We start from the raw sequence: 72,089 nt of genomic DNA, 5'->3' as shown, positions 1-72,089 counted from the left end.
ATGCCCAAGTGATCATCTTTTTCTCGGTTTATAGCAAATTTAACAAAGAAATTGCATTCTTCAGAGACCAGGACCACCTAATTTTGGTTCTGTATATGACATGGCACCCATAACCCTTCTCAATTGTTCCTTCCAAACTTCAGTGTCTTTGATTTCTGATGGCATTTCTTTATTTTATAGTTCAGTATTTCCTAGAGGAAACACAAAGATCAACACATAAGGGATTCATACAGGATTATAAGACTCATTGATTAATATACTAAACATCCATGTATATTTTATATCAGTTTGCCAGTGCAATACAAAAAAACATTTTAGGAACTTCCCTAAGAAAAAATTTTTAAAAATGAGTGCTTTATAACTTGTTATCTTTGAAAAACATACAGTATGTTCAAAAGATACACCTTTTTCAATATTCTAGGAGTAGTCAAAGAGAAGCAAAGATTATTACTGAGCACAGATCAGGCCATCTTTCAGAGACTGCCAGAACTACATTGTCTCTCTGATGAGACTTACAGAGCCAAGTTACTTATGGCTCTGTGCATGGTCAAGTGACATTCAGTATTGTAAACCAAGTCTTAAAAGATGGAGTCAGAAATGTTCTGTCAAGTTTCTGGAAAAAACATTTGTGGAAACTCATGTCTTTTATTAAAAAATGCTGAAAATAAATAAATAAATAAAGACCTTTAGTTGAGGTTGCTGTTTGTTCAAAGAAAAGGCAGTCAGGGGTGCCTGGGTGTCTCAGTGGGTTAAAGCCTCTGCCTTTGGTTTGGGTCATGATCCCAGGACCCTGGGATTGAGCCCCACATCGGACTCTCTGCTCAGCAGGAAGCCTGCTTCCTCCTCTCTCTATCTCTGCCTGCCTCTCTGCCTACTTGTGATTTCTATCTGTCAAATAAATAAATAAAATCTTAAAAAAAAAAAGAAAAAGGCAGTCGTTGATAGATAAAACTTAAAAATAAAACACCCATTAGCCACTATGTTATTATTCCTGAACTCAATGTAAGGAAACAAAATTATTGGCCAGGTTGAACTGAAAGGATTCATTAGCTCAGGCAAATACAAAAACAGTAGGTTTCAAAGCATTTACTCTTCAAGTGCAGATATTACTCTATAGCGGTAGCTTTTGACGTAAGATCTGACAGAGGGGCTACTCCTTTCATAAGTAAAACCAACCAACCCACCAGGGAAGAAAAAAGTCCACAATTGTTCTCTGGGATGCTAGATCCAGAATTAGAGGTCAAATTGCAATTATTTTGATGATAAGCCTCTAAAGAGATGTCCAGGTCAGTCTATAATATTTATTTAAAAGTTGAGTACCTTGGTTGAGGTATTTTAGAACTGCAATGGTGTGTGATGCACGAACAAAGCTTATAATGGATCACTAGCGATTCCAGACCTAAGATTTGAGAATCCCACTGCGCTAAACCAGATTTTAGAGGGGGAGCATGTCTTTTTTGACACTACCAATTTGGCTGCAGCAGAAACATAGTCTCTGCTGAAGGGGTAGAACTTACCAATGAGTTTTTGGCTTACCTGTTAAACACTATAGAATATATGATAATATCAATTCTTTCTTCCTGTTTGTTGCAAAGATGGGAGCAAAATTATTTTCTTTGCTTTGCATGAATTATTCAAAATAGTTTATGTTCTTACCCTAAGAGATCCTTTCACTTAAATTTTCTTTATACCTAGCTATAAATTAAAACCCCAAATCTTATTCTTTCCTCTGAAGGACACCTGTTTAAGGGAAGAAGGCATTCTGGGAAATATACCCGAAATGCTCAAAATAATACTCAAGAATATCTAAGATAATGCAGGTCCACATAAGATCTTGCACCACTAATTTTTGAACACATATATGTGGGAAAGAAAATTACTCTTTTATCCCTGGCCAGCAAGAATCTTGTCTTCTATAAACATCTTCTAGTAATGTGGGTCCTCTGGACCTTCCTTTTCTGCTCCAACCTCCAAGGAACCCTCTCTGAAGGGCACTGCTTTTCATGATGCTGGCCCTTATTGAGTGTTGTTGAATGTGATTAGGAACTAACTGTTAGTGCCTTAAAACAAGCCACCTAAGTAGAGGTCAAATGACTCACCACAACTGATCTGGGGCCATATCCAGCACCTTTCTGTGGGTCACATCACTGTCACCAGGAGTACAACAGACTGCCATAGGTTAAATGAAAGTATAAGCATTATGATGAAATGTCTGCTAACGAACAAGATGTGTAAGTCATATGGCCGGGGGAAAAACTGTCCTGTGCTTTAAAAGCAGAGAGGAGGTCCTAATACATCAATTATATAATTCATCTTAATTTTAAGTCTGAACAAAAAGCTGCCATCAGCACATTGCATGTAGCCATTGATCTTAATAAATATTTATGGAGGATTTCTGCCAGTACACATTGTTCCAGCTTATAGGCTCCATGTGCCTCTGAGAATGCCTAGTGCTCTCACATTGTCATGGTAATGCTATGGAGTCAAATGACTGCTCTTAGGAGGCCCCCGTGTCATGCAGTCCACACAGAGAAATCTAGCTTCATGTCAAAGAGAGTCACTAAAGGCTGCTGACATGTTGGCACTGGGGCATTTATGCCAGTCCGTATACAATGAAAACAGACCTTGGAAACCAAATTCTATACTACATCAGGAATCTTGGCACGATGTGAAAGAACAAAATATAAGGTGAATATGAATGTATTTATTTTTATTAAAAAGCAGGAATGAGAAAGAAAGGCCAATGTTAGCATACTAAAGAGAGGCTTTTTTTATTACAATGTACAATGGAGGTCATTCAGTTTTGATTCATTTTCCGGAAAAGCTAACTAGCTGTTGCTCAATTAATATATCTTAAGAAATTTTCCCCAAATGGTGCCTTTCACATATATAAATTCATAGTTTTATTTCTCCCCAGATTTCTCAGTTTGCATTTTCAATAGCCTTGTCGAGTGCTACCTGGCCCGTGCTTCCCAGTCATAGGGGCTGGAAAGTCAGGTCAAGAGAGTTGGGAGAGTAGAGAGTCAAGGAGCCTGGGCAGCTCCCTGGACCACACTCACTAGGGCACTCCATGGACTGTCAGACTTCTAACGTCCCTCAAACTGGCTGAGGCCAGCAGAACTTACCACACAGCCCTCAGACAGTCCCAGGTGAATGAAGAGAAGACCCTAGGAGCAACAATTCTAATTGTGCAAATGTCTTTCAGTACTAGCCCCAAATTCTGGGTGCCAGTGGAGAGGCAAACCGGATAATTCCAGGCCCCTGATAGCCACTGTTCTCTGACCCCAACACACAAGTCCCTGAGGGCTTTCACTACGATGAGGAAAATAAGTTTGTATTAAAATAGAAACAACACGTTTGACTGCAAACCCTATCTCCAAAGGAAATTTGGGCTGCAAGCAGGATTGCTAGGTTTCCTAAAATTTCACAGGAGTAAAAACAAAAACAAAAACAAAACAAACTGTAACAAAAACAAAGTTACAGTTTGGAGAATGGCATTTTGTTTACATCTTGAAAATATAAATGATCCTTATATCATTTTGAAAAGCCCAATACAATTACTTCTTAAATTAAGTGCAAATGAACCATTGTGTTCACCTTGCGGAACAGAGGCAGGTTCAATTCAATGATGCATTGCACTCCCATGTCTGATCTTAGAACCTCTACAGAAAAGCTGCTGTAAGAAATTGAAATGTGAGTCCTTGAAATGAAACCCTTTCTCAGTCATGAGTCAGCCCTGGAGGCTTATGGACTCAGACAAGTACCACTAATTACTCACTCTTTCCTCTCTGATCTAAATCTGGTTCGAATATCTCTGGAAGGAAGCTTTAAACGGATTGCAGGAAACTCAAAAGGCAATGTTTCTACTGAGGAGCGTATGCACTGGTGGTCTACTCGCTTTTACTTTGAAAATCATGGGTAATTTTACCAATGAGAGGTATCTATACGTAATGGCTTCACATGATGTTGGCAGTGTAGTTATTTTGACCACCACTAACTAGCTGTGTGATCTTGAGCAAATATAACCTGAGTGTCAAGGCTTCTACCTGTAAAATTAGATGCTGACCCACATGACCTCTGGAATTTTGTACAGCTCTAATACGCCATGGTTTATGACTTGTTTTTATTTTTCTTTCTTTCCTTATTATTTATTTAAATATGTAACATTGATTTGAGAGAGAGAGAGCATGAGCATGAAAGGGGTGAGGGGCAGAGGGAGAAGCAGACTCTCCGCTGAGCAGGGAGCCTGATGTGGGACTCGATTCCTGGACTCCGGGATTGTGACCTGAGCCGAAGGCAGTCGCTTAACCAACTGAGCCACCCAGGCACCCCTTGATTGTATTTTAGATCAATAGGAAGAACTACATCCTCCACGGCCTACTTTCTATCAGCCTATAGCAGCTGGCTCCCAAATGCAGGGCTTTGGGCACTTATACCATTTTTGTAGGACCAGGATCCTCCACAGGCATTTTTAAATTTTGACTCATGAATCCAACTACATGATATGCTGAGATCACTAGCCTATAAGGCTTTTAATTTTTGTTTTGTCTAAATAGTATCTTTTATAAGGCATTAAGAAAAATCCATTCAAATCCAATTCAGAAGAGCACAAGCCATACAGTCAAATGAACTGGTTTCTTCAGACGCACACATGCAAACATAACTATAGATTGAGTCGTATCATACACGTCCATGATGACATGGTCATACAGCTTTGGGGATTGGAGGACATCTTCCTTTATTTTATTGAAGTATAATTACATAGAGTAGTAAGTATAGACTTTGAATGTGCAGATGAGTAAATCTTAACCAATGCCTATGTTCATGTTATCAGTGTCCCAAGAAAGCTATAAAACAGTGCCTTTGAAATTTCCCTTACCTCTTTTCCCAGTCAATTTCTCTTCTGAAAGGAACAGGTATGCTCTTTATTTTATCCCCATAGATTAGTTTTGCCTATTCCTGAATGTTGTGTGTTGTTTAGTATAATGTTGTTCAGATTGATCTATGTGATTGCCTGTGTTTGCAATTTGTTCCTTTTTCTTGCTGCACAGTATTCCATTGTGTGAATTTACCAATTTATCTATGCTTCTGTTAATAGACAAATTGGCTTGATTCCAATTTTTCACTCTAATAAATAAAGTTACAGTGAATATTCCTTTCCATGGCTTCTTGGGGACTTTTGTTATCTTTGGCAGGGGAGGGGTGTGTGTATATTAGTACCTAGGAGGGAATTGCTGGGTCAAATGGTAAATAGATATTTAACTTAATGAGAAATTGCCAAACAGCTTTCCAGTGCTGATGGATTCTTTTACTATCCCTTCAGCAATGTGTGAGTAATTCCACTGCCCTTCATTTCTCCTGACATTTGGTACTTTTACTTTTAGCCATCCTAATGGATGCATAATGATATCTTTTTGTGGTTTTAATTTGCATTTCCTTTATGTGTTTCCCATATTTTCATATGCCTATTGGGAATTTATATATTCTCTTCTGTGAAGCATCTGCAAACTTTTGCCCATTTTTATTGGGTATTATCTTTCTACTGTTGATTTGTAGTTTTAAAAAATACTCTCCTATGTAAGTTGTCAGGTGTACGCACTGAGAAAATTGTATCCCAAGCTTGTGGCTTACTTTTTCATTTCTGTGACAGTATCTTTTGAATTTTCCTAAGTTTTGTTGATCAGTTTTTTTTTTTCCTTATGCCTTCTGCTTATAAATATTTTCTTTCCCTAACTTCGCAAAGACACTCTCCAGATGTTTCCTCTGTAGGCTTTGATTTTAGCCTCTGCCTTAGGTCTGTAATCCTTTTCCAGTTAATTTTTGTGATTAGTTTAATATATATGAATATCTAGTGATACAGTGTATCTAGCACCTTTCATGGGGGAAAATTATTTTTCTATTAAATTTCATTGACATCTTTGTAAAAAACATTTTGACCACAAATGCACAGTCTATTTCTGTACTCTCTGTATCATTCCATAAATCTGTTCACTCTCCTTACATGAAAACCACATTTTCTCAATTATAACTTTATATGAACTCTTGATCATATAGTGAAAATCCTCCAATTTTATTCTTCTTTCGGAATGTTGTTTTAGTTATTGAAGGCCCTTTACATCTTCAATATCAATTTTAGTTTCTCCTTGTCAAAAAAAAAAAAAAAAAAAGGCTTGCTGGGTATGTGGCTGGAACTGCATTGAGTCTATAGATGAATATGGGAAGAATTGGGATCTTAGCAAAATTCAGTCTTCAGACACAGGAAACTGGTTCACCACTCTTTTATTTTTTTTTCTTTTTTTGGTGTTTGTTTATCTCATTAGTATTTTGTATTTTTCACAGTACGGGTCTTGCAGATATTATATTAAATATATTCCTAAGGTGAACCATGAGAGACTATGGACTCTGAAAAACAACCTGAGGGTTTTGAAGGGGCGGGGGGGTGGGAGGTTGGGGGAACCAGGTGGTGGGTATTAGGGAGGGCACATATTACATGGAGCACTGGGTGTGGTGCAAAAACAATGAATACTGTTATGCTGAAAAGAAATTAAAAAAAATTTTAAAAAATAAATGTATTCCTAAGTATGTCACATATTTTTGCCATCATTTTGAATTTTTTATTTCTGGCTACTTATTGCTAGTATATAGAAACAGAATTTATTTTTTCTTTTTTTTTAATATTGATCTTAAATCTTGTAACCTTGTTGAATTCACATAATCATTGATTAAATTTTATTTTTTAAATTAAATTTTTTATTTATTTTCAGCGTAACAGTATTCATTGTTTTTTCACCACACCCAGTGCTCCATGCAATCTGTGCCCTCCCCAATACCCACCACCTGGTTCCCCCACCCTCCCACCCCACGCCCCTTCAAAGCCCTCAGGTTGTTTTTCAGAGTCCATAGTCTCTCATGGTTCACCTCCCCTTCCAATTTCCCTCAACTCCCTTCTCCTCTCCATCCACCCTTGTCCTCTATATTATTTGTTATGCTCCACAAATAAGTGAAACCATATGATACTTGACTTTCTCTGTTTGACTTATTTCACTCAGCATAATCTCTTCCAGTCCTGTCCATGTTGCTACAAAAGTTGGGTATTCGTCCTTTCTGCTGGAGGCATAATACTCCATAGAGTATGTGGACCACATCTTCCTTATCCATTCATCCGTTGAAGGGCATCTTGGTTCTTTCCACAGTTTGGCGACCGTGGCCATTGCTGCTATAAACATTGGGGTACAGATGGCCCTTCTTTTCACTACATCTGTATCGTTGGGGTAAATACCCAGCAGTGCAATTGCAGGGTCATAGGGAAGCTCTATTTTTAATTTCCTGAGGAATCTCCACACTGTTCTCCAAAGTGGCTGCACCAGTTTGCATTCCCACCAACAGTGTAAGAGGGTTCCCCTTTCTCCACATCCTCTCCAACACACGTTGTTTCCTGTCTTGCTAATTTTGGCCATTCTAACTGCTGTAAGGTGGTATCTCCATGTGGTTTTGATTTGAATCTCCCTGATGGCTAGTGATAATGAACATTTTTTCATGTGTCTGGTAGCCATTTGTATGTCTTCATTGGAGAAGTGTCTGTTCATATCTTCTGCTCATTTTTTAATATGATCATCTGTTTTGTGTGTGTTGAGTTTGAGGAGTTCTTTATACATCCTGGATATCAACCTTTTGTCTGTACTGTCATCTGCAAATATCTTCTTCCATTACGTGGGTTGCCTTTTCGTTTTGTGGACTGTTTCTTTTGCTGTGCAGAAGCTTTTGATCTTGGTGAAGTCCCAAAAGTTCATTTTCACTGTTGTTTCCATCGCCTTTGGAGACATATCTTGAAAGAAGTTGCTGTGGCTGATATCAAAGAGGTTACTGCCTATGTTCTCCTCAAGGATTCTGATGGACTCCTGTATCACATTGAGGTCTTTTATCCATTTCGAGTTTATCTTTGTGTACGGTGTAAGAGAATGGTCAAGTTTTATTCTTCTATGTATAGCTGTCCAGTTTTCCCAGCACCATTTATTGAAGAGACTGTCTTTTTTCCACTGGATATTTTTTCCTATTTTGTCAAAGATTATTTGACCATAGAGTTGAGGGTCCATATCTGGGCTCTCTACTCTGTTCCACTGGTCCATGTGTCTGTTTTTATGCCAGTACCATGCTGTCTTGGTGATCACAGCTTTGTAGTAAAGCTTGAAATCAGGTAACGTGATGCCACCAGTTTTATTTTTGTTTTTCAACATTTCTTTAGCAATTCGGGGTCTATTCTGATTCCATACAAATTTTAGGATTATTTGCTCCAGCTCTTTGAAAAATACCAGTGGAATTTTGATCGGAATGGCATGAAAAGTATAGATTGCTCTGGGCAGTATAGACATTTTAACGATGTTTATTCTTCCGATCCAAGAGCATGGAATGGTCTTCCATCTTTTTGTGTCTTCTTCAATTTCTTTTAGGAGTGTTCTGTACTTCCTCGAGTACAGATCTTTAACCTCTTTGGTTAGGTTTATTCCCAGGTATCTTATGGTTCTTGGTGCTATAGTAAATGGAATCGATTCTCTAATTTGCCTTTCTGTATTTTCAGTGTTAGTGTATAAGAAAGCCACTGATTTCTGGACATTGACTTTGTATCCTGCTACATTACTGAATTGCTGTATGAGTTCTAGTAGTTTGGGGGTGGAGTCTTTCGGGTTTTCCATATAAAGAATCATGTCATCTGCGAAGAGAGAGAGTTTGACTTCTTCCTCGCCAATTTGGATACCTTTTATTTCTCTTTGTTGTCTGATTGCTGTTGCTAGGACTTCTAATACTATGTTGAACAAGAGTGGTGAGAGTGGGCATCCTTGTCGTGTTCCTGATCTCAACGGGAAGGCTGCAAGCTTTTTCCCATTGAGGATGATATTTGCCCTGGGTTTTTCATAGATAGATTAGATGAAGTTCAGGAATGTTCCCTCTATCCCTATACTTTGAAGCGTTTTAATCAGGAGCGGATGCTGGATTTTGTCAAAAGCTTTTTCTGCATCAATTGAGAGGATCATGTGGTTCTTCTCCCTTCTCTTATTGATTTGTTCTATCACATTGATTGATTTGCGAATGTTGAACCATCCTTGTAACCCAGGGATGAATCCCACCTGGTCATGGTGGATAATCTTTTTAATGTGCTGTTGGATCCTGTTTGCTAGGATCTTGTTGAGAATCTTAGCATCCATATTCATCAGTGATATTGGTCTGAAATTCTCCTTTTTGGTAGGGTCTTTGCCTGGTTTGGGGATCAGGGTAATGCTGGCTTCATAAAAAGAGTCTGGAAGTTTTACTTCTGCTTCAATTTTTTGAAACAGCTTCAGGAGAATAGGTGTTATTTCTTCTTTGAAAGTTTGATAGAATTCCCCAGGGAATCCGTCAGGTCCTGGGCTCTTGTTTTTTGGGAGGTTTTTGATCACTGCTTCAATCTCGTTACTAGATATCAGTCTATTCAGGTTGTCAATTTCTTCCTGGTTCAATTTTGGGAGTTTATAGTTTTCCAGGAATGCATCCATTTCATCTAGGTTGCTTAGCTTATTGGCATATAAGTGTTGATAATAGCTTCTGATGATTGTTTCTACTTCCTTGGTGTTAGTTGTGATCTCTCCCTTTTCATTCATAATTTTATTAATTTGGGCTTTCTCACTTTTCTTTTGGATTAGTGTGGCCAGTGGTTTATCGATCTAATTGATTCTTTCAAAAAACCAGCTTCTAGTTTCATTGATATGTTCTACTGTATCTCTGGTTTCTACCTCATTGATCTCTGCTCTAATCTTGATTATTTCCCTTCTTACGTGTGGAGTTGGTTTGATTTGTTGTTGATTCTCTAGTTCTTTAAGGTGTAGAGACAGCTGGTGTATTCTGGATTTTTCCATTTTTTTGAGGGAGGCTTGGATGGCTATGAATTTCCCCCTTAGGACCTCCTTTGCTGTATCCCATAGGTTTTGGAGTGAAGTGTCTTCATTCTCATTGGTTGCCATGAATTGTTTAAGTTCTTCTTTGATCTCCTGGTTGATCCAAGCATTCTTTTTTTTTTTTTCTCTTTGCCTATTCTTTTTTTTTTTAATTAAATTTTTTATTTATTTTCAGCGTAACAGTATTCATTGTTTTTTCACCACACCCAGTGCTCCATGCAATCTGTGCCCTCCCCAATACCCACCACCTGGTTCCCCCACCCTCCCACCCCACGCCCCTTCAAAGCCCTCAGGTTGTTTTTCAGAGTCCATAGTCTCTCATGGTTCACCTCCCCTTCCAATTTCCCTCAACTCCCTTCTCCTCTCCATCCACCCTTGTCCTCTATATTATTTGTTATGCTCCACAAATAAGTGAAACCATATGATACTTGACTTTCTCTGTTTGACTTATTTCACTCAGCATAATCTCTTCCAGTCCTGTCCATGTTGCTACAAAAGTTGGGTATTCGTCCTTTCTGCTGGAGGCATAATACTCCATAGTGTATGTGGACCACATCTTCCTTATCCATTCATCCATCGAAGGGCATGTTGGTTCTTTCCACATTTTGGCGACCGTGGCCATTGCTGCTATAAACATTGGGGTACAGATGGCCCTTCTTTTCACTACATCTGTATCGTTGGGGTAAATACCCAGTAGTGCAATTGCAGGGTCATAGGGAAGCTCTATTTTTAATTTCCTGAGGAATCTCCACACTGTTCTCCAAAGTGGCTGCACCAGTTTGCATTCCCACCAACAGTGTAAGAGGGTTCCCCTTTCTCCACATCCTCTCCAACACACATTGTTTCCTGTCTTGCTAATTTTGGCCATTCTAACTGGTGTAAGGTGGTATCTCAATGTGGTTTTGATTTGAATCTCCCTGATGGCTAGTGATGATGAACATTTTTCATGTGTCTTGTAGCCATTTGTATGTCTTCATTGGAGAAGTGTCTGTTCATATCTTCTGCCCATTTTTTAATATGATTATCTGTTTTGTGTGTGTTGAGTTGAGGAGTTCTTTATAGATCCTGGATATCAACCTTTTATCTGTACTGTCATTTGCAAATATCTTCTCCCATTCCGTGGGTTGCCTCTTTGTTTTGATGACTGTTTCTTTTGCTATGCAGAAGCTTTTGATCTTGATGAAGTCCCAAAGTTCATTTTCGCTTTTGTTTCCTTCGACTTTGGAGACATAACTTGAAAGAAGTTGCTGTGGCTGATATCAAAGAGGTTACTGCCTATGTTCTCCTCAAGGATTCTGATGGATTCCTGTCTCACGTTGAGGTCTTTTATCCATTTCGAGTTTATCTTTGTGTACGGTGTAAGAGAATGGTCAAGTTTTATTCTTCTATGTATAGCTGTCCAGTTTTCCCAGCACCATTTATTGAAGAGACTGTCTTTTTTCCACTGGATATTTTTTCCTATTTTGTCAAAGATTATTTGACCATAGAGTTGAGGGTCCATATCTGGGCTCTCTACTCTGTTCCACTGGTCCATGTGTCTGTTTTTATGCCAGTACCATGCTGTCTTGGTGATCACAGCTTTGTAGTAAAGCTTGAAATCAGGTAACGTGATGCCACCAGTTTTATTTTTGTTTTTCAACATTTCTTTAGCAATTCGGGGTCTATTCTGATTCCATACAAATTTTAGGATTATTTGCTCCAGCTCTTTGAAAAATACCAGTGGAATTTTGATCGGAATGGCATGAAAAGTATAGATTGCTCTGGGCAGTATAGACATTTTAACGATGTTTATTCTTCCGATCCAAGAGCATGGAATGGTCTTCCATCTTTTTGTGTCTTCTTCAATTTCTTTTAGGAGTGTTCTGTAGTTCCTCAAGTACAGATCTTTAACCTCTTTGGTTAGGTTTATTCCCAGGTATCTTATGGTTCTTGGTGCTATAGTAAATGGAATCGATTCTCTAATTTGCCTTTCTGTATTTTCAGTGTTAGTGTATAAGAAAGCCACTGATTTCTGGACATTGACTTTGTATCCTGCTACATTACTGAATTGCTGTATGAGTTCTAGTAGTTTGGGGGTGGAGTCTTTCGGGTTTTCCATATAAAGAATCATGTCATCTGCGAAGAGAGAGAGTTTGACTTCTTCCTCACCAATTTGGATACCTTTTATTTCTCTTTGTTGTCTGATTGCTGTTGCTAGGACTTCTAATACTATGTTGAACAAGAGTGGTGAGAGTGGGCATCCTTGTCGTGTTCCTGATCTCAACGGGAAGGCTGCAAGCTTTTTCCCATTGAGGATGATATTTGCCCTGGGTTTTTCATAGATAGATTAGATGAAGTTCAGGAATGTTCCCTCTATCCCTATACTTTGAAGCGTTTTAATCAGGAGCGGATGCTGGATTTTGTCAAAAGCTTTTTCTGCATCAATTGAGAGGATCATGTGGTTCTTCTCTCTTCTCTTATTGATTTGTTCTATCACATTGATTGATTTGCGAATGTTGAACCATCCTTGTAACCCAGGGATGAATCCCACCTGGTCATGGTGGATAATCTTTTTAATGTGCTGTTGGATCCTGTTTGCTAAGATCTTGTTGAGAATCTTAGCATCCATATTCATCAGTGATATCGGTCTGAAATTCTCCTTTTTGGTAGGGTCTTTGCCTGGTTTGGGGATCAGGGTAATGCTGGCTTCATAAAAAGAGTCTGGAAGTTTTCCTTCTGCTTCAATTTTTTGAAACAGCTTCAGGAGAATAGGTGTTATTTCTTCTTTGAAAGTTTGATAGAATTCCCCAGGGAATCCATCAGGTCCTGGGCTCTTGTTTTTTGGGAGGCTTTTGATCACTGCTTCAATCTCGTTACTAGATATTGGTCTATTCAGGTTGTCAATTTCTTCCTGGTTCAATTTTGGGAGTTTATAGTTTTCCAGGAATGCATCCATTTCATCTAGGTTGCTTAGCTTATTGGCATATAACTGTTGATAATAGCTTCTGATGATTGTTTCTACTTCCTTGGTGTTAGTTGTGATCTCTCCCTTTTCATTCACAATTTTATTAATTTGGGCTTTCTCACTTTTCTTTTGGATTAGTGTGGCCAATGGTTTATCGATCTAATTGATTCTTTCAAAAAACCAGCTTCTAGTTTCATTGATATGTTCTACTGTATCTCTGGTTTCTACCTCGTTGATCTCTGCTCTAATCTTGATTATTTCTCTTCTTACATGTGGAGTTGGTTTGATTTGTTGTTGATTCTCCAGTTCTTTAAGGTGTAGAGACAGCTGGTGTATTCTGGATTTTTCCATTTTCTTTGAGGGAGGCTTGGATGGCTATGAATTTCCCCCTTAGGACCTCCTTTGCTCTATCCCATAGGTTTTGGAGTGAAGTGTCTTCATTCTCATTGGTTGCCATAAATTCTTTAAGTTCTTTTTTGATCTCCTGGTTGATCCAGGCATTCTTAAGCAAGGTGGTCTTTAGCTTCCAGGTATTTGAGTTCCTTCTGAACTTTTCCTTGTGATTGAGCTCCAGTTTCAAAGCATTGTGATCTGAGAATATGCAGGGAATAATCTCAGTCTTTTGGTATCGGTTGAGCCCTGATTTGTGACCCAGTATGTGGTCTATTCTGGAGAAGGTTCCATGTGCACTTGAGAAGAATGAGTATTCTGTTGTTTTAGGGTGGAATGTTCTGTATATATCTATGAGGTCCTTCTAGTCCAATGTGTCATTCAATGCTCTTATTTCTTTATGGATTTTCTGCTTCGATGATCTGTCTATTTCTGAGAGAGGCGTGTTAAGATCTCCTACTATTAATGTATTCATATCCATATGACTCTTTATCTGGATTAATAGTTTTCTTATGTAATTGGCTGCTCCCATATTGGGGGCATAGATATTTACAATTGTTAGATCATCTTGGTGGATAGTCCCTTTAAGAATTATGTAGTGTCCTTCTGTATCTCTGACTACCGTCTTTATTTTAAAATCTAATTTATCTGATATGAGAATCGCTACCCCGGCCTTCTTTTGAGGCCCATTGGCGTGAAAGATGCTTCTCCATCCCTTCACTTTCAGTCTGGGTGTATCTTTAGGTTCAAAATGGGTCTCTTGTAGACAACATATGGATGGGTCCTGTCGTTTTATCCAATCTGCAACCCTGTGTCAGTTCATGGGCGCATTTAGGCCATTCACATTGAGAGTGATTATTGAGAGATATGTGTTTATTGACATTGTGTTATCTTTGAAGACTTTCTTTCTGTCAATTGTCTCTATATTTCTGTTCAATGCTATTCTTAGGATTTTTTCTATTTTGTAGAACCCCCCTTAATATTTCCTGCAGTGTCGGCTTGGTGGTTGCATAGTCTTTTAAGCCTTGCCGGTCTTGGAAACTCTTTATCTCTCCATCCATTTTGAATGTCAGTCTTGCTGGATAAAGTATTCTTGGCTGCATGTTCTTCTCATTTAGTGCCCTGAATATATCTTGCCAGCCCTTTCTGGCTTGCCAGGTCTCTGTGGACAGGTCTGACGTTATTCTGATGGGCTTTCCTCTGTATGTAAGGAGCTTCTTTGTCCTAGTGGCTTTCAAGAGATTGTATCTACAATTATGATTCCTCAATTTTACTATGAGGTGCCTGGATGTTTTTTTGGAATTTATAATCTTGGGGGGAGACCTTTCTACTTCTAGTACATGAACACTTGTTCCATTCGCAAGATTGGGAAAATTTTCATGAAGAACTTGTTCCACTCTATCTTCTAGATTTCTTTCTTTCTCCTCCCCTTCAGGGATTCCAATAATTCTGACATTGGAACGTTTCATGGCATCATTGATTTCCCTGCTTCTGTTTTCGTGGCTTCTAAGCTGTTTGTTCCAGGCTTCCTCCTGATCCTTTCTCTCTATCTGTTTGTCCTCCAGATCACTAATTCTATCTCCTGCCTCAGTTACCCTAGCTTTTAGAGAATTTAGATTAGATTGGAACTCATTGAGAGCATTGTGAACCTCACCCCTGGTGGCCTTCAGCTCTGCCCCAACATTATGAACATCATCCCCGGTCGCTTTCAATTCTGCCTTAATCAATTCCGTTTGGTCATCCATGGCTTTCTCCAACCTAGCTATTGCCTGGATAATTGTTAGCCTGAATTCTCTTTCCAACATATTGTCTATGTTGATAGCCGTTAGCTCTGTTGCGGAAGGCCCATCCTCTGTATTTTTCTTCTGTTGGGGATTCCTCCTCCTAGTCATTTTGGTGAGAGATGACTGGACAGATGTAGCTGGATGTATCGACCGTGGTGCAGTTTGGTGCACCCTGGAACGCTTCTGAGCACTCAGGATTCCCCACCCAAACGAGAGAAAAAAGAAAAGAAAAAGAAAAAAGAGAGAGAGAGAGAGAGACAGGAAAAAAAGGGAAGATAAAAGAGAAGGTTCAGCCCAAATGGGCCCCAGGGTAAGATTTATGACGTATACAAACAAAAACAGACAAACAAAAAGACTGATAAAAGTATATGACGAGAGAAAAAAAAAATATATATATATATATAAAAACAAAAAAAGGAGGAGCCTCGTCAAGAAGAACCCCAAGTGTAAGATTTATATACTATCAGGACAAACATAAATACACAGAGACACTGGCAGAAGAAAAAGATGGGAGTATGGTTATAGATTCTCGGTGTGGGCGAGGAAGGTTATTTTGATTCTTCCTGGATGTATCTTGATATCTTTGTTAAAGGACTCAACTTTCCTAAGAAAAGGGGGATTAAAAATTGGTTCACCTATAGGGGTAGCATTGATTGGAGAAAGGGGGTTACCTTGAAGTTTAACTCTATATGAATATTAGAAAATAAAAATAAAAAAGGGAATAAACTGGACTAAACTAAACTAAAATTTTTTAAAAAATTAAAAAAATAGAAAAGCAAAAGAAAAACACATGTGTATGTATCAAAAAATTCAGGTTAGAAGTTTATTATGGAATTTGATGTACTGGACATCTCACTGTGATGGTAAATAGGTTAAAAAATTATCTATATAAAAAAAGAAAAAAAAAAGAACCAGAATAGTGGGAATGAATTAAAAATAAAAGTTGTATCTATGAAGTAGTGGTGATTGTTCTCTTGTAGTCTTTTTTTTTTTTTCTTTCCTGACTTGTTTTCTGGGGGAGGGGGCTGCCACGTGGGTTTTCAGTCAATGATGTTCCCTGAGTTAAGTCCTCCCGCCCCCCTCAAGGGGGTGGGCTCTGAGAAAAACAGTTTTTTCAGGTTTTTGTTCTCTGGAGGTTTTTATGTTTGTTCACTTCTTTTCTCTCGCCTTGACAGCTTTTGATGGTTTTTGGAGGTTTAGAGGAAAGCAAACTGCACCCCGACCTCCCTCTCAGAGAGAAGCCTCAGTCTGCTCCCCTGCAGGTGCTGCAGCCGCTGGGCCGCTGGCAGAGCAGGTTCTGAGTCGAGGTCCCTGGGGACGCAGGATCTCCTGCTTGTACGCAAAACCAAGGCAGCGGTGGCTGTCTGGGCAGCTCCAGACCGCCAGAGAGGTTCCAAGCAGCGATCGCACACTGAGATTTTCCCGCTGGCCGGGGCTAAGAGTGCCAGGCTTGCGCGCTCCTCTCCCAGGGGAGGGTTTGGGACGTGGCGTCTCCGGCTCTATCGGCTCTCTGGGCTCTATCGCTGCGTGGGTCCGAGAACACCAGGCTGGGCATTCGTGCACCTCTCTCAGGGGAAGGTGATGCACGCGCCATCTCCAGCAAGGTGCGTGTTCTGCCGTCTGGTGTGGCCCCCAGCCCCTCATGGGAGCCGGACTCCACTCATTCTCAGGCGCACTGGCGGCTCAGGGACAAAAACCAGGTTTCTCTGCCACACTCTCTCTGGCTCAGCGCCAGGGGAGGCTGTCCTGGGTCTGGGGACTTAAGCCCCTGTCCCTAGCCTCCCCGATTCTCACAATTTCCCCCCCGCGATCCTTTGCTCTTTTGAGTGCTTTCAACAAGACTCCAAGTTAATGCTGGTCCCCAGATGCAGGGCACTCTCGTATTGGGGTATTATTTTCCAATCGGTCGCCTCTGGTGGCTCCCTCCCCCTTTTGTTTATCTTCCGATATCAGTCCGACGTTCCCACTCCACGTTACCTGCCCACTGGCGTCTTCTGCCCCCCGTAGAGATCCAGACGTGTATAATTCTGATCTCAGGCTTATTTCATGGGTGATCGGAGTTCTTTAGTAGGTAATCAGCTCACTTTAAGGTACAGGTTGAAAAGGCGCCTCCTCCTACTTCCCCACCATCTTGTTTCCCTTCCTGATCCAAGCATTCTTAAGCAAGGTGGTCTTTAGCTTCCAGGTGTTTGACTTCCTTCTGAACTTTTCCTTGTGATTGAGCTCCAGTTTCAAAGCATTGTGATCTGAGAATATGCAGGGAATAATCTCAGTCTTTTGGTATCGGTTGAGCCCCGATTTGTGACCCAGTATGTGGTCTATTCTGGAGAAGGTTCCATGTGCACTTGAGAAGAATGAGTATTCTGTTGTTTTAGGGTGGAATGTTCTGTATATATCTATGAGGTCCATCTGGTCTAATGTGTCATTCAATGCTCTTATTTCTTTATGGATTTTCTGCTTCGATGATCTGTCTATTTCTGAGAGAGGCGTGTTAAGATCTCCTACTTTTAATGTATTCATATCCATATGACTCTTTATCTGGATTAATAGTTTTCTTATGTAATTGGCTGCTCCCATATTGGGGGCATAGATATTTACAATTGTTAGATCATCTTGGTGGATAGTCCCTTTAAGAATTATGTAGTGTCCTTCTGTATCTCTGACTACCGTCTTTATTTTAAAATCTAATTTATCTGATATGAGAATCGCTACCCCGGCCTTCTTTTGAGGCCCATTGGCGTGAAAGATGCTTCTCCATCCCTTCACTTTCAGTCTGGGTGTATCTTTAGGTTCAAAATGGGTCTCTTGTAGACAACATATGGATGGGTCCTGTCGTTTTATCCAATCTGCAACCCTGTGTCAGTTCATGGGCGCATTTAGGCCATTCACATTGAGAGTGATTATTGAGAGATATGTGTTTATTGACATTGTGTTATCTTTGAAGTCTTTCTTTCTGTCAATTGTCTCTATATTTCTGTTCAATGCTATTCTTAGGATTTTTTCTATTTTGTAGAACCCCCCTTAATATTTCCTGCAGTGTCGGCTTGGTGGTTGCATAGTCTTTTAAGCCTTGCCGGTCTTGGAAACTCTTTATCTCTCCATCCATTTTGAATGTCAGTCTTGCTGGATAAAGTATTCTTGGCTGCATGTTCTTCTCATTTAGTGCCCTGAATATATCTTGCCAGCCCTTTCTGGCTTGCCAGGTCTCTGTGGACAGGTCTGACGTTATTCTGATGGGCTTTCCTCTGTATGCAAGGAGCTTCTTTGTCCTAGTGGCTTTCAAGAGATTGTATCTACAATTATGATTCCTCAATTTTACTATGAGGTGCCTGGATGTTTTTTTGGAATTTATAATCTTGGGGGGAGACCTTTCTACTTCTAGTACATGAACACTTGTTCCACTCACAAGATTGGGAAAATTTTCATGAAGAACTTGTTCCACTCTATCTTCTAGACTTCTTTCTTTCTCCTCCCCTTCAGGGATTCCAATAATTCTGACATTGGTACGTTTCATGGCATCATTGATTTCCCTGATTCTGTTTTCGTGGCTTCTAAGCTGTTTGTTCCAGGCTTCCTCCTGATCCTTTCTCTCTATCTGTTTGTCCTCCAGATCACTAATTCTATCTCCTGCCTCAGTTACCCTAGCTTTTAGAGAATTTAGATTAGATTGGAACTCATTGAGAGCATTGTGAACCTCACCCCTGGTGGCCTTCAGCTCTGCCCCAACATTATGAACATCATCCCCGGTCGCTTTCAATTCTGCCTTAATCAATTCCGTTTGGTCATCCATGGCTTTCTCCAACCTAGCTATTGCCTGGATAATTGTTAGCCTGAATTCTCTTTCCGACATATTGTCTATGTTGATAGCCATTAGCTCTGTTGCGGAAGGCCCATCCTCTGTATTTTTCTTCTGTTGGGGATTCCTCCTCCTAGTCATTTTGGTGAGAGATGACTGGACAGATGTAGCTGGATGTATCGACTGTGGTGCCGTCAAGGTGCACCCTGGAATGCTTCTGAGCACTCAGGATTCCCCACCCAAATGAGAGAAAAAAGAAAAGAAAAAGAAAAAAGAGAGAGAGAGAGAGAGACAGGAAAAAAAGGGAAGATAAAAGAGAAGGTTCAGCCCAAATGGGCCCCAGGGTAAGATTTATGACGTATACAAACAAAAACAGACAAACAAAAAGACTGATAAAAGTATATGACGAGAGAAAAAAAATATATATATAAGCAAAAAAAGGAGCCTCGTCAAGAAGAACCCCAAGTGTAAGATTTATATACTATCAGGACAAACATAAATACACAGAGACACTGGCAGAAGAAAAAGATGGGAGTATGGTTATAGATTCTCAGTGTGGGCGAGGAAGGTTATTTTGATTCTTCCTGGATGTATCTTGATATCTTTGTTAAAGGACTCAACTTTCCTAAGAAAAAGGGGGATTAAAAATTGGTTCACCTATAGGGGTAGCATTGATTGGAGAAAGGGGGTTACCTTGGAGTTTAACTCTATATGAATATTAGAAAATAAAAATAAAAAAGGGAATAAACTGGACTAAACTAAACTAAAATTTTTTAAAAAATTAAAAAAATAGAAAAGCAAAAGAAAAACATATGTGTATGTATCAAAAAATTCAGGTTAGAAGTTTATTATGGAATTTGATGTACTGGACATCTCACTGTGATGGTAAATAGGTTAAAAAATTATCTATATAAAAAAAGAAAAAAAAAGAACCAGAATAGTGGGAATGAATTAAAAATAAAAGTTGTATCTATGAAGTAGTGGTGGTTGTTCCCTTGTAGTCTTTTTATTTTTTTTCTTTCCTGACTTGTTTTCTGGGGGAGGGGGCTGCCACGTGGGTTTTCAGTCAATGATGTTCCCTGAGTTAAGTCCTCCCACACCCCTCAAAGGGGTGGGCTCTGAGAAAAACAGTTTTTTCAGGTTTTTGTTCTCTGGAGGTTTTTATGTTTGTTCACTTCTTTTCTCTCGCCTTGACAGCTTTTGATGGTTTTTGGAGGTTTAGAGGAAAGCAAACTGCACCCCGACCTCCCTCTCAGAGAGAAGCCTCAGTCTGCTCCCCTGCAGGTGCTGCAGCCGCTGGGCCGCTGGCAGAGCAGGTTCTGAGTCGAGGTCCCTGGGGACGCAGGATCTCCTGCTTGTACGCAAAACCAAGGCAGTGGTGGCTGTCTGGGCAGCTCCAGACCGCCAGAGAGGTTCCAAGCAGCGATCGCACACTGAGATTTTCCCGCTGGCAGGGGCTAAGAGCTCCAGGCTTGCGCGCACTTCTCCGGGGGGGGGGGGGGGGGTTGGGGCGCGGCGTCTCCGGCTCTATCGGCTCTATCGGCTCTATCGCCCGCGCGCATCTCCAGCAAGGTGCGCGTTCTGCCGTCTGGTGTGGCTCCCAGCCCCTCACGGGAGCCAGACTCCACTCGTTCTCAGGCGCACTGGCGGCTCAGGGACAAAGACCAGGTTTCTCCGCTGCACTCTCTGGCTCAGCTCCAGGGGAGGCTGTCCTGGGTCTGGGGAATTAAGCCCCTGTCCCTAGCCGCCCCGATTCCCACAATTTCCCCCCGTGAGCCTTTGCTCTTTTGAGTGCTTTCAACCAGACTCCAAGTTAATGCTGGTCCCCAGATGCAGGGCACTTTCGTATTGGGGTATTATTTTCCAATCGGTCGCCTCTGGTGGCTCCCTCCCCCTTTTGTTTATCTTCCGATATCAGTCCGACGTTCCCACTCCACTTTACCTGCCCACTGGCATCTTCTGCCCCCCGTAGAGATCCAGACGTGTATAATTCTGATCTCAGTCTGATTTCATGGGTGATCAGAGTTCTTTGGTAGGTAATCAGCTCACTTTAGGGTACAGGTTGAAAAGGCGCTTCCTCCTACTTCCCTGCCATCTTGTCTCCCCTCCTCCTGATTCTTAATGCATTTTTCTAAAGAAAAGCAATTATTTAAATGTATGACTAGATATGATTTTATTTTTTTTTACTGGATTTTTTAATGGTAAAATACTTCTGCATCTTTGCTTGATTTTGCTAGTCTTATAAAGTATATTTAGATATGTTAATAATCTGAAAGCCAGCTTTGTTACATCACCAGCTGTTGAAGTAAAAACATCACCATAGCTTTATAAATTGCCATCAGAAAAACTACATGGGGAGGGATAAACATGAACACCATCTTGTAAGCCCAGACAAATTGAGTTCGGAGCCTCCTGAAAACTGTAAATCTTGTGAACCCAAGGTCCAAGGAAAATCACAGACAAATAAGTAACTTCTGCAAGCTTGATCAGCTTTCAGACTCTCACTGAACTTTGCCTTCCTCATTAATTCACCCACAATCCTTTCTCATACCCATATTCTCTTAAGGTCAAGAATTAAATGTAAAACCCTTCCATGGAATGCATCCAAGGTGTAACCCGAGCCTCTAGCAGGAGAAATTCTTGTGCTGGGAAGTGGTGGCACAACTTTGACCTTACAAATTGGTCCAATAAATCTGAACTTCTAAGTGAGTAGAGATTCTTGGACATTGAATAGGTCACAAGATGACCTTATTTAGAAGAATAAATATGTGATCATAGAGAGCCCTGAAGACAAAGACATCAACTCTGGGCTGAAGCAAGTTATTTAATACTTGAATTAACACCCATTAAATGGACCAGAATACTGAGAATGTATTATACGGGTTATTTTATAAAATACATGTCTAGCAGTTATGTGATCAACAATTGTTGTTGATTGAGTACCTCCTAGGAAACAGCATAAAGAGAATAAAGCATAATTGCTCTGCTTTCCACATTGAGACAACCTTCCAAGGTCACTTAAAGTATTTTAAACTTTATATGAAAACTTTATATGAAACATACATGCACTGTCTTATAAACAAAGGATTTCATAAGAAGGGCAAAATAATTAAAATGTTATTTTTTTTAAAGATTTTATTTACTTGAGAGAGAAGGAGCATGAGAAGGAGAGAGAGCATGAGCATGTGGGGAGGGGCATGGGGAGAAGCAGAGGGAGAGAGAGAAGCAGACTCCCTGCTGAGCAGGGAGCCTGAGATGGAACTTCATTCCAGGACCCTGAGGTAATGACCTGAGCCAAAGGCAGCTGCCTAGCCAACTGAGCCACCCAGGCACCCCTAAAATTTTAAAATGAAAATCATAGACAGTGATATTTTATTCCATCCCAAATTACTGAGTTCCATTGTAGTGAAAGCTGTCAATTCACTGTTCAGAACAGGTCAGACATGAAGAAGTATAAAGGGAAAAGAAAGAGCTCTAAATAAATGCTTGTCCTTACTAAAGAGTTACTCAAGTCTCTCTTTGGGTTGCAGAAATTCACCTGCTCTCAGAATACTATTTCACTTAACTTCCATCTGTCTCTTGCCTGGGTTTGAGTGCCTTGGTGAGATAGTGGAGACAAGTAACTCTTGGGATTAGCTGTGTGTTTTAAAGAACTTTTGCTAATAATAGTGTAGATAAGCACCTGGTTCAGAAGGGTTAAATCAAGGGCATGGAGCATTCTTGCTTTGGGTGGCAGAAATCTCAAAGTTGTTACTGAGTTTAAATGTAATGTAAACTGCTGAAAATCAATAATTAAACTTACACTTTTAACTTTGTTTGAAGCTCTGCCCCCTCTCTGAAAAAATGTAAATTAAGTAGCAGAAGTCTGCTGTTGGCAACTGCAGTGAGTATATGGGACATGCAGTCTGGGATTATTTGGATTAAGAATAAATTGTATGCATGAATTGTTCAACCACTGAGAAAATATTATGAGTCTTCTAGGACATGTTCACTATTAAATAATATAAATATATATCAGATAAAGCCAAAATCTCCCCAGAAAGGAAACAATTCACCATTCATAAGACTGTACATTCAAAAAAGTGAGAAAAAAATTAAATATGCTTTCTTTTGGGTGTTAAAATGATAAAATTCTCTATTATAAAATTTCCCTTAATTCCACTTGAAAGGAAAATGTTATCATAAAGGCCAAGTGGAGGAAAAGTCAAGATTTATATCAAAACTGTATTGAACTGTATTGAAACTATATTAAACTATATTAAAAAGTGTCAAGATTTTCACAATACAAAGGCAACAAACCTCACTAGAACACCTCAAGAAACCAAAGAAACAGAGACATCATTTAATCCAAAAGAGAGACCAATGGCTAAAAACAGTCAGGTGTTCCATTCAGCACCTGTTGAGGGTACAAAATTGGTAAAGAAGAATCTATGGCCCTGTGTTTTTCCTTCAAATTCTGGCTAAATTGTGTGTGTATGTTTATGTGCATTTATAGAATTTCATTGGGCCTCAGATTCAGCTCCTGCTTTTTTCCTTTATATGGATTTGTCTTTTAATGTGGATTATAAAATTCTCTCTGACAGACACCTAGAACTTTGTCTGCTGTGGTACACATTTCCATTGAGCATTCAGTACGCTAGACCTGGCTACCTTCTCTCTGGAAGCAAGAGTGTCCTCTACTACTTGATCTTTCCTAGAGCCCTAAAGAGTAATATTCCTGGGAGAAGTGATTCTGCTCACCTAGGAGAGATGATTTTGCTGGGGAAGAGTTTGCCCTCCATGCTTCTCCACTGACATGGGATTAACAGAATTCTTTGAAGAAGGCCATGGCCTCACCAGTGCTCAGTCACCCCACGTTCTTTATATAACACCACACAGTCACTAGAGGCGTCTCTACTAAGTGAGCATGACTATCCCAATTAGGCAAGTGTCCTCCCTATTAAATATTATTGGATGAAATTTGGTTCCCCGGGAAATTTCTTTTTTTTTTTTAAATATATTTATTTGACAGAGAGAGATCACAAGTAGACAGAGAGGCAGGCAGAGAGAGAGGGAAGCAGGCTCCCTGCTGAGCAGAGAGCCTGATGCGGGACTTGATCCCAGGACCCTGAGATCATGACCTGAGCCGAAGGCAGCGGCTTAACCCACTGAGCCACCCAGGCGCCCTCCCCAGGAAATTTCTTGATGAAGCCCATCCCACTAAGGACAGGGCATTGTAAAGGCACCACAACACGCTCAGAAAACACCTCAACAGTCATGCTGAATAAGTTGCAAACAAGATCCTTTGGTGGCATGGTCACTAGGTGCATAGAAACATCAACCATGACAGTCAGAAAAAACTTTGGCAATGTTATCATATCTGACTCTGTCAATTTACAGATGAGGAAACAAAATTACATGGTGATGTGGTGGACTAGTTAGGGGAAATAAGACTCGATCTTAGGCTTCCTGACCCTTCCAGCCCTGGGTTTTTTCCACAACACAGCATACATCCTAAAACACACCAGTGACTGAAAGCACATCTCTAAAGCTGTGATCTCTCAGTGTTGTTGTTGGTGGTGGAATTACAGTCCTTAGTTTTGCATTTCTTTTTTTTTTTAAGATTTTATTTATTTATTGGACAGAGATCACAAGTAGGCAGAGAGGCAGACAGAGACAGAGGAGGAAGCAGGCTCCCCGCTGAGCAGAGAGTCCGACGCGGGGCTCGATCCTAGGACACTGGGATCATGACCCGAGCTGAAGGCAGAGGCTTTAACCCACTGAGCCACCCAGGAGCCCCTAGTTTTGCATTTCTAACCAGTGTTTTAGCCTTGAGGAATTCAATCTGACTGCATCTCATTTTTAATTGTCAATTAGAGAGAATTCTATCTCAAGAAGTTTTGGTGAAAATGTAACAAATATTGCATGGCAGGGGCTTTCCATAAATATAATGTTAAAATGGAGATGAAATTTGTCTTTGGAAGCTTATCTGTGACTTTTGTTTCCAGAAGGTGGGTTGAATATATGTTTTGTTTTATCCAATGGGCAAGCATGATCACTCACTATTGTCTTAAGTATTAGTGGAATTTATCTTTGTTCATGTGCTTATTAACCATTTATATGTTTTTATTCATATCTTTCAATTAGAACTATTTTCCTATTTAGCTGTTTGTGGTTTTCTTGCTATTTCGTAGTTTTTTCTTATCTCTTAGAAATATTTGTTTCTTTATATATGGTACAAGTATTTTCACCAAGGCTGTTGTTTGTCTTTTGTGTTTTTAATTTGTAGGTGTCACAAACTGCCTATGGATTATCAGAGAAGTCATAGAGGGGAGAGAGCTAGTTTGTTATTTCTGTGAGTTCTTAATTTTTTTTTTTTTTAAGCACACCAAGAGTTGTGCTTTATTGTTGGTCAGTCTGAAGGTGCAGGAACAGCAGGCACCACAGCCCCTGGCTGGCACTGAGGCCCACGTGGTCCCTGCCGCCTCAGGTGGGACCCGCCCCCCACCCACCCAGGAAGAGCAGCAGGGATCTCCTCAGTTTGGAGACTCCAGGCGAGACTGCATGCCAGAGACAGAGATGCTCAGTCACAGGCCTGGTGAGCTCAGAGTGCGGCTGGAGACCAGGGAGATGGGAGGGATTGAGCGCTTTTTTCTGAGGGCACACTGAGGAGTGTGAGCTCTCGGCTCCTCTGGGCTGGAGATTGGGAGGCTGCTGTTTTTATTCCTGTCCTCCAGAGCTCTACAGAAAGTGTTCAGAGAACAAAAGCTCCCAAGAGTGAACCCAAGAAGATTACTTAGCCTGGTCCCTGACAAGGGCAGAGCTATTCCACCTTGGCCAAAGACTCTTGAGAATCACTACAACAGGTCCAGTCAAGACCAAGCACACTGATCAAGGAGAACAGTGGAATTCCATAGGAGGGGAAAGCAAAGCATGGAATTCATGGCTTTCTCCCCATGATTCTTTAGTCTTCCAAAGTTAATTAATTTTTTTAATTTTATTTTTTTCTTATTCTAATTATTTTTAACTTTTACTCTTTCCTCTTTTAATATTTTTTAAACTAGTTTATCTTAACAATACCTTTCTTAAAAAAATCTTTTTGAACCTTCATTATTATAGTCATATTTTATCCTTCATTGTATCTAACTTTATATTTTGCATACATATAGGGTTTTTTCTTCTAAAAAGTTTTGGGATACAACTTCTAATAGATCAAAATATATTCTAAATCTAGCACAGGGCTTTGTTTTAGTCTCCACCCTGAGCAAATTCTCTCCACTTTCTTTTTCTTTCTTTTCCCAACCAACTTATCTTATCAACTCCTTTTTATGATTTTTTTAAAAAAATTCAATTTTACAGTCATATTCCATCCCTTCATCGTGTTTATCCTTATTTGTGTGTGTGTATGTGCATATGTGTATATATATATATATATATTTATATATATATATATATATATGGTTTTTTTTCTTAAAAGTTTTGGGAGATAGTTTCTTCTAAGAGACAAAAATACTCCCAAAATTAAGAGGGTGGCTCTGTTCTATTCACCAGTCTAATATATATATTTTCTTTCTTTCTTCTTTTGTTTTTTAACTTCTTTTTACCCCCTTTCTTCCCTCACGTTTTGGGGTCTCTTCTGATTAGATTAACACACATTTTTCTGGGGTCTTTGCCACCCTTTTAGTATTTTATTTGATCCTTCATATATTCCTATCTGGATAAAATGACAAGGCAGAAAAACTCACCACAAAAAAAGAACAAGAGGCAGTACCAAAGGCTAGGGATCTAATCAATAGAGACCTTGGCAATATATCAGATCTAGAGTTCAGATTGACAATTCTCAAGGTATTAGCTGCACTCATAAAAGGCATGGAAGATATTAGAGAAACACTGTCTGGAGTAATGAAAGCCCTTTCTGGAGAAATTAAAGAACTAAAATCTAACCAAGCTGAAATCAGAAAAGCTATTACTGAGGTGCAATTAAAAATGGAGGCTCTAACTGCTAGGATAAATGAGGCAGAAGAGAGAATTAGTGATATAGGAGACCAAATGATGGAGAATAAAGAAGCTGAGCAAAAGAGAGACAAACAAATACTGGACCATGAGGGGAGAATTCGAGAGATAAGTGATACCAGAAGATGAAACAACATTAGAATAATTGGGATTCCAGAAGAAGAGGAAAGAGAGAAGGGGGCAAAAGGTATATTAGAGAGAATTATTGTAGAGAATTTTCCTAATATGGCAAAGGGAACAGGCATCAAAATCCAGGAGGTGCAGAGAACCCCCCTCAAAATCAATAAGAATATGTCAACACCTCGTCATCTAATACTAAAACTCACAAGTCTTAGTGACAAAGAGAAAATCCTGAAAGCAGCCTGGGACAAGACGTCTGTAACATACAATGATAAAAATATTACATTGGCAGCAGACTTATTCACAGAGACCTGGCAGGCCAGAAAAACAGGCATGATATATTCAGAGCACTAAATGAGAAAAACATGCAGCCAAGAATACTATATTCAGCTAGGCTATCACTGAAAATAGAAGGAGAGATAAAAAGCTTCCAGGACAAACAAAAACTAAAAGAATTTGCAAACACCAAACCAGCTTTATAGGAAATATTGAAAGGAGTCCTCTAAGTAAAGAGAGACCCTAAAAGTAGTAGACCAGAAAGGAACAGAGACAATATACAGTAATAGTCACCTTACAGGCAATATAATGGCACTAAATTCATATCTCTCAATAGTTACTCTGAATATAAATGGGCTAAATGTCCCAATCAAAAGACACAGGGTAGGGGCACCTGGATGGCTCAGTGGGTTAAAGCCTCTGCCTTCGGCTCAGGTCATGATCTCAGGGTCCTGGGATCGAGCCCTGCATCGGGCTCTCTGCTCAGTGGGGAGCCTGCTTCCTCCCTCTCTCTCTCTGCCTGCCTCTCTGCCTACTTGTGGTCTCTGTCTGTCAAATAAATAAATAAAATCTTTAAAAAAAATTTTTAAAAAAAGGCACAGGGTATCAGAATGGATAAAAAAACAAAACCCATCAATATGCTGTCTACAAGAAACTCACTTTAGACCCAAAGACACCTCCAGATTTAAAGTGAGGGGGTGGAAAACAATGTACCATGTTAATGGACATCAAAAGAAAGCTGGGGTGACAATCCTTTATCAGACAAATTAGATTTCAAGCCAAAGACTATAATAAGAGATGAGTAAGGACACTATATCATAGTCAAAGGGTCTGTCCAACAAGAAGATCTAAAACTATTAAATATCTATGCCCCTAACATGGGAGCAGCCAACTATATAAACCAATTAATAACAAAATCAAAGAAACAAATCAATAATAATACAATGATAGTAGGGGAATTTAACAACCCCCTCACTCAAATGGACAGATCATCCAAGCAAAAGATCAACAAGGAAATAAAGGTCTTAAATGACACACTGAACCAGATGGACATCACAGATATATTCAGAACATTCTATCCCAAAGCAACAGAATACACATTCTTCTCTAATGCACATGGAACATTCTCCAGAATAGATCACATCCTGGGTCACAAATCAGGTCTCAACCAGTATCAAAAGATTGGGATCATTCCCTGCATATTTTCAGACCACAATGCTCTGAAGCTAGAACTCTATCATGACAAGAAATTTGGGAAGAACCCAAATACATGGAAGCTAAAGAATGAATGGGTAAACCAGGAAATTAAAGAAGAATTGAAAAAAAATCCATGGAAATAAATGATAATGAAAACACAACGGTTCAAAATCTGTGGGACACAGCAAAGGCAGTCCTGAGAGGAAAATATATAGCGGTACAAGCCTTTCTCAAGAAACAAGAAAGGTCTCAAATACACAACCTAACCCTACACCTAAAGGAGCTAGAGAAAGAACAACAAAGGAAGCCTAAACCCAGAAGGAGAGGAGAAATAATAAAGATCAAAACAGAAATCAATGAAATAGAAACCAAAAAAAAAAAAAAAAAAAGAACAAACCAATGAAACTAGGAGCTGGTTCTTTGAAAGAATAAGATTGATAAACCCTGGCCACACTTATCAAAAAGAAAAGAGAAAGGACCCAAATAAATAAAATCATGAATGAAAGAGGAGAGGTCACAACTAACACCAAAGACATACAAGCAATTATAAGAACATATTATGAGCAACTCTATGCCAGCAAATTTGACAATTGGGAAGAAATTGATGCATTTCTAGAGACATATAAACTACCACTACTGAACCAGCAAGAAATAGAAAAACTGAACAGACCCACAACCAGTAAGGATCATCAAAAATCTCACAACAAACAAGAGCCCAGGGCCAGACCACTTCCCAAGGGAATTCTACCAAGCATTTAAGGAAGAATTAATTCATATTTTCTGTCCCCCCAAATAGAAATAGAACGAAAACTTACAAACTCATTTTATGAGGCCACCATTATCTTGATCCCAAAACCAGACAAAGACCCCATCAAAAAAGAGGATTACAGACCAACATCCTTGATGAACACAGATTTAAAAAATTCTCACCAAAATGCTAGCCAATAGAATCCAACAGTACATTAAAAGGATTACTCGCCACGACTAAGTGGGATTTATTCCAGGAATGCAAGTTTCGTTCAACATCCGCAAATCAACCAATGTGATACAGTAAATTAATAAAAGAAAGAACAAGAACCATATGTTACTCTCAATAGATGCTGAAAAGCATTTGACAAACTACAGCATCCTTTCTTGATTAAAAATCTCCAAAGTGTAGGGACAGAAGGTACATACCTCAATATCATCAAAGCCATCTATGGAAAGCCCACAGTGACTATTATCCTCAATGGAGAAAAACAGAGCTTTTCCGCTAAGTTAGGAACATGGCAGGGATGTCCATTATCACCACTGTTATTCAATATAGTACTGGAAGTCCTAGCCTTAGCAATCAGACAACAAAAAGAAATTAAAGGCATCCAAATTGGCAAAGAAGAAGTCAAACTATCACACTTTGTAGATGATATGATACTTTATGTGGAAAACCCAAAAGGCTCCACTCCAAATCTGCTAGAACTTGTACAGGAATTCTGTAAAATGTCAGGATATAAAATCAATGCACAGAAATCAGTTTCATTTCTCTATACCAACAACAAGACAGAAGAAAGAGAAATTAAGGGGGCAATTCCATTTACAATTGCACCCAAAACCATAAGATACCTAGGAATAAGCCTAACCAAAGAGGTAAAGAATCTATATTCAGAAAACTATAAAGTACTCATGAAAGAAATTGAGGAAGACACAAAGAAATGGAAAAATGTCCCATGCTCATGGATTGGAAGAACAAATATTGTGAAAATGTCTGTGCTACCTAAAGCAATCTACACATTTAATGCAATCCCAATCAAAATCCCATCCACTCTTTTAAAATAAATGGAACAAATAATCCTAAAATTTATGTGGAACCAGAAAAGCCTTCGAATAGCCAGAGGAATGTTGAAAATGATAGCCAAAGTTGGTGGCATCACAATTCCAGACTCCAAGCTCTATTACAAAGCTGTCATCATCAAGACAGTATAGTACCAGCACAAAAACAGACACATAGATCAATGGAACAGAATAGAGAGCCCAGAAATAGACCCTCAACTCTGTAGTCAACTAATCTTCAACAAAGCAGGAAAGAATGCCCAATGGAAAAAAGACAGCCTCTTCAACAACTGCTGTTGGTAAAACTGGACAGCCCCATGCAGAAAAATGAAACTGGACCATTTCCTTACACCACGAATGAAAATAGACTCAAAATGGATGAAGGACCTCAATGTGGGAAAGGAATTCATCCAAATCCTTGAGGAGAACACAGGCAGCAACCTCTTCAACCTCAGCTGCAGCAACTTCTTCCTAGAAACACCGCCAAAGGCAAGGGAAGTAAGGGCAAAAATGAACTATTGGAATTTCATCAAGATCAAAAGCTTTTGCACAACAAAGGAAACAGTCAACAAAACCAAAAGACCACTGACCGAATGGGAGAAGATAATTGCAAAAGACATATTAGATAAAGGGCTAGCATCCAAAATCTATAAAGAACTTATCAAACTCAACACCCAAAGAACAAATAATCCAACCAAGAAATGGACAGAAGACATGAACAGACATTTCTGCAAAGAAGACATCCAGATGGGCAACAGACACATGAAAAAGTGCTCCACATCACTTGGCATCAGGGAAATACAAATCAAAACCACAGTGAGATACCACCTCACACCAGTCAGAATAGCTAAAATTAACCAATCAGGAAATGACAGATGCTGGCGAGGATGCAGAGAAAGGGGAACCCTCCTATGATGCTGGTGGGAATGCAAGCTGGTGCAACCACTCTGGAAAACAGTATAGAGGTTCCTCAAAAAGTTGAAAATAGAGCTACCTTACGACCCAGCAATCGCACAACTGGGTATTTACCTTAAGGATATAAATATAGTGATCCGAAGGGGCATGTGCATCTGAATGTTTATAGCAGCAATGTCCACAATAACCAAACTATGGAAAGAACCTAGATGTGCATCAACAGATGAATGGATAAAGAAGATGTGGTGTGTATATATACAATGGAATACTATGCAGCCATCAAAAGAAATGAAATCTTGCCATTTGTGGCAACGTGGATAGAACTAGAGGGTATCATCCTGAGGGAAATAAGTAAATCAGAGAAAGACAATTATCATATGCTCTCCCTGATATGAAGAATTCGAGAGGCAACGTTGGCGGCCTTGGGGGGTAGGAAAGGAAAAAATGAAACAAGATGGGATTGGGAGGGAGACAAACATAAAAGACTCTTAATCTCACAAAATGAACTAAGGGTTGCTGTGGGGAGAGGGGGGGTTGGGTTATGGACATTGGGGAGGGTATGTGCTATGGTGAGTGCTGTGAAGTGTGTAAACCTGGCGATTCACAGACCTGTACCATGGGGGCTAATAATACATTATATGTTAATAAAAAATAAAAAATTATTTTAAAAAATGGTCTCATCTACATAAAACCCATTAGATGTGAATATAGAAAAGAAAGCTTTATAAAGGCTGCTGAGAAAACAGTGATGCTATAGTTGTGTTGAATCTTTACCATTTCAAAAAAAGAAAAAATATTTTTTACATATTTTTCTAGTTGAACTTACATGCTGAGTTAATAAGATTTCCTGATATTTAACTCATTAAATGAATTTTAGCCTAAGTGTTCGCTTAGGCTTTGGAAAAGACTATCATTATAAGTGTCCATTATTTCTGTGATTTCTGAAATCTTCTCCCTACACTTGTAAACTACATGAAAATCACATGGTTAAGCAAAATTTTTTCCAAGTTATTTATCTTCTGTTGTGGAAATTCTATAAAAATTTTCTGGGTTGAAAGTGTAGCTTATTTAGGGCCATGCCTCCTGTTTTGAGCATCAGTATTATTCCAGAGCTAAGCATGACAATCTCAAGGTCCTTGTGAAAGCTTTGATGTATTTTCACTTGGCATAATGTTTGGTTTAATATCTAGAAAAGACTAGTCATTCAAGAAAATACAAAACATGAGCTAAGTAATTAAGACTTAATTTTGTGCCTGCCTAGGGTGTTTATCTGAAGAAGATGGGGTTTTCCTTTGATTTGGTGATGTGTCAGTCCTCAGACATGTAAGTGTAAACATGAAAAGCAAAAATAGAATATACTTGGCTCTTACACTCATTTATTATTCACTCACTCATTTACCTTTTTTTTTTTTAAACCAAATAAAGACAATAACACCAGGGTTATAGTCTCGGTGCTGTGTTTATGGTTCAAAAAAACCTTTAAGAAATAAAGTTAGACTAACACACCCATAGACTACTTTTTCTGGAGCAACACTATAACAGAGAAAAGAATAGGGAATCTAAGGGGAGGCATGGGAAGAGTGACATCCTGGCCCTTTGGAAGTACCTTATTTCTTTCAGACCATAAGAATCAATGTAGGAAAAAAGTACTTTCTATCAGTAAGCAATTCCCTAAGTCAGGGGTTGGCGAACTCCTGCAATGGGCCAGATGGTGAATATGTCCCTTTCAGTGGGCCATAGAATTTCTCCTATCACTACACAACTCCACCATTGCAGAGCGAAAGCAGCCATAGATAATACAGAGAGAGTGGTGTGACTGTCTTCCAATAAAACTTCATTTTTAGACCCTGAAATGTAGATTTCATGTGCCACAAATGTTACTTTTTTAAAATTTTTCTTTCAATTGTTAAAAATATGTATAAACTATTGTTTATGTAAAAAAAGATGGGGGGGGAATACTGGATTTGACCTTTGGGCTGTAATTGTCTGATCCCTGTCCTCAATTATAACCTTATTTTTAAAATCTCCAAATACAGATACACACACACACACACACACACACACACACACACACACATATATATATATATATATATGCGCTAAGATTATGTTTCTGTCAAGAGATTCAATCCTAATGAAAGGTCTGTTTTTATTAAACACATGTTTGTGAACATGTCTAACTTTCAGCCCAAATAATAATTGGAATGCAAATGAGGAGCCATAGATTAAATTAGCACTCAGGAGTGCCCCAAGCCCTGCCTGAGTTTCTGTGTGCCATGCATAAGACTTATTTGTAGTTTCATTTGCAAATTTTTAATTCACTAGAGGCACGTGCTAGAGTTCCACAACCTTTTTACCTCTCCACTTGCTCTCTTTCCAAAGCTGCATTCTTTTCCTATTTATGTCTTATTTAGGTTTCACAGGACAAAAGGGATTTTTTTTTTAAAGATTTTATTTATTTATTTGAGAGAGAGACAATGAAAGAGAGCATGAGAGGGGAGAAGGTCAGGGAGAAGCAGGCTCCCCATGGAGCTGGGAGCCCAATGTGGGACTTGATCCCCACACTCCAGGATCATGACTTGAGCCAAAGAAAGTTTTTCAACCAACCGAGACACCCAGGTGCCCAACAAAAGGGATTTTGATATCCAACACAGCAAGAGAGAAAATGGCAGAGAGAAGGGAACACCAGAAAGTGAGAGATGAATTAGGTGAAAGAGACAAGCTCAGGAAAGAGGTGGTTTTCATTCTGTCAGGAGAGGGTGTGTGATCAGAGAGGCAGATCACTCTGTTCCTCCCACTTTTCTGGCTTCTCCTCTTCTTTCCATTTTTCCTGTCTCACCCCCAAAGGCTCAGTTGCCCATTTCTTGCCCACATCTTATTTCCGATTTGTGTCTGAACTTCTTACCAGACTCTCTCTCTCATTTCTACTTCTTCCTTTTGTATGTTTTCCAGCACAACCCTCAGGCTCACCTCCTGGAAAGTGTCACTACAGCTTGCCTTTCACCTTGCTCAGTTTCTGGCCATGGCAAGTAGCCACTGCAGGCAACTACACTCCCTCCCCCACATCCCCAACTTCCTGGGGTGTCTGACCTCACTCTGCCAGAGCAGCATAGGCACCCTTGATCCCTGTCCACCTCCCACTCAGGAAGAATCATCTCCTGGCTTTCAGAAGGAAATAGTACCCCTGGGCTGATGTATTTACAAGACAGAGTACTATTCTGGCTCCCCTAATTGGCTTTTTAAATGCAGAATTTAGCTTTTATCACAGTTTCCCACATACTTTAACAACATGTCTGAGTACTGGGGAACTTGCATGCATTTTCCACTTTTGAACCACCTTCATACCACTTTTGAACTCAAATTCATGGGTTCAGTTATACTACCTTTTTAAATAAATGGACTCACTAATGAGGAGGATTAAAAATTATTTTATTGTAAAAATTATTAGGCCTCAAGTAAACACACATTGTTTACTGTTAAAAGTTTAGAGCATGAATATGAGCAAACAAAAGTCAAAACTCACAGCAAACTCTACTTCTCAGACATAGCCATTTAACATTTTGGCATATAATCTCCCAGAGTCCTATATAACCCTAAACATGGATAAGTTTATGCAGGTGTATCAGTCACAATTTCATCAGAGAAGCAAAATTATTTGGAGATATATATAAAATAAGGGATTTGACCTTTTTCAATCATGACTGCTGGTTCAATAATCTATCTGTGTGCTGTTGCTTTTGTATCTGATGCTGGAGTCTGAAGACCTTTATAAAGCTAGTTACAATCTCTGAACCTCAATTTTTTCATTTGTAAAATGGAAATAATATTTACGTAATAGAGTTATTCAATAATAATATCATTATTAAATGAAATGATAGTGTAATGTGTTTCATCATACTTCCTTGTTTGCAGAAAGCTCGGTAAATTATATCAATAATTACTATTAATAAATTATTAATAATTATGCTTATTACATTTTCCATCACCGATACTATGGAACTGATACTATGGAACATTAATTGTGGCTTTTCTGATGCTCATTTTCATCACCTGTGAAATGGAGCTGTTAATACTTACCTCAAAGTACTATTGGGAGAACTAAATGAGAAAAGTAAATCTAAAGATATCAGAGACAAAGTCTTGCATGAAGTGAGTACTTGGTGAATGTCTTTGATTTTCTTAATGCTAAGATTGTGTTAGCATTTGTTAGTAACACTGCCATGTCATTATCTAACGTGGAGCCTGTTGTCATTTATATCCTTGGGGTTTCACCTGCACGGTGAAATAGCTCTGCTATTCTATACTTGAAAAATGTTGTTAATTCTGCTCAGTATAGGATTTTATATTTATCCTTATTCTCTTTAATTGCAATAACTTTCTATCCCACACCTCAGAATGCCCAGATTTCTTTCAAATTTGATTTTGGGCACAACATATTTTTTTCTTCCTTAGTTTTTCATGCTTCCTATCAATTGATCTAAGATATTAGGCTGAGTCTTATAATATTGCTGTTTTTGTAGGTTAAAAATGGTTATATATTGGCAGTTGTATATGGCTCAACCGAATATTTATTACAAAGTTGAATATAACTGAGGACGTGAGTGTGAACTAATTATTAGTAGTTTGGACCTTTTTAAGGTCATGAATCTCTGAGAAACTTATGAAAGCAATTTCTTTTCTGGACACACAGACACACACACAAACAACTTCATACTGTCTCTTTATTGCATCGGGTATTCATTTCCTTCATGGAGACAGGATATAAAACACCCCCCCCAAAAAAGCCCTCTCTTCTTAACTTTAATGTGAAAAACTTTAAAAATTATAGCAATATATATCATGTATAAAAGTAAAATGTAAATTTAAATCATGTTCAACTTTGAATTTCATTGAGAGCATAGGTAGTTTTTGGTTTGAATAAGAAGTAAACATTGTAGAATGAACTAACATGACTGTGAAAATCGTCTTTTGACAATCATTTCTGAGTTTTCATTTCTTTGTCAACAAATGCTGGAAGTGCTGATAAATGCCTGGCATTAACAAAACAATGGAATTAGAACTCCCATTACTGGTTTTGCTAAATGAGAGTAGATTTGTTTCCAAGGTCTTCAAGTGGGATTTATATTGTATCATGTCCTTCGCTCTCAAGTCAAGAAGATGAACTTTCATAAGGCCTGCAAGTCAGCACAATAAGGATTATGAATCCACATTTCATTTTTAGGTTATCCAAGGGGAAGTAAGTGTCTAAAAAAGTTCTGTGATATTTCCAAATGTCTGTAGGTTTTGGTTTGCTTAAAAATTTAGAAGGCTTTGTTACTTTTGATTTCAGCCTACGGAATCACTTCCTCCAGCAATGGACATTTTCAGAATGTCTTTTTGTTCAGAATGTCCCTATAGCCAAAAGGTCTCCTAGTTTTTAAACAGTATTTATTATGCTGACCATAGGGCCTTAGTGGAAAGTTTTACATTATTTACGTGGCTGAAAATATTTGTCAAGTGACTCAATTCAGAAAGACATGCTCTGTGCCAAATGGCTTTATGAATGGATTTCTTCTATCAGATAAAAAGAGTGATGGGTGTGTTGGAGTTGGGGCATCTGTCCCAAGTTAATCAAGCTCATATTAAAAACCCCTTCTTCTATGCCATATGAAAGAATCCATATTCTGCTCCTCTCTCTTTGCAAAACTTTTTGGCAAAGTGATTCACTTTCCTGCCAGTAGCCAAATAGTTCAGGCTGTTGACCAAGTCTATTACATTAATGCACCTTGATGTGCAACCCTAGGTTCATAGTTACGGGTGGAATTTATTTCCTTGTTCCTTTTTTTTTTTTTTTCTCAACTCACTTGATAAGTATTGCCTGAAGACTCTCAAGGACAACTATCATGCAGAAGTGACATTTATTTTCCCTTATTTGTTACTTTTCATAGAGGGAGATGAGTATGACTCACCTTCTCAGGACACAAGATAGCATAACCACTATATATCTTATTATAGTATTTGAAAGATGAAGAGCAATATGCACATTCCAAATAAAAATCTTTAATTGACAAAACATATCATATGTCCTTATTAAAAGCAAGTTAGTTTGCAAATGATGCATTAACTGTCTTATCATTATTATAAATTATCATAATTATTAGTTAAAATATAACTATAGAAACTTTGTTCAAGATTTATTCTTTAAATTCCCACAATAAATGTCACTTAGCCAATCCCCCAGTTGGCTTAACCTTCACCAAGATAGTTCTTCTTCCATTCTATATTCAATTTTATTTATGATCCCAACTTACATTGTGGTTGGTTATAAGTCTTATTCCAAATTCTTTCCCACAGGCCAAGCTAATCTTAATATGGTTATTATTTCCATCTGGTTTTCACCTTTATTGAACATCTCCCATTGTAGAATTTATCCTCTTCCCAGACTTCTTCTGTCTACTCATTTAAATGTATTATTACCTTCCTTCTAACCACCCCCCAAAAAGGGCATTGATCAAGGCTTCCATCTGGCCAGCTGCCTGTAGTACACTTTTACAAGGTACTCTGTACATGAATCTCCATTCTCAAGATCAGAGATTTTTCTTGAGAATAGCATTTGGTGTACAGTACTATTAAATATTCCCCTATTAGTAGATCTGTTTCTGTCTAAAAATGATTTTCTCTCATTCTGCTTTCCTACCCCATGAATGTCTATTACAAAATGTGAGCATTACATAAGCCCATATTTACTTGTTAGAATCTAAATTTTAATTTTAACTGTTTAAAACATTTATTCAGTGGGTAGCTTATAAAAATTAGATAAAATTATCATTTATTATTTTCTGTTACTATGAATCTCCAGTATAATGTCTTTTTAATATATCATTCTTATTGCCTGCCATAATATTTTCTTTTCCTCTCTGTCCTGAAAATATTACTTTAAAGCCTTCTTAATCAAGTTAGTGCATTTTCTGGAATCACAATCCCTTAGAATTTTTTAATTGTTCTTTGTTCCTTTTCAGGGGACCAAATTTAATTATTGTAAGAATATCATTTTCAAAAGTTTTAAGTCATGGAATCTTTATTTCCTTTAAAGGAAATCTCACTCAGAGCCCTTATATATAAAATATATAAAAGTGAAGTTGTAGTTGAAGGGCATGTATGTGTGTTGGGAAGTGTGGGGAAGGAGGCCTTGTCTAGGTGATACCTCTGTGGTCCCAAATCCCTTGCAGAGCACAGTTATGCAAACCATGGTCACGTTAAGCAAAATCTTTTATTATGGCAATTCCTTTCTTCTTTGAATATTTACTGAGCACCCACCATTGGCAAAGCACTGTACTATGCATTAAATAAATTCTGCTCTCATTTCCAAAGTCATACCTTTCTATAAAGCATAAGTGAAAACACAGTCTTACATCCTCAAGTATCTCAAAAATCACCAGGAATCTGTTCTGGGCAGTTTCTGGTGATTACATTCTTTCTAATACAAATAAGCACACATGAAAACCAGGTTTTCTCTTTTAAAAGATTTTGATCTGAACCATCAACTTCAAATTCCATTGAGCTGGGGGCATAGCACAAAATGTAACAAACATAACTGTCACAGAGGAAAGCTCGAATTCTCTAGTTGTATTTCCTTCAGTGACCCTGACCCCGCATGAGAGGACTTAGTGTGCCCTGTAAACACCACATGTCCTACCTCTGTTCCTTCTAGTCCACTCTCAGTGGGCTGCTGGTCCACTTTTCTTTGTTTAGGACTTTTCTGTCTTTCAAATCTTCAGCGCCATCAGCCAAAAATCATCATTTCCTCTACCGTGCCACAAATCGCATATCTACTTTAAAATCACATTAGTCCTTTTACTACAGTTATTTTTGTATATTTTGCACCAGTCTTCCTACAAGATGATAAATGCCCCAGGGACAGAAGGCACTCTCTCTAGGGCCTAACTGCAAGAATCCAGTTAATAGCGACCTTGCTTATTTATTTTAACCAAAGAAATTGAGGGAAATGATAAACGGGTGCTCGGGAAGAAGAGAAATAAGGCTAATGTAGGTATTATGTTTAGGATTTCTGGATGAAATAGTGTGTCTCAATAATAGGGAGAACCATTTCCTTTCTACCAAAATACCAACATACTCTAAGCTCCTCGAGGATGGCAAAGTTTGGGGCCGTTGGCAGCAGACCCTCAGCATATCACTGGAAATCTCCTGGCAGGCCACACAAACCATGGCAGAAATTAGGCATGCCAGAATCCCAGGAGGAAAGGATATTGACCGAGATGAGATAGACCAGGGCAGGAGGAAAGTGGAAAACACTACATGGCCCAGTGGTGACTGTGGCTGATGGACCAGTTCACAAACACATAGGAAAACCTGCTAGAGCTGATGGGGCAGATGGAGAAGAATTTGCAGGAGATCACAGATCCTGGTTAGCAGATGAGGAGACGATATGTTTAATCTGTAATCATGATTAAATTGCCCTACATCCAAAAACTGGTGATGTCCAGAAATGTTTGGATATTTATTTTACAGAAAATGCAAAGCCTCTTAATTTACAATTGTTAAAAGACTTTTCAATGCAAACCTCCATTAAGACTAAGATATAAAAGACTAACATCATTGTATATACACACTATGTGGGTATCACATGTGTATATATCTGTAAATCTGTCCTCAAGAAGAGATTTTGCTAAGAGAGCAAAACTGGCTAGCCAAAACTGAAAGAAGACGTAGAAAAGAGAAACAGGGGATTTTCTGGAGACTCTGAATAATACAAATGAACCCTGTTTTTCAGTTTTGACTATGACTGTGTATCTTAGTGAGCAATTTATTTAATATAAACTTAGCACTTTGTCCAACTCTCTACAAAATACAGATTGGCTGGAAGGAAGAAAACAAGTTTCAGCCCCAAAACTGAAAGTAGTTGTTCTAAAACTATAAAATTAGTGAGTCTATAAGGATGACTATAAGCAGATGTCTCTGAAAAAAAAAGTGTAAAACCCACAAAAATTCTAATTTCCTTCTATCCCTGGAACACTCTCTTTTGGTTTGTTGGCTATCAGCTTTAGACAGCCATGTGGATTTGGAGAAACAGCATACACAGATTTTCCATTTTTCTAAGTGCAAATATTTGGAAACTAGTAACATCTGAATCATCCCTAAACCATCTTTCACCCAATAATTTTTTGGATCAAGTTAAGCTCGTGTCTGCAATCCACTACCGTTTCAGTTATTTCTGGCCCTGAAGTTTTATTGAACTATGCAGATCATCTTGCATTTCATAATGAAACACCAACTTATTATTGCTGTATTCTTCTCCTTGATTCAATCATTTTTGGACACATTTGGAAGGGACTGACTTAAATCAGTGTTATCTATGCTCTTAGGTGACTTTTCTGACAAAATATAATCATGGAAAGATGTCTGAGTCAATAAAACCATCTGGGGCTTGCATGTTTTTAAGACTCAAAATCTTTTAGATTTGTGGATTATGCCAATAAGTTTCAAGCCACTTGGATTGAACCAGGTAAAAAATGGCCTGAATCTGGGTCACTTTTTTTTTTCTTTTTTAAATATGTATTTTAAGCTACAAATATTTGGATTGGGATATTCTTTCCTGAAGTAACTCTTATTTATAGCTGCACAGCATATGATATTTGCACAATTAAAGCTGGTGTTATTTAAACCCCAAATGACAATATAAATACATACTAGTAATTTTTAGTGGTATTCTCATTGTAATGGTCAGCAGTTCTTGGAGATCCTTGTTGCTGGGGCCTCAGAAGGGTAACACTGCTTCCTCATTACCAAGTACTCACTTGAGTTCAAGGCAGTACATGGAGGTACACATGAGTGGGTATGAGCATGCGTCTTCAAGGGACTGATTAATTTTGTGTGGTTAATACTCAGATAACAGGATACTTACAGCAAGTGTTGTTGGATGATGACCAAATAGTCTTTCCTCATTTCTTGCTGATACAATCTCAGTTCTGTTTGTGCTCCATCATTTGCTCAGAAATTAGACCACAGACTAAGAATTTTAAATTAGACCCTATTGTTTCCTAAGAATTCACTGTGGGAAGGATGAAGGATGATGGATGAAGGATGAAGGAAGCTACCAGCCAGTAGCTAGGGATTGATCAAGTCCCACTTCTTTAAGACATCAAAATTACAGACTTTCTTTCTTGTACACTGGTACAAGTTAAGATGTCCTCTAAGAATTGTCTTGTGGCCAGGGGTGCCTGGGTGGCTCAGCTGGTCCAATGCCTGACTCCTGATTTCAGCTCAGGTCATGGTCTCAGGGTGTTGACATAAAGCCCTGCATTGGGCTCCATTCTCAATGAGGAGCCTACTTGTCCCTCTTTCTCTCTGCTCTCCCCCTGCTCATTCTCTCTCCCTCTCTTTCTCAGATAAATAAATTAAAAAAAAAAAAAAGAATTGCCTCATGGCTAATGACAGGGAAGAACTTTGTGGTACTCAAGTAGAATAAAGGAGAAATCCATGGCAGGAGAGGAGATCACACCCTGTAATGATAATTAAGGAAACATGATTAAAAGAATGTGAAGGGAGTTGGCCTACATTCGGCCCAGTAAGATATTAAAAATCAATTATTTTTTGAGACTTAAACTTTGCTTCTTCAATTATCAACCTGCAGTGATAGCTGATTATGGAGGGTCTGATTTTTTCCTAATAGGGGTTGATAGAAAAACAATGACTTCCTCTATTAAAGAGGCCTTTCTCTTCTCTTGCTCTGAGTTGTTCATATCTGAACGGCATACGTATGACCCTGAGATCAGCTGGCCTTTGACACAGTGGCAATGCTGAGGATGGGAGAACAACAATGAAGAGAGTCCCAGTTGTAGAAGATGTCACAGAGCTGATGAGTTAATCAGGATTAGAGTCGCTGTGCCTTAGGACTTCTTGCCTTAGGGGGAACAAAAATTCCTTAATTGCTTAGGCCACTGTGAGCTGAGAGGTTTTTCACTTACATTCAGAAACTCTCTCACCAATATATTGTTTCATCCAAATGTCTTTGTTTAGTGGAAATAATACCTGGGATATGTCATGTCTGATATGCAGCAAATATGGATCAAATGAGACTAAACATTTCAGGTAGAAAAGTTATTTTCTGAAGGAGTGGCTCAGGTATTTGGGTTTGTAAGGAAGGAAACATTTACAGCAAGACAGCACTGCCTTTATAGTAGACAAATGTTTCCAGGCACTTATGGCTTAGAATGTTAATATGCACCGACAGCCTAGGTTCCAGAGATTCCAGCATCAGTTCAACAGACTTAGTAAATAAAGTCACATTTCTTTGTGGCAGAACTGCTTGGAACCTAGACTTTTCTTATATATTGTTTGACTTTCCAAGAAGTATAATATGCTCCATTTCCCCATTTAAAAATCAGAATATTTCATTTTCAAAATATGTAGGAAGAAAAAACTATTAGTTTCCTTTAGTGAAGGGAATGGAAATTGTCTAAAAGCACAACATCTGTCCTCACTGAGAATACTGAAATGTACATTAAAAGGAGCACCCTGTTTCCTGCTCCAGTTTCTTCTTTGGTCCTATATATAGAGAAAGGAGGTTTCTGGGGGAAGGAGTAGGTATGCCATATTCAAAAATTCAGAAAATTGGAAAAATCAGGATGGCTTTTGAGAAACTCCAGTCTCAGGATACAGAAGGATTCAACTTAACTGGAAACTGGACTTGGGAGAATCTCGTAAGGTTCTGGAATTTAAGACTTCCTCATGACCGTCCTCTTTGTTTTCTTCAAAGCAAAGCTAGTGGTGATGTGGGATCCTGAAATACTGTGGCAGAGTTTTAAGAAAGGCAGGAACCAAGGGACAGGGAATGTGCGAGCAGCTTTGAGGAAGAATAGGACGAAAGTAGGAAAACAAATGGATTCCATCTGAGCGGCCAGGTTGCCTCTCAGGAGAAAAGTCTGTGTGTTTTCTGGAAGAGAAGGTATGATGTGATTTCTGGGCTCATCAGGCTTAATACAAGAGAAGATAAGAGAGAGAAGACTAGATGTCTGAGAACACAATAGGGACCTAGATGCTCTCTACCCAGAGTGTTCATCAAGAACAATCAAGGAAGGCAATAGAAAGCTGTATTATCAAGAGAAGGGTCAGTTTGTGACACAGTCAAATGAAACAGCCTGGGTCTGTCTGGAAGGAAGAGTGGACTTTCTAAGACCTTGGCATCTCAAAGCAGTTCTGATGCTAATAATTGTGTGACTATGTTGAGTGTAAATCTGTATCCTTCCTGGGTCTTAGAATCTTAGATAAGAAGTCTCCAGGACCCTTACGAACACCTAATGGTCTATGATACCCCACTTTCCTTAAAACAGACGTTGGCAAGAGGATTATGAGGGGAAAACAAAGAAAGAAACAAACAAACAAAACAAAGACAAATGGCTATGGGAACACAGTTGTAAAAATTGTCCTGGAGACAGAAAGATTTCTTGTGCTTTATGGAGACTAAGATTGCACTTTAACGATAGAAGCAAGAAATCATTGAAGCTGCTGTATGCTTGATGAAACAATTGGGGCTGCACAAAAACCCTTCACTTTCAGGTAGATCAGAAGTTCCCACATACTTCCATGTATAAACACACGTTTCCGTGTGTGTGTGTGTGTTTGGACAAGTCAACCTTGGAATTTAAAGCTATCATCCCATTTACCTTCCTGTTCTTATCACGGAGGTAAAAAATGGAGAAATTTTTCAAGGCCAGAGTAAGGGAAGAAAATCAACTAATATATGTGCCTATCTTTGACACATGACACAGCTTTAGATGTTGGTCTGTGACTGAACCAGGAATTGAAAGTGTGGATGGAAGAATGTCAAATCACTCCATTTTGTCTGAAAAAAGGAGGAAAATGTGAGTGCAGAGCAGAGGTTCCTGCTCTGGCCTTCCTTGCAACCTCTTCTGATGCTCTCATTGAGTTTTCAATAAAGATTTCATTTAAAAAAAAATTGTGGTAAGAACATTTATCATGAGATCTATCCTCAGCACATTATTGAGTATACACTATGGTACTGTTAACAATAGGCATGATGTTGTACAGCAGATTTCTGGACTTATTTGTCTTATGTAACTGAAACTTTACACCCCTTGATTAATTCCCAATATCCCCTTCCAACCATCTCCTGGCAATCACCTTCCCACTCTGCTTCTATATGGTGTTTAATTTGGGGGGTGGTAGTGGTGGTGTTAAACTTCTAACTTGCTTCAGTTTTCTCTTCCCTTGACATTTTTACTTACAAGAGCCAATACATTCATTTGGACTAGGTTTAAGACCATTTGCTTCTGAGAGATTCCTTACTGGACAGGCCCTTGAAAGCCTCTCCAAGGGTCCTTTAGGACCACTTAAAATCTCATCAGCAGTTCTCAGAGTTGCTCATTCAACTTCCCTGCCTGGGCTCCTGTCTCACATTCCACGTGGACACCAGAAAGTCCCCTGGAGATCTTCGCCATCAGGCAGTTATCACTTTTGTGCCTTTTCTTACTTTTTCTCTGGGACAACAGTGCCCTTTACCTCTCATCATCACCCTACCTCTTCTTCATCTTCACATTCCAGCTAGTGCATTGTCTGGCAGGACACTGAGAGCTGGACCGGCCGCTGTCCACTGAGTTCAAAATGGGCTCTGTAAACCCACATGGGACTTCATTCTGTGTAACTGGTGTGCTCTATTGATCTTCCCTGGAAAGTGCCTTCACAGAGAACAGGATCCTTGCCTTTCCTCAGAGCCCCATGTAGGGCCAGGGACTGGGCAGGCATCCAGGAGGGAATACTCAGTCAAAGGCTGAGTGCTGTTCTGTGTTGTTGCCTTATTTTTATGCCATTTACCATTCTGGTTTGAACACCATATCTCACCCATAGCCTGATCGTCTGTAAGTAGTCAACACTTGATTTGTAGCTTTCATAATGCATGGTTAAGGAATATGTCTCTTTGAAAGCCACTCCTCCCACTATCTTCTTCTTTATCTTTTCCTGTTTTCTTTCAAGCTTTATTGAGGTATAATTGACAAAACTGTAAGATATTAAATGTGAAGATGTGGTATATGTAAACATTGCAAAAGGGTTTCCCCCACTAAGTTAACTAATCCATCACCTCCCTTATTTATCCCCCCCTTTTTTTCTTGCTGAGAACATTTAAGCTCTACTTTCCCTGAAAATTTCAATTATACAATACAATGTTATCATATTCACCATATTATATATTAGATCCTCAGACCTTATTCATTCTATAACTGAAAGTTTGTGGCCTTTTGCCAACTTCTCCTTATTTCCCCACCCCTACCCCTAGCAATCACTTCTCTCCTCTTTTTCTATGAATTCAACTTTTTTTAAAAAAGATTTCACTTATAAGTGATACCATGTAGTATTTATCTTTCTCTGTATAGCTTATTTCACATAGCACAATGCCCTCTAGTCTCATCTGTGTTGTCACAAATTACAGGATTTCTTTCTTTTTTAAGGCTGGATAATATCCTATTGTATATAGATGGCACATTTTCTTTATCCATGTATGAGTTGACAGACACTTAGGTTGTTTCCATACCTTGGGTGTTGTCAGTAATACTGCTATGAACTTGGCAGTAAATATGTAACTCCTTGACATAATTGTTCTGTTTACTTTGGATATATACCCAGATGTGGGATTACTGGATCATATAGTACTGTGTTTAATTTTTTAGGAAACTCCATACTGTTAACTCCATACTGTTAGGGACCTCCATACTGTTTTCCATAGTATTTGCATCAGTTTGCATTCCCACCAACAGTGCAAAAGGATTTCCTTTTCTCTACGTCTTCATCAGCGTTTCTTATCATTTGCTTTTTGATATTATAACAGGTGTGAGATGATAACTCATTGTGGTTTTGATTTGTATTCCCTTGATGATGAGTGATGTTTGGCACCTTTTCATGTACTTCTTGGCCATTTGTATATCTTCTTTGGAAAAACGTCTGTTCAGGTCCTTTGCCCATTTTTATATAGGGTTTTTCATTTATTTATTTATCTTGATGTATGAGTTCCTTGTACATTTTGGATATCAACTCCTTATCAGATATGTGGTTTACAAATATTTTCAGTCTGTAGGTTGACTTTTCATTGTGTTGATGGTTTGCATCACTACATTGAAATATTTTAGTTTGATATCCTCCTACATGTTTCTGTTTGCTTTTGTGGCCTTTATCTTCTTGTGTTCCACTATTTTAGATACCTCTTGTAAGTGGAATCCATGTTATTGCACTCTACAGGATTTCCTTCTTTTTTTAAGGTGCAATAAATCCATTGTATGTATATACCACCTTTTATTTATTCACTTTCCTATTGATGGACATTTGATTGTTTCCACATCATGGTTATTGTAAATAATGCTGCAATAAAAATGGGTATTTGGGAAGACAGGGATGAATCAGGAAGCATACCTTCACTCTCCTGCCTGTCACATTATTGCTGGAAGTCATTAACACAGAGGTTGTCCACTTTACATCCAGCTGCCCATATAATTCAAATAGAGACCCTGAATTTGCTCCCTGTGTAATGTTTTGTTCTAAGACCTTAATGTAACTGATAATAAAACTAATGACCTATTTTATGCTTCATACTCTAAGCAACAAACTTCACCCCCATTTAAACAATTTTCTGAAGGAAGTATCTAATTATCCAACCCCAACCTCAACTCAGTCTGGTAAATGAAATTCAGACTACTTTGACCACCAAAAAAAGAATGAGGTCTGAGGATCAACTAGCCAGAAGCTATAGAGCAGACTCTGAAGCCTAGTTTTGAAGGGAATATGACAGATTGGGCTATTCCCTGGATGCATGGGCTTCCACGGCCACTTGAAGCCTTGCTATAGTCAAGGCATAGGAAATGCTCCACCTAATGTGCTACTGAACCCATGAGTACTTCATCTCTCCTAGTATGTTCTTAATTTAAGGGAAAGGTTTTAGTTCTGATGGCCAACTGAATTAAGTGCAGAACTGTTCAAGTTTATGTTGCTCCAGGATGTAACATAACAGGATTATGTTTAGATGGATGCAAATCTCAGTTTTATTTAAGGGAGCGTATTCTAACATTAAATCTTCTTGGAGGTAGAATGGTCCCTGCTGTCACCTTCTCAAATTCGAAAGATTAAAGTAGGCTTCCGGTTGTATATATGCAAAAGAGATTGAATGAAAGAGTGAATGTGAACACGTTCATGCTGAGGATGTAACAGCCATTTCTCCTTCATGTGTGGAGAGTATTTGTGTAATCAGTGAAAGGGCAGGAAGCTGACTCTTTTTATGGATTTCAGGTTGGCCAGGTGATTTCAAATATTATGCATTTAATCCCCACAGAAATCCAGCCATGCTAATATTATCTTCACTTTACTGAGAAGAACTTGGGCTCACCTGTCCAAGGACACAAAGATAGAATTATGTAGGCTTTTCCACTCCTGAAACTATGTTCTTAATAAAACTGAACATGTATGGAGCACTTATTCTATGTAGCACCATGTTGAAGCACTCCTCCCACATTATGTCCTTTAATCTCCAACAGCCTGATAAAGCAAGCACCAGTCTCATTCCTATTTATAGATGAGGGTATTTAACTGTAAAAAAATAATTGAATTGTCCACTGAAATATATTTTATTATTAGCAAAACCAGGATTTGACCCTAGGCAACTTAACTGCACACTTCTAATCATTAGTATATACTGCCTTACTTCTTCACTAGGCTGCTCGCTGGGATCTACTACAGTAATGATTTTTGGCATATTTTTCCAGCAAGCAGTACACCTTCTTATAGGCCTATTAGAAATAAAACCACATTTATTCATAGATCTTTTAAAAATCCAAAATAATTATAAAACCAGAACCCATAAGCTCTAAATCATTTCTAATTGCCACAACTATCATCAGCACCATAGCGAGATCCTGTGAGGGTGAACTGCAGCAGAAATAAGGCAGTCCTGAGTTACATGGCATTCTCTGTTCCAGCTGTACCTTCAACTCTTTCTCTCCCAATACAGGAAACACATGGGATTGCTAGTAAGAGTGATAATACAATAGGGAAAATCTTACATTCAAACAAGTTAGTTTAAAAGTTTACAAGTGTTTATACGTTATTAGTAGTAACATTGTGTATGCATGCACGTGTGTGTGTGTGTGTGTGTGTGTGTGTGTGCATGCGACACAGCTTACAACTAATCAAGGTATACCATGGTCCAGCATTCTCCTAGTACTCTTCCACTGTAACTTTAGGTAAATGTGTGTAGCAGATAATGTTGATTCCCTGTCCATATCCTCTTGGATCTCATTTTTACAATTTTTGTTTCCTGATAAGAGGGTTGCTTATGGGCTCCTGGAGCCCTCTTTTGCAGGGCAGATATCCAGAAGTTCTGGGTATTTAACCTCCCCCCCGCCAACGGGTGGCCCTTAACTGGTGACTCCCAGCGATAGGAGTAAGACAGTCCCAGTTCACTTGACTGGGATGGGGATGGTCAGAGGCAGAATCCACAGTCCATAGTTCTCTGCAGGATCAGGTTGAAGCTAGCTCCTGCAAAGCCATGCCTGAGATCACTCTTGCTCATCTTCCTCCTCTCTTCTGGCCTGATTTCCTGGAAGCACTTTGTTGATAAATCGCTTAAAGTTGAATCATTCTCTCCGATTTGCTTCTGGGGAACCAGTCTGGGAAAATGTCCCCTGGGTCCTCTAACAGACTTCAGGCCCTAGCAGTGACAACCAGATTTCATGAAAAGACTTGTAGTTGAATGTTTATGGACACATCTATCAAAAGATAAGAAAAATAAAAAGAAGAAAGACAGGAAGGAGAAAAGGAAGGAAAGGAAGAGAGAAAAGAAGAAAACAAACAAACAAACAAACAAAAACCTCCATCTGGTTCTACATAGTAAGTTACAGCTATGAAACACTTTTTCCCCTATCATTGTTTTCAGTTGTGCTCAGTCAAGTCCCTTTTCTTTTCCTTTAACATCTTGGCCATTAACAATACTCAATCTAGTAATCTAGTTGAAAATGCATCTCTTCCCCCACCTCCAGAACAGGCTTCAGCTGGGATGGTCACAGCTTACAATGTGTGTGTATGAGTGTGTGTGGGTGTGTGGGTGAATGTTTCTGGGACACATCTTCTGCCCTTTGCTGCAAAGTGTTGTTCTTCTTCTGTGTTGATGCTGTTGGGGAGGAGAGTGAAAGAAAATAGTGAATATGAACAAACTTACCCAACTCTTGTTGTGGTCCTCATTTTGTCAAGTCATCTCTTCTCTGATCAGCTGTGCCCAGGTGTCAGGACTATGGCACCAGCCAGGTCATGCTGGCTCTTATGGACACAAGGGTGAGTTCCTTGGAAGGCCTCCCAACTGCATAGCTCCCAACTGCATAGCTCTCCAGAGGAAAGCTGGCTGTATCTTTTTATTTTATATCCTTCCCCCAGAAGTATACCTCCGAAGTTTTTACTCTTAGGCCCTAGATGGAGTGTCAACATGCTGGCTCAAAACCAACTACATTTCATGGGATCCCATGGATACATGATCCTTCCTCCTTCTCCTGCTAATTCTCCTATCCTTTTCATACAGGCTTAGGCTAGTCTACCAACTAAGCATGTATCCAAATGGGAAATAAACTGCAGTGTCCCTTTTTGATGGCATCTTTCAATCTTTGTAAGAGATTCTCTTGGAGTACCATATCCACACACCCCTCACACTTTAGAGAAAGAATGAAATAATCTTCGAAGACTAATAGATAATTCCCCATGAGGCCAAGGCCAAAGAAATTAAAGACTCCCTCTTCTCTCTCCATGCCTGAGTCTTTAGGTATAAATAGATGGATAGATGAGAAATAATAAATAATTGATTTTTTTCAAATACAGATGATTAATGAGGGGTAGATAAAGGATACATAGATGATTAGTTATTAGATGATAGATGCAGACAGTTGGTTCAGTAGATTTTGTTCTCTTTAATTAAGCCCTGAAGAAATGAGTCTGGTCCCATCGTTGAGGAAAATTTTTACTAAACTATGCTCTAGAATCAATTTTGAGGCAATAGGGAGATTTCCTGTCAACATTCCACTATACTTTTTTCTCATTATTCCAAATAAGAAGAGTGAGGATTTATCATTTCTCCCTTGCCCACTGAAAAAGATGAAATTTTAATTGTTTTTAGTTTTAGCATATACTGTGAAATTAGGACTGTGCTTAGTGACAAAGTGGTACCAAAAAATAGAAGTTTATAGGAAGTGACCTCAAGGAACTTGCAATCTTAGGAACACTTAATTGACATATATAAAGTGTTAAGTGATAATAGGAAGCAGTCTCTGATTAAGTATCTCAAATACATGGTTCTAGGAGTAATGGCTATCAGATAAAGACAATTACAAAGTCTGTGCAGGTTGAAATAACCAGTGAAGCATAAGCCTTGATTTAGACTTTATGGCATCTTTTGAACGGTATAAATTCCAAATAATGGGGGAGCCAAGATTCAAGTGCTGCTGATTTCTTGGCACTAGGGAATTATCAGAATCCAGAGACCTATTCAAATATTGTTAATATTTGTTTATTGTTTATTTTTATCCTTTATTTAGGAGGCTCAACTATAGAACACCTAAGCAGTGAAAATCGTTCTTAAAGGGATTTATGAATGATTACCAACAATACTGCTTTTAAACATGATTTGCTATATAGTTCATGGTGTGGTAATCTGAACTATATGCACCTTTTGCTGATATTGAAGGAAGCCAATCCCAAGGCTGCAGACAGGTTTCTGAGGATCAAAAATTATGACCAAAAAGCTGTTAACCTTTCATACAATTTGGGGAGTAGCAACTGCTTTAAAATGTTGAATATTGGGGTATGGAGTCACGATGGTGGAAAAGTAGCAGGCTGAGACTACATCAGGTAGCAGGAGATCAGCTAGATAGCTTATCAAACCATTGCAAACACCTACAAATCCAACGGGAGATTGAAGAGAAGAAGAACAGCAATTCTAGAAACAGAAAATCAACCACTTTCTGAAAGGTAGGACTGGCGGAAAAGTGAATCCAGAGCGATGGGAAGATAGACCGCGGGGGGAGGGGCCGGCTCCTAGCAAGCGGAGGAGCAACAGAGCACTAAATCAGGACTTTTAAAAGTCTGCTCCAATTAAGGACATCACTCCAGAGGCTAACCGGGGTGAAGCCCATGTGGGGTCAGCATGGCCCCTAAGTCCCACAGGGTCACAGAAAGATCGTGGTGTCTGAGTGTCATAGAGCTTGCAGGTATTAGACCGGGGAAACCGGCTACAGAGACAGAGCTGAGGAGTGAACTCTCAGCTCAGGGTTACCTTGAACCAGTCGCAGGCTGGGTGAGCTTGGAGGGTGGCAAGAGGCCAGGGAGACGGGAGTGATTGGGCTCTTTTCTCTGAGGGTGCACTGAGGAGTGCGGCCCTGAGCTCTCGGCTCCTCTGGGCCAGGGACTGGGAGGCCACCATTTTCATTCCCATCCTCCAGAACTCTACAGAAAGAGTTCAGGGGACTAAAGCTCCCAAAAGTGAACCCGAGCAGATTACTTACCCCGGCCCCAGGTAAGGGCGGGGCAATTCCACCTCGGGCAAAGACACTTGAGAATCACTACAACAGGCCCCTCCCCCAGAAGATCAACAAGAAATCCAACCAAGACCAAGTTCACCTACCAAGGAGAGCAGCAGAATTCCAAAGGAAGAGAAAGCAAAACACGGAACTCATGGCTTTCTCTCCATGATTCTTTAGTCTTGCAATTAATTTAATTTTTTCTTCTGCTAATTTTTTTTAACTTTTACCCTTTTCTTTTTTTTAAAAATATTTTATTTATTTATTTGACAGACAGAGATCATAAGTAGACAGAGAGGCAGGAAGAGGGAGAGAGGGGAGGGAACAGGTTCCCTGCTGAGCAGAGAGCCCGATGCGGGGGCTCGATCCAAGGACCTTGGGATCATGACCAGAGTCAAAGGCAGAGGCTTTAACTCACTGAGCCACCCAGGCACCCTTACCCTTTTCTTTTTTAACGTTTTTTAACTAGTTTATCTAATGTATATATTTTATTCTTTTTTATATTTTTTCTTTATTTGTTTTCTTTTTTTAAACGTGTTTTTCTTTTTTCTAAACTTCTTTTTATCCCCTTTCTCCCCTCCACGATTTGGGGTCTCTTCTGATTTGGTTAAAGCACATTTTTCTGGGGTCTTTAACACCCTTTTAGTATTTTATTTGCTCCTTCATATACTCTTATCTAGACAAAATGACAAGATGGAAAACCTCACCACAAATAAAAGAACAAGAGGCAGTACTGAAGGCTAGAGACCTAATCAATACAGACATTGGTAATATGTCAGATCTAGAGTTCAGAATGACGATTCTCAAGGTTCTAGCTGGGCTCGAAAAAGGCATGGAAAATATTAGAGAAACCCTCTCTGGAGAGATAAAAGCCCTTTCTCTAGAAATAAAAGAACTAAAATCTAACCAAGTTGAAATAAAAAAAGCTATTAATGAGGTGTAATCAAAAATGGAGGCTCTTACTGCTAGGATAAATGAGGCAGAAGAAAGAATTAGTGACATAGAAGACCAAATGACAGAGAATAAAGAAGCTGAGCAAAAGAGAGACAAACAAATACTGGACCATGAGGAGAGAATTCGAGAGATAAGCAACACCATAAGATGACACAACATTAGAATAATTGGGATTCCAGAAGAAGAAGAAAGAGAGAGGGGAGCAGAAGGTATATTGGAGACAATTATTGGAGAGAATTTCCCTAATATGGCAAAGGGAACAATCATCAAAATCCAGGAGGTGCAGAGAACCCCCCTCAAATTCAGTAAGAATAGGTCCACACCCCGTCACCTAACAGTAAAAATTTACAAGTCTTAGTGACAAAGAAAATCCTGAAAGCAGTCCAGGAAAAGAAGTCTGTAACATACAATGGTAAAAATATTAGATTGGCAGCAGACTTATTCACAGAGACCTGGCAGGCCAGAAAGAACTGGCATGATATATTCAGAGCACTAAATGAGAAAAACATGCAGCCAAGAATACTATATCCAGCTAGGCTATCATTGAAAATAGAAGGAGAGATAAAGAGCTTCCAGGACAAACAAAAACGGAAGGAATTTGCAAACAGCAAACCAGCTCTACAGGAAATATTGAAAGGGGTCCTCTAAGCAAAGAGAGAGCCTAAAAGCAGTAGATCAGAAAGGAACAGAAACAATATACAGTAACAGTCACCTTACAGGCAATACAAAGGCACTAAATTCATATCTCTCAATAGTTACCCTGAATGTTAATGGGCTAAATGTCCCAATCAAAAGACACAGCTATCAGAATGGATAAAAAACAAAACCCATCAATATGTTGCCTACAAGAAACTCATTTTAGACCCGAAGTCACCTCCAGATTTGAAGTGAGGGGGTGGAAAACAATGTACCATGTTAATGGACTTCAGAAGAAATCTGGGGTGGCAATCCTTATATCAGATCAATTAGATTTTAAGCCAAAGACTATAATAAAAGATGAGGAAGGACACTAAATCATACTCAAAGGGTCTATACAAGAAGAAGATCTAACACCTTTAAATATCAATGCCCCTAACATGGGAGCAGCCAACTATATAAACCAATTAATAACAAAATCAAAGAAACACATCAACAATAATATAATAATAGTAGGGGACTTTAACACTCCCCTCACTGAAATGGACAGACCATCCAAGCAAAAGATCAACAAGGAAATAAAGGCCTTAAATGACGCACTGGACCAGATGGACATCACAGATATATTCAGAACATTTCATCCCAAAGCAACAGAATCCACATTCTTCTCTAGTGCACATGGAACATCCTCCAGAAAAGATCACATCCTGGGTCATAAATCAGGTCTCAACCGGTATCAAAAGATTGGGATCATTACCTGCATATTCTCAGACCACAATGCTCTGAAGCTAGAACTCAATCACAAGAGGAAATTTGGAAAGAACACAAATACATGGGGACTAAACAGCATCCTTCTAAATAATGAATGGGTCAACCAGGAAATTAAAGAAGAATTGAAAAAAATTCATGGAAACAAATGATAATGAAAACACAACGGTTCAAAATCTGTGGGACACAACAAAGGCAGTCCTGAGAGGAAAATATATAGCGGTACAAGCCTTTCTCAAGAAAAAAGAAAGGTCTCAAATACACAACCTAACCCTACAACTAAAGGAGCTGGAGAAAGAACAACAAAGAAAGTCTAAACCTAGCAGGAGAAGAGAAATCATAAAGATCAGAGCAGAAATCAATGAAATAGAAACTAAAAAGACAATAGAACAAATCAACGAAACTAGGAGCTGGTTCTTTGAAAGAATTAATAAGATTGATAAACCCTGGCCATACTTATCAAAAAGAAAAGAGAAAGGACCCAAATAAATAAAATCATGAATGAAAGAGGAGAGATCACAACTAACACCAAAGAAATGCAAACAAACATAAGAACATACTATCAGCAACTCTACGCCAACAAATTTGACAATGTGGAAGAAATGGATGCATTCCTAGAGACATATAAACTACCACAACTGAACCAGGAAGAAATAGAAAGCCTGAACAGACCCATAACCAGTAAGGAGATTGAAACAGTCATCAAAAATCTCCAAACAAAAGCCCAGGGCCAGACGGCTTCCCAGGGAAATTCTACCAAACATTTAAGGAAGAATTAATTCCTATTCTCCTGAAACTGTTCCAAAAAATAGAAATGGAAGGAAAAATTCCAAACTCATTTTATGAGGCCAGCATCACCTTGATCCCCAAACCAGACAAGGATCCCATCAAAAAAGAGAATTAAAGACCAATATCCTTGATGAACACAGATGCAAAAATTCTCACCAAAATACTAGCCAATAGGATCCAACAGAACATTAAAAGGATTATTCACCACAACCAACTGGGATTTATTCCAGGGCTGCAAGGTTGGTTGAACATCTGCAAATCCATCAATGTGATACAACACATTAATAAAAGAAAGAACAAGAACCATATGATGCTCTCAATAGATGCTGAAAAAGTATTTGACAAAGTATAGCACCCCTTCCTGATTAAAACTCTTCAAAGTGTAGGGATAGAGGGCACATACCTCAATATTATCAAAGCCATCTATGAAAAACCCACTACAAATATCATTCTCAATGGAGGAAAAACTGAAAGCTTTTCCGCTAAGGTCAGGAACACGGCAAGGATGTCCGTTACCACCACTGCTGTTCAACATAGTACTAGAAGTCCTAGCCTCAGCAATCAGACAACAAAAAGAAATTAAAGGCATCCAAATTGGCAAAGAAGAAGTCAAACTATCACTCTTTGCAGATGATATGATACTATATGTGGAAAACCCAAAAGGCTCCACTCCAAAACTGCTAGAACTTGTACAGGAATTCAGTAAAGTGTCAGGATATAAAGTCAATGCACAGAAATCAGTTGCATTTCTTTACACTAACAACAAGACAGAAAAAAGAGAAATTGAGGAGTCAGTCCCATTTACAATTGCACCCAAAACCATAAGATACCTAGGAATAAACCTAACCAAAGAGGCCAAGAATCTATACTCAGAAAACTATAAAGTACTCATGAAAGAAATTGAGGAAAACACAAAGAAATGGAAAAATGTCCCATGCTCCTGGATTGGAAGAACAAATATTGTGAAAATATCTGTGCTACCTAAAGCAATCTACACATTTAATGCAATCCCTATCAAAATCCCATCCATTTTTTTTTCAAGGAAATGGAACAAATAATCCTAAAAATTATATGGAACCAGAAAAGATCTCAAATAGCCAACGGAATGTTGAAAACGAAAGCCAAGGGACGCCTGGGTGGCTCAGTTGGTTAAGCAGCTGCCTTCAGCTCAGGTCATGATCTCAGCGTCCTGGGATCGAGTCCTACATCGGGCTCCTTGCTCGGCGGGGAGCCTGCTTCTCCCTCTGCCTCTGCCTACCACTCTGTCTGCCTGTGCTCGCTCGCGCTCTCTCTCTCTAACAAATAAATAAATTAAAAAAAAAAGAAAACGAAAGACAAAGTCGGTGGCATCACAGTTCCAGAATTCAAGCTCTATTACAAAGCTGTCATCATCAAGACAGTATGGTACTGGCACAAATACAGACACATAGATCAATGGAACAGAACAGAGAGCCCAGAAGTAGACCCTCAACTCTACGGTCAACTAATTTTCGACAAAGCAGGAAAGAATGTCCAATGGAAAAAAGACAGCCTCTTCAATAAATGGTGTTGGGAAAATTGGATGGTCACATGCAGAAAAATGAAAGTGGACCATTTCCTTACAACACATATGAAAATAGACTCAAAATGGATGAAGGACCTCAATGTGATAAAGGAATCCATCCAAATCCTTGAAGAGAACACAGGCAGCAACCTCTTCGACCTCAGCCTCAGCAACTTCTTCCTAGAAACATCACCAAAGGCAAGGGAAGCAAGGGAAAAAATGAACTACTGGGATTTCATCAAGATCAAAAGCTTTTGCACAACAAAGGAAACAGTTAACAAAACCAAAAGACAATTGACAGAATGGGAGAAGATATTTGCGAACGACATGTCAGATAAAGGGCTAGTGTCCAAAATCTATAAAGAACTTATCAAACTCAACACCCAAAGAACAAATAATCCAATCAAGAAATGAGCAGAAGACATGAACAGACATTTCTGCAAAGAAGACATCCAGATGGGTAACAGACACATGAAAAAGTGCTCCACATCACTCGGCATCAGGGAAATACAAATCAAAACCACAATGAGATATCTCCTCACACCAGTCAGAATGGCTAAAATTAACAAGTCGGGAAATGACAGATGCTGGTGAGGATACAGAGAAAGGTGAACCCTCCTACGATGCTGGTGGGAATGCAAGCTGGTGCAACCACTTGGAAAACAGCATGGAGGTTCTTCAAAAAGTTGAAAATAGAGCTACCTTATGACCCAGCAATTGCACTACTTGGTATTTACCCTAAAGATACAAACGTAGTGATCCAAAGGGGCACATGCACCCGAATGTTTATAGCAGCAATGTCTACAATAGCCAAACTATGGAAAGAGCCTAGATGTCCATCAACAGATGAATGGATAAAGAAGATGTGGTATATATACACAATGGAATACTTCGCAGCCATCAAAAGAAACGAAATCTTGCCATTTGCGACAATGTGGATGGAACTAGAGGGTATCATGCTTAATGAAATAAGTCATTCAGAGAAAGACAATTATCATGGGATCTCCATGATATGAGGAAGTGGAGATGCAACATGGGGGGTTAGGGGGTAGGAGAAGAATAAATGAAAGAAGATGGGTTCGGGAGGGAGACAAACCATAAGTGACTCTTAATCTCACAAAAGAAACTGAGGGTTGCTGGGGCGAGGCGGGTCGGGAGAGGGTGGTTAGGTTATGGACATTGGGGAGGGTATGTGCTATGGTGAGTGTTGTGAAGTGTGTAAACCTGGCGATTCACAGACCTGTACCCCTGGGGGTAAAAATACATTATATGTTTATAAAAAAATAATAATAATAAATAAAAACTTTAAAAATTTTTGAATATTGGAAAAACTGTTAATCCACATAATGAGAAGAAATGCATTGATACAGTGCACCCACAAGATGCGAGGGCTATTATGAGTCTGTTTTAATCAGATGCTGGATGAAGTCAGGTCCTAGATATGCTCAACAAAAGTTCTTTCTTCTTAATTGGTAACCAGCTTCAGTAGCTATTTATATCAAAATTTTCAAAGGTATGTTGAGTTTGAGGAGTTCTTTATAAATCCTGGATGTCAGCCCTTTGTTTGTAGTGCCATTTGGGAATATCTCCTCCCATTCTATGGGCTGCCTCTTTGTTTTTTTCACTGTTTCCTTTGCTGTGCAAAAAGAAGCCTTTGATCTTGACAAAGTCCCAAAAGTTCATTTTCACTTTTGTTTCCTTTGCCTTTGGAGACATATCTTGGAAGAAGTTGCTGTGGCTGATGTCAAAGAGGTTACTGTCTATGTTTTCTCTAGGATTTTGATAGATTCCTCCTTCAGGTTGAGGTCTTTTATCTATTTCAAGTTTATCTTTGTGTATGGTGTAAGAGAATGATCGAGTTTCCTTCTTCTACACATAGCTGTCCAATTTCCCCAGCACCATTTATTGAAGAGACTATTTTTCCACTGTATATTTTTTCCTGCTTTGTTGAAGATTATTTGACCATAGAGTTGAGGGTCCATATTTGGGCTTTCTACTCTGTTCCACTGGTCTATGTGTCTGTTTTTATGCCAGTACCATGCTGTCTTGGTGATCACAGCTTTGTTGTAAAGCTTGAAATCAGGCAATGTGATGCCCCTAGTTTTGTTTTTCTTTTTTAACATTTCCTTAGCAATTCGGTGTCCCTTCTGGTTCCATACAAATTTTAGGATTATTTGTTCCAGCTCCTTGAAAAATGCATGTGGAATTTTGATTGGGATGGCACTGAAAGCGTAGATTGCTCTAGGCAGTATAGACATTTCAACAATGTTTATTCTTCCGATCCATGAGCATGAAATGGTCTTCCATCTTTTTGTGTCTTCTTTGATTTCTTTCATGAGTGTTCTGTAGTTCCTCAAGTACAGATCCTTTACCTCTTTGGTTAGGTTTATTCCCAGGAATCTTATGGTTCTTGGTGCTATAGTAAATGGAATTGATTCTCTAATTTCCCTTTCTATGTTTTCATTGTTAGTGTATAAGAAAGCCACTGATTTCTGTACATTGACTTTGTATCCTGCCACATTACTAAATTGCTGTATGAGTTCTAGTAGTTTGGGGGTGGAGTCTTTTGCGTTTTCCATATAAATTACCATGTCATCTGCAAAGAGAGAGAGTTTGACTTCTTTTTTGCCAATTTGAATACCTTTTATTTCTCTTTGTTGTCTAATTGCTTTTGCTAGGACTTCTAATACTATGTTGAACAAGCACGATGAGAGATGACATCCTTGTCGTGTTCCTCATCTCAAAGGGAAGGCTGTCAGCTTTTCCCCATTGAGGATGATATTCACTGTCAGTTTTTCATAGATAGATTTTGAGAAGTTGAGGAATGTTCCCTCTATCCCTATACTTCGAAGCATTTTAATCAGGAATGGATGCTGTATCTTGTCAAATCCTTTTTCTGCCTCAATTGAGAGAACCATGTCAAAAAATGAGCAGAAGATATGAACAGACACTTCTCCAAAGAAGACATACAAATGGCTAACAGACACATGAAAAAATGTTCATCTTCATTAGCCATCAGGGAGATTCAAATCAAAACCACCAGTTAGAATGGCCAAAATTAATAAGACAGTAAACAACGTGTGTTGGAGAGGATGTGGAGAAAGGGGAACCCTCTTACACTATTGGTGGGAATCCAAGTTGGTGCAGCCACTTTGGAAAACAGTGTGGAAATTCCTTAAGAAATCAAAAATAGTTGGGGCACCTGGGTGGCTCAGTGGGTTAAAGCCTCTGCCTTCAGCTCAGGTCATGGTCCCAGGGTCCTGGGATTGAGCCCTGCATCGGGCTCTCTGCTTGGCAGGGAGCTTGCTTCCTCCTCTCTCTCTGCCTACTTGTGATCTCTGTCTGTCAAATAAATAAATAAATCTTTAAAAAAAAGAAATAAAAAATAGAGCTACCCTATGACCTTGCAATTGTACTACTGGGTATTCTTTTTTAAATTTTTTATTTATTTTCAGCGTAACAGTATTCATTGTTTTTTCACCACACCCAGTGCTCCATGGAATCTGTGCCCTCCCTAATACCCACCACCTGGTTCCCCCAACCTCCCACCCCCCGCCCCTTCAAAACCCTCAGGTTGTTTTTCAGAGTCCATAATCTCTCATGGTTCACCTCCCCTTCCAATTTCCCTCAGCTCCCTTCTCCTCTCCATCTACCCTTGTCCTCCATAGTATTTGTTATGCTCCACAAATAAGTGAAACCATATGATACTTGACTCTCTCTGCTTGACTTATTTCACTCAGCATAATCTCTTTTACCACAAAGATACAGATGTAGTGAAAAGAAGGGCCACCTGTACCCCAATGTTCATAGCAGCAATGGTCACAGTGGAAAGCACTTGGTGGAAAGCACCAAGATGTCCTTCAACAGACGAATAGATAAAGAAAATATGGTCCATATATACCATGGAGTATTATGCCTCTAACAGAAAGGATGAATACCCAGCTTTTGTATCAACATGGAAGGGACTGGAAGAGATTATGCTGAGTGAAATAAGTCAAAAAGAGAGAGTCAATTATCATATGGATTCACTTACTTGTGGAGCATAGGGAATAACATGGAGGACACTGGGAGATGGAGAGGAGAAGTGAGCTGGGGGGAAATCAGAGGGGGAGACAAACCACAAGAGACTCTGAACTCTGAGAAACAAACTGAGGATTTTGGGGGGGATGGTAGGGGTGTCGTGAGCCTGGTGACAGGTATTATGGAGGGCATATATTGCATGGAGCACTGGGTGTGGTGCATAAACAACAAATTTTGGAACACCAAAAAAATTAAATTTAATTAATTTCTTTTTCAAAGGTAAATGCCTTCTGTTGCTCATTTATATAGTGAGGTGCCAGGAATGACCAGTACTTACCATGTGCCAAATGTGGGAACATGTAAATTAATTTCTGAAGTGTTGGGTGGAAAATAATTGTTAAATATTCCGTATATAATTATATTACTATATTTGTCAACAAAGCAGTTGGCATGTGGGCAGTATTTGATGCACTTATCAACCTCAATGAGGTTCTAGGATCCTTACTCCAGGACCCTTTCATCCTGAATATGATCTAGAAGCCATTTTTACAGACCCTTATAGAATCACCAACAGACACATGAAAAAATGCTCTACATCCCTTGTCATCAGGGAAATACAAATCAAAACCACAATGAGATACCACTCTACACCAGTTAGAATGGCTAAAATTAACAAGACAGGAAAAAACAAATATTGGCAAGGATGTGGGAAAAGGGGAACACTCTTACACCATTGTTGGGAATGCAAGCTGGCACAGCCACTCTGAAAAACAGTATGGATGTTCCTTAAGAACTTAAAAATAGGGACACCTGGGTGGTTCATGTGGTTAAGTGTCTGCCTTCAGCTTAGATCATGATCCCAGGAACCTGGGATCAAATCCCACATCAGGCTCCTTGCTCAGCGGGGAGGCTTCTTCTCCCTTTGCCTGCTCCGCCTGTTCTGCCTGCAGCTTTCCCTGATTCTGCTCTCCCTCTAATAAATAAATAAATTAAATCTTAAAAAAAAAGAAATTAAAAATAGAGCTACCCTATGACCCAGCAGTTGCACTACTGGGTATTTACCCCAATGATACAGATGTAGTGGGAAAAAAAATGACACCTGCACCCCAGGGTTCTTAGCAGCAATGTCCACAATAGCCAAACTGTGGAAGGAGACAAGATACCCTTTAAGGGATGAATGGATAAGAAGATGTGGTTCATCTATACAATGGATTATTCCTCAGTCACCAGAAAGGATGAAGACCTAGCATTTACACTGGTGTGGATGGAACTGGAGGGTATTATGCTAAGTGAAATAAATCAGGGAAAACAATTATCATATGGTTTTATTCATCTGTGGACTATAATAAATAATGCAGATGATCATAGCGGAAGGGAGGGAAAAATGAATGGGAAGAAATCAGAGAGCAAGACAAGCCAAGAGAGACTCATGACTCTGGGAATCAAACTGGAGGTTGCTGAAAGGGTGGTTGGTGGGGGGATGTGGTAACTTGGTGGTGGGCATTAAGGAGGGCACATGATGTAATGAGCACTGGGGGTTACATGCAAATGCTGAATCATTGAACACTACATCTGAAACTGATGATGGCTACTTGATTTTAAATTAAGAAAAATAGAGATTGAAAAGGAACTCCTCATCAGGAAGAAAGGAAGCTTGAAACATCAGAAGAAACTGTGTTGGGATGTTGGCATTTTAAGTGGGAAATGTGACTAACTTTGATTTTGGAAGACGTAAACTTAGTGTATAAATAAGATAGAAACAGGCAGGCAAGGGAGGAGTCAAGATGGAGGAGAAGTAGCAAGCTGAAATAATATCAGGTAGCAGGACATCAGCTAGATAGCTTATCAAACCATTCCAAACACCTACAAATTCAACAGGTGATCAAAGAGAAGAAGAGCAGCAATTCTAGAAACAGAAAATTGACCACTTTCTGAAAGGTAGGACCAGCAGAGAAGTGAATCTGAAGTGATGGGAGGATAGCCACGGGGCGAGGGCCCGGCTCCCTGCAAGTGGAAGAGCAACGGAGCACAAAATCAGGACTTTTAAGAGTCTGCTCCACTGAGGAACATCGCTCCAGAGGCTAAGCCGGGGTGAAGCCCCTACTGTGACAGCATGGTTTCAGGTCCTGCAGGGTCACAGAAGGATCGGGAGTGTCTGACTGTCACAGAGCTTGCAGGTATTAGAGCAGGGAAGCCAGCTACAGAGACGGAGCTGAGAAGTGAGCTCTCAACTCGGGGTTACCTTAAATTGTGATCCATGGCACAGGCCACTGCTCGGTGAGCAGGGACTCCACAAGATCTGGGGAGGCCCCCTGGAAGAGTGCAGGGATCTGTGCGGTTTGGACTCCAGGCGGAGCTGGAGTGCTCCAGAGACAAAGATGCCAGAGACAAAGATGCTTGGTAACAGGCTGGGTGAGCTTGGAGCGCTGGCTGGAAGCCAGGGAGATGGAGTGATTGAGCGCTTTTCTCTGAGGGTGCTCTGAGGAGTGGGGCCCTGAGCTCTCAGCTCCTCCAGGCCAGAGATTGGGAGGCCACCATTTTCATTTCCATCCTCCAGAGCTCTACAGAAGGCATTCAGGGACCAAAGTTCCTGAAAGTGAACCGAGCTTGTTACTTAGCCCAGACCCTGGTAAGTGTGGTGCAATTCTTCCTCAAGCAAAGACACTTGAGAATCACTACAACAGGCCCCTCCCCCAAAAGATCAACAAGAAATCCAGCCTAGACCAAGTTCACTCACCAAGGAGAACAGTGGAATTCCAGAGGAGGAGAAAGCAAAACATGGAATTCATTGCTTTCTCCCCATGATTCTTTAGTCTTGCCATGTTAATTTATTTTATTTTATTTTTTTCTTCTGCTAATTTTTTTAACTTTTACTCTTTCCTCTTTTAATGTTTTTTAAGTAGATTATCTTAACAATACCTTTCATTAAATAATCTTTTTTGAACCTCCATTATTATAGTCATATTCTATCCTTCATTGTATCTAACTTTATTTTTTGTATACACATAGGGCTTTTTCTTCCAAAAAAAAAATTTGGGATACAACTTCTTCTAATAGATCAAAATATACCCTAACTCTAGCACGGGTCTTTGTTTTAGTCTCCAGCCTGAGCAAATTCTCCCAACCAACTTATCTTACCAACTCTTTTTAGAAATTTAAAAAAAAATCATCTTTATAGTCCTATTCCATCCCTTCATCCTGTTTACCCTTATTTATGTTTTCCATGTTTTTAAAAATTTTAAGAGGTAGTTTCTTCAAAAAGACCAAAATACTCCCAATATTAAGTGGGTGACCCTGTTCTATTCACCAGTCTAATGCATATATTTTCTTTTTTATATTTTTTCTTTATTTTTTTTCTGAATTTCTTCTTACCCCCTTTCTTCCCCCCACGATTTGGGTCTCTTCTGCTTGGTTAAAGCATATTTTCCTGGGGTCTTTGCCACCCTTTTAGTATTTTATTCGCTCCTTCATATATACTTTTTTTTTTAAAGATTTTATTTATTTATTTGACAGACAGAGATCACAAGTAGGCAGAGAGGCAGGCAGAGAAAGAGTGGGAGGGTGTGGGGAAGCAGGCTCCCTGCTGAGCAGAAAGCCTGATGTGGGGCTCAATCCCAGGACCCTGGGATCACGACCTGAGCCGAAGTCAGAGGCTTTAACCCGCTGAGCCACCCAGGCGCCCCTCCTTCATATATTCTTGTCTGGATCAAATGACAAGGTGGAAAAACTCACCTAAAAAAAGAACAAGAGGCAGTACCAAAGGCTAGGGACCTAATCCATACAGATGTTGGTAATATGTCAGATCTAGAGTTCAGAATGACAATTCTCAAGGTGCTAGCTGGGCTCCCAAAAGGCATGGAAGATATTAGAGAAACCCTGTCTGGAGAAATCAAAGCCCTTTCTGGAGAAATAAAAGAACTAAAATCTCACCAAGTTGAAATCAAAAAAACTATTAATGAGGTGCAATAAAAAATGGAGGCTCTTACTTCTAGGATAAATGAGGCAGAAGAAAGAATTAGTGATATAGAAGACCAAATGATGGAGAATAAAGAAGCTGAGCAAAAGAGAGAAAAACAAATACTGGACCATGAGGGACGAATTCAAGAGGTAAGTGATACCATAAGATGAAACAACATTAGAATAATTGGGATTCCAGAAGAAGAAGAAAGAGAGAGGGGAGCAGAAAGTATATTGGAGACAATTATTGGAGAGAATTTCCCTAATATGGCAAAGGGAACAAACATAAAAATCCAGGAGATGCTAAGAACACCCCTCAAAATCAATAAAAATAGGTCCACACTTCGTTACCTGATAGTAAAATTTACAAGTCTTAGTGACAAAGAGAAAATCCTGAAAGCAGCCCGGGAAAAGAAGTCTGTAAACATACAAGGATAAAAACATTAGACTGGCAGCGGACCTATCCACAGAGACCTGGCAGGCCAGAAAGAACTGGCATGATATATTCAGAGCACTAAACGAGAAAAACATGCAGCCAAGAATACTATATTCAGCTAGGCTATCATTGAAAATAGGAGGAGAGATAAAAAGCTTTCAGGACAAACAAAAACTAATAGAATTTGTAAACACTAAACCAGTTCTACAGGAAAAGTTGAAAGAGGTTCTCTAAGCAAAGAGAGAGCCTAAAAGTAGTAGATCAGAAAGGAACAGAGACAATGTACAGTAATAGTCATCTTACAGACAATACAATGGCACTAAATTCATATCTCTCAATAGTTACCCTGAATGTAAATGAGCTAAATGCCCCAATCAAAAGACACAGGGTATCAGAATGGATAAGAAAACAAAACCCATCAATATGTTGTCTACAGGAAACTCATTTTAGACCCAAAGACACCTCCAGATTTAAAGTGAGGGTGTGGAAAACAATTTACCATGCTAATGGACATCAAAAGAAAGCTGGGGTGGCAATTCTTATATCAGATCCATTAGATTTTAAGCCAAAGACAATAAAAGGAAGGACACTATATCATACTCAAAGGGTCTGTCCAACAAGGAGATCTAACAATTTTAAGTATCCATGCCCCAACAGGGGAGCATCCAACTATATAAACCAATTAGTAAACAAAATCAAAGAAACACATCGACAATAATACAATAATAGTAAGGGACTTTAATACCACCCTTACTGAAATGGACAGAGCATCCAAGCAAAAGATCAACAAGGAAATAAAGGCCTTAAATGACACACTGGACAAGATGGACATCACAGATATATTCAGAACATTCCATCCCAAAGCAACAGAATACACATTCTTCTCTAGTGCACATGGAACATTCTCCAGAATAGATTACATCTTGCTACATAAACCAGGTCTCCACCAGGATCAAAAGATTGGGATCACTCCTTGCATATTTTCAGACCACAATGCTCTGAAGCTAGAACTCAATCACAAGAGGAAATTTGGAAGGAACCCAAGTAAATAGAGACAAAAGAGCATTCTTCTAATGAATGAATGGGTCAATCAGGAAATTAAAGAAAAATTTAAAAAATTTCATAATAATGAAAACAAAATGGTTCAAAATCTGTGGGACACAAATAAGGCAGACCTGAGAGTAAAAAACATAGCAACACAAGCCTTTCTCAAGAAACAAGAAAGGTTGAAAGGTCTCAAATACACAACCTAACCCTACACCTAAAGTAGCTGGAGAAAGAACAAAGAAGAAAACCTAAACCCAGCAGGAGAAGAGAAATAATAAAGATCAGAGCAGAAATCAATGAAATAGAAACAAAAACAAACAAACAAACAAAAAGCAATAGAATAAATCAAGGAAACTAGGAGATGGTTCTTAGAAAGAATTAATTAGATTGATAAGCCCCTGGCCAGACTTATCAAAAAGAAAAGAGAAAGGACCCAAATTAATAAAATCATGAACGAAAGAGGAAAGATTACAACCAACACCAAAGAAATGCCAACAATTATAAGAACATATTATGAAAAATTATATGACAGCAAATTTGATAATCTGGAAGAATGGGTGCATTCCTAGAAACATATAAACTACCACAGCTGAACCAGGAAGAAATAGAAAACCTGAACAGACCCATAACCAGTAAGGAGATTGAAGCAGTCATCAAAAAACTCCCAACAGGGGTGCCTGGGAGGCTCAGTGGGTTAAGCCTCTGCCTTCAGCTCAGGTCATTATCTCAGAGTCCTGGGATTGAACCCTGCATCAGGCTACCTGCTCAGCGGGGAGCCTGCTTCCTCCTCTCTCTCTCTCTGCCTGCCTCTCTGCCTACTTGTGATCTCTCTGTCTGTCAAATAAATAAATAAAATCTTAAAAAATAATCTCCCAACAAACAAGAGTCCAGGGCCAGATGGCTTCCCAGGGGAATTCTACCAAGCATTTAAAGAAGAATTAATACCGATTTTCCTGAAACTGTTCCAAAAAATAGAAATGGAAGGAAAAATTCCAAACTCATTTTATGAGGCCAGCATTACCTTGATCCCAAAACCAGACAAAGATCCCATCAAAAAAGAGAATTACAGACCAATATCCTTGATGAACACAGATATGGGAATTCTCACCCAAATACTACCCAAAGGATCCAACAGTATAGTAAAAGGATTATTCACCACGACCAAGTGGGATTTATTCCAGGGCTGCAAGTTTGGTTCAACGTCCACAAATCAATCAATGTGATACAACACATTAATAAAAGAAACAACAAGAACCATATGATGCTCTCAATAGATGATGAAAAAGCATTTGATAAAGTACAGCATCCTTCCCTGATCAAAACTCTTCAAAGTGTAGGGATAGAGGATACATATCTCAATATCATAAAAACCATCTATGAAAAACCCACCATGAATATCATTCTTAATGGAGAAAAACTGAGAGCTTTTCTGCTAAGGTCAGGAACATGACAGGATGTCCATTATCACCACTGCTTTTCAACATAGTACTAGAAGTCCTAGCCTTAGCAATCAGACAACAAAAAGAAATTAAATGCATCCAAATTGGCAAAGAAGAAGTCAAACTATCACTCTTTGCAGATGATATGATACTATATGTGGAAAATGCAAAAGGCTCCACTCCAAATCTGCTAGAACTTGTACAGGAATTCAATGAAGTGTCAGGATAGAAAATCAATGCACAGAAATCAGTTTCATTTCTCTATACCAACAACAAGACAGAAGAAAGAGAAATTAAGGAGTCAATCCCATTTACAATTGCACCCAAAACCATAAGATACCTAGGAATAAACCTAACCAAAGAGGCAAAGAATCTATACTCAGAAAACTATATAGTACTCATGAAAGAAATTGAGGGAGACACAAAGAAATGGAAAAATGTCCCATGCTCATGGATTGGAAGAACAAATATTGTGAAAATGTCTATGCTACCTAAAGCGATCTACATATTCAATGCAATCCCTATCAAATCCATTTTCAAAGAAATGGAACAAATAATCCTAAAATTTATATGGAACCAGAGAAGACCTCGAATAACCAGAGGAATGTTGAAAACAAAAGCCAAAGTTGGTGGCATCACCATTCCAGACTTTAAGCTCTATTACAAAGCTGTCATCATCAAGACAGTATGGTACCAGCACAAAAACAGACACATAGATCAATGGAACAGAATGGAGAGCCTAGGAATAGACCCCCAACTCTATGGTCAACTAATCTTTGACAAAGCAGGAAAGAACATCTGATGGAAAAAAAGACAGTCTCTTCAACAACTGCTGTTGGGAAAATTGGACAGCCACATGCAGAAAAATGAAACTGGACCATTTTCTTATACCACACACGAAAATAGACTTAAAATGGATGTAGGACAAAATGTGAGAAAGAAATCCATCAAATCCTTGAGGAGAACACAGGCAGCAACTTCTTTGACCTCAGCCTCAGCAACTTCTTCCTAGAAACATCACCAAAGGCAAGGGAAGCAAGGGAAAAAATGAACTACTGGGATTTCATCAAGATCAAAAGCTTTTGCACAACAAAGGAAACAGTTAACAAAACCAAAAGACAATTGACAGAATGGGAGAAGATATTTGCAAACGACATGTCAGATAAAGGGCTAGTGTCCAAAATCTATAAAGAACTTATCAAACTCAACACCCAAAGAATAAATAATCCAATCAAGAAATGAGCAGAAGACATGAACAGACATTTCTGCAAAGAAGACATCCAGATGGGTAACAGACACATGAAAAAGTGCTCCACATCACTTGGCATCAGGGAAATACAAATCAAAACCACAATGAGATACCTCTTCATACCAGTCAGAATGGCTAAAATTAACAAGTTGGGAAATGACGGATGTTGGCGAGGATGCAGAGAAAGGGGAACCCTCTTACACTGTTGGTAGGAATGCAAGCTGGTGCAACCACTTGGAAAACAGCATGGAGGGTCCTCAAAAAGTTGAATATAGAGCTACCAGCCCCAGCAATTGCACTACTGGGTATTTACCCCAAAGATACAAATGTAGTTATCTGAAGGGGCATGTGCATTTGAATGTTTATAGCAGCAATGTCTACAATAGCCAAACTATGGAAATAAACTAGATGTCCATCAAAAGATGAATGGATTATATGTATATATTTTATATATATATATATAATCTAACCCATATATGGATTATATTATATAATGCATTATTATATATGGATTATATTATATGATCCATATATGGGTTAGATTATATGTATATATAATCTAACCCATATATGGATCATATAATATTATATATATATTATATATATATTAATATATATATTATATATACATAATATATATATGTATATATAATATATATTTTATATTATAATATATATAAATTATATATTATAATTATATAATATATAATATATAATATATATACACATATATATAATAAATATATTTTATATATATGTATATATATTATATTATATATATAATATAATATATATGTATATATATAAAGTATAATATATATATTATATATAATATAATATATAATATATGTAATATATAATATATAATATATATAATATATTATATTATATATATAAATATATATATAAATATATATAAATATATATAAAATATATAAATATATATAAAAATATATATAAATATATATAAATATATTATATAAATATATATATAAATATATATATTATATATTATATATTATATATATTAATATATTTATTTATATTTATATATTATATATAATAAATTGTATATAAATTATTTATAATTATTTATTATATATAAATTATATATATATAAATTTATATATATATAAATATATATTATATTTATATATTATATATAAATATAATATATTTATATATATTTTTTATATATATTTTATATATTTTATATATATATTACATATTATATATATATTATATATTATATATATATTATATATACATATAATCTAACCCATATATGGATTATATAATATAATCCATATATAATAATGCATTATATAATAATATCCATATATGGGTTAGATTATATGTATATAATCCATATAAAATAATGCATTATATAATATAATCCATATATGGGTTAGATTATATATATATATATAACCAGAGGAATGTTGAAAACATATATATATGTATATATATACACATATATATGTATATAGATTATATGTATATATAATATATATATACATATACATGTATATACATATACATGTATATATGTATATATACATATATACATATATACACACACATATATACATATATACATATATACATATACATGTATATACATTATATGTATATATATACATTATATATACATATAATCCATTCATCTTTTGATGGACATCTAGTTTATTTCCATATATATATACACATACACACACATATATACACACATATATACATATATACATATACATGTATATACATATACATTATATGTATATATACACATTATATATACATATAATCCATCCAGCTTTTGATGGACATCTAGTTTATTTCCATAGTTTGGCTATTGTAGACATTGCTGCTATAAACATTCATATATGAATTATATTATATATTATATATTATATATATAAATATATATAATATATAATATATATTTATATACATTATAAATTATATTATATATTATATGCATATATATGCATATAATTTATATATGCATATATAATATGTATATATACATATATAAATATGCATATATAAATATATAAATATGTATATATAAATATATACATATAATCCATTCATACACACACACACACACACACACACACACACACACAATGGAATACTATGCAGCCATCAGAAGAAATGAAATCTTGCCATTTGCGACAGCATGGATGGAACTAGAGGGTATTGTGCTTAGTGAAATAAGTCAGTCAGAGAAAGACAATTATCATATGACCTCCCTGATATGAGGAAGTGGCGAGGCAATGTTGGGGAGTTGGGGGTAGGAAATTAATAAATGAAACAAGATGAGATTGGGAGGGAGGCAAACCATAAGAGACTCTTAACCTCACAAAACAAACTGAGGGTTGACGGGGGGAGGAGGGGAGGGAGAGGGTGGTTAGATTATGGACATTGGGATGGTATGTGTTATGGTGAGTGCTGTGAAGTGTGTAAACCTGGTGATTCACAGACCTGTACCCCTGGGACTAATGATACATTATATGTTAACAAAAATTTTTTAAAAAGAAAATAAAATAAAATACAAAAAAGAAAGAATCCCTCTTTATCATCTTAAAGGAGGTGCAACCCTTATCTAGTTTAAATATGCCAGTACTATAGTCTTTGAAATTAAGAGGTAAGTTCCAGATTATTGGGCCCATTTGTGTGTGTGTGTGTGTGTGTGTGTGTGTGTTTGATATCTGTATCTATATCTAAGTTTAGATCTGCAGTAGTATCTATATTTCTACCTCTACCTGTATCTGTATCTATAACCATATAGATATAATTTGAACACTGCTCTGGTAGTTTTTAAAGAGTTTTTAAATGGTGGTGTAGTGACTAACCACTTATGATAACTTGGGAGAAATTTTTCTTTTGGCCAAATACACATTATCTCTGGAGGGAAGTAGAACATTATAACCAGAACCAGGCTCTGGGAAATATGACCACATCTCTGTATTTCATAGTCATTTTCAGCTAGATTCCAGTTGTAAGATTTTGTCTCTTCTGTCAGGGGTATTACCATACTAATTCCTTGTTTAACAAAAAAAAAAAAAAAAAGAACACCTGGCAAAGTTAAGCAGACCAGCTTATTTGCTTGGGTTTTGAAATATTCCAAAAGCCTGAATTGACCATTGTCTTACTTGTTTTTAATCAAACACAAATGGCCGAGCCACGTTCTGCTGGCACAACTTCCAAAAAGCATAACAAACAAACAAACAAACAAAAACTAGAGAAGGGGATCTGAGCATGCTACCCCAAAATACACTGCCTCAGCATAGTACCTATTTCAAGCTGAAGGTACTTGAGAAATTGCAGATGCAGAAGGACTCTCTGACCTTCCCTTTCTACCTAAAAGTGCTTGATCATAACATTTCCCACGAGAAAGGTGCCCTCCCTCTACAGAAAAACAACATGGTATCACCCAAGACTGGGAGTCAACACTGCAATAGACCTGGACAAACAGAACTACTAAAATCACCCTTGATCTTCCATCTGTTTCCCTCATGCATTTCCTGCTCACTGTTCCACAATTTAC

This window comes from Martes martes (assembly GCF_963455335.1).
Source record: "Martes martes genome assembly, chromosome: 9".
NCBI lineage: Eukaryota > Metazoa > Chordata > Mammalia > Carnivora > Mustelidae > Martes > Martes martes.
The sequence above is the reverse complement of the archived record's forward strand: the minus strand, read 5'-3'. Positions refer to the sequence as shown.